Genomic DNA, 72089 nt, shown 5'->3' on the forward strand with positions numbered 1-72089 from the left:
ATTCCAAACAACACAGCTCTCTGTCAAAGCTTTACAATCTCTAGAAGGAAATGAACCAATGCTGGTTCTACATAGTCATCAATGCCAAAAGATTATTGGGTTCTTGGCCCAATATTGACCTTTCAGAAATTACAACTCTTCTTTACTGTGCAGCACTTAAACTGCATAGAAAAAAAAGGTTTCTATTTCCGCCTGGCTCTGTCATGGAGAGGTAGAGAATAGGTAAGCTAAGAAAGACAAATGAATTAGATGCACAAATGTAGTATAATAAAAACTCCAAGTTTCCCATTTAGTAATAACGATCTTTTTTATCTCTCCTTGTCTTAGAGTTATTTGCTCAAGGCCATTACATAATTCTGTTTTGTTCATAATCCTGATCTGGGCATTTTTTCATCCATAAACAGTTACCCCACTTATCCATGACATTGTAGTATTCAACCATCAACATAGATAAAGGCTCAGTCCTAGGTTTATCCTTGTGTGGTGAAAAAATTACATCATATTTCATAAACAGAGACATAGAAATCCAAAGGGAACAGGGTTTGATTATGTCTAATTATATGTTCTTTTCATTGTGTCTGTCTTTATTTAATTCAAACCAGTCTGCAGGAGGAATAAACACATTTTTGTATCTTTTCTGTACCACCACACAGTTTTGCAGTTTGCACACCCACCTATGGATAGCCCAACGAACAACAAACAAGCCACCTAATCACTATTCACAAGCAGCAGGCGAAGGGGAGGAACGTTCATAACAAGAGACGCTAATTAGACTAAGAGTGGCTTATGAGAAAGGCCTTAAAGAAAAGCTTCTAAACAGAAAGGAGTTAATTACTGATGTAAAAAGATATGGCTGCTATTGTGTATCAGTAAACATATGATATTTTCCAGACTAAGACTTTTTTAATTATATCTAATGCAATGCACTGCGACACTCTCACTTTGCACCTCCAGTTTTAATGTAATTTAAGCCAAGGTCAAGAAATGTTATTAGCGTAGGCACTAGGTATGATAGTAGTGCTTTAATATAAAATTCTAATTGTATAATATGTTCTTAATTATTATGTATTATCCAGTCCAATTCTTTTATGCATGCTAAAATATTCCCTTTTATTTTCTTCCTAAATGGAGCTAATGGATATACCCAATTATGCTATATAAAATGACAGCTCCTTTGTATTGTTAAGGCAATTTTAGATGTAACTTTTTGCTTGATTTGGGGAGTGATATAAAACAAACAGTTACCTGGACTGATGGGGGAAGTAATATTATTTAGCTTTTTCTTAACTGTGGCACTTCATGGACATCCTACAAGAGGAGGTACCTTAATAAACAAAAGTGGCCTAATGTTAAACAAGATGGGCTGTTTGACTTTATAGACTAAACTGATGTTAACCTCAGCTGAACGCTCTCCAGCCTCATGTCTCTCCTGTTTAAGTATGGGTCCACGGCTTCATTAAGAAATCACAGGTCTCTCCTTCAAAGATCTTTGCCTGAATTAAGACAGATATTGGTCATGATGAGCAGTAGACTAAGGCTGAATTTTTACACTGGTAGTGACACATCCTCATTCAGCCGAACAATTACTTTAATATATCACTGAATAATGGCAAAATGGCAAATGTTCAACATTCTGTAAAGGAGAAGGGAAAATCTGTCCTATAACCTTTTTTCTAAACATTATGATGCAGATGTGGTCTGATCACAACTGAAATATTTATCAGAATCGAACTGTTAAAATGAATTAACCTTCTGGTCATAACCTTAATTATACACCTAAACTGCTACTGCACTATCTATTTCACATACCTGTTTTTGTAGTTAAATTTTGTATATTATTTTGCATTAGTACTTGAATCTCCTAAAATCTGCATTTGGTGTAGCAGTCATCTCTTGAAGCTTTACATGAGTGCTGCAGAATGACAGTCAATTTTAGATTACTGCTGCTGTGAATTCCTGCAAACTGCGTTTCCCCAGCAACAGGAAGACAACATGGCAGGAAAATCGCCTTGTGCTCTCACTGAGAAGAGCCTCTCCAAGCACCAGTAAAGGAGAGTAAAGTAAGGAATGAAAAACTGTTCAAATGATCCATGCATACAGCTAAAGCCCCATGATGAGGCTTTACTGGTTGGGCTGGGATTACGCAACTGGAGAGGTAGATTTTCTCTATACTACTAATTGTTGAAAACAGACTGACTATGGAACCAGACAGCACAATGTTTCTAGTCTTAAACCATACAGATTTCCAGCCAGGCCATTGATCCGTAGCCTACTCTATAAATTTGTAGAGAAATGTTCTTGCTATACCGTTGTAGTTTCATTGATTTTTACACTGAAAATTATTAGATTATGAAACCCTATATTTCCTTTGTCTCTCTGTCCAGGCTGCTGATTTGCCTTATGTGAAGGTATGCAGTGTTATGTCAGGATGAATTGGCTGTATTGTTTTGTTATTTGATGTCAATTAATAGATTAGGCTTGTCTCATCTGACAAAAGAGCAAATTGAGCGTGCTTTTCCTATCAATCAACCACTGTAGCCTTGATATCCCCTTCAAACGCTTTCCTTGTCGTTCTAATTTTCCTCTTTTCATGCATGAGTGACTACACAATGCAGAGTACCCAACAACAAAAAGAAAGAAAAAAAAGAGAATCTTAAATAGGCAAGTGTTTTGGTGACAAATAATTGCTGAAAGTGTTGAGTGCAGCAGATGAGATGACAGCCTGTCACGTTGTTAGACAGATGCTAAATCAGCTTGGCCAGGTCTATGATATGTACCATGCACAAAACATTGGCAGATGTGTTTTCATCATTATGTTTCAGTGTTTCATGTTCTGCTGATGAGGTGGGCTTTGTCCGTGTGTACATTATAGCCACAACAGATCATTATGTGCCATCATTAGGGGCTTAGCATATCACTTCATTATTATAGTGTAATGTTTTGACTATCACTGAGAGCAATCCCATTTACTCTTAAATTCACAATTTGCTAATCTACTGACATAATATTATCATTTCAGTTACAGTAAAGCAAATGTCAAATATTGGCAAATACTGTAGATGCCATGTACTGAATAGTGTGTTGTCACAAATATGTCATACTTTTGTGCAAGTAATCATTGAAGGTAAAATAAATATGTATTATAATATTTGCAACAGTACATGCATTTATTTTTCAAAACTTATAGTAACCCTTTAAAATCTGTGATTTTGAAGTAGGTACTAAGGATGGCTTGCCCAAGACCACACTGACTATGTGCTTTGAAACCATGTATTGCATTTTTTATTGTAATAACCACAAAAGATTTGTTTCTATTTGTATGTCGTAATAGACTGAGACACAATTCTTTTCCATTTTTAAACTGAGCTGTCTTGACTCTCTTTTTAAAATTTAAATTTGACATGTTTTAGAAATGCATAAATTGCACAAAAAGGTTGTAGAGTTGTGTTTTTTACATGAAGAGATTGTACTAGAGAAGAGTTATCATAATAATATTCATGACAGACCAGTGAGAAAGTCATTATAACATCACACAGACATGTTATACCTTCATCTCTGAATGGACAATTACTGATGGGGCAAGAAAAAAAAAAAAGAAAAGAAAGAACCAATTGTGCACCATTACTGGATGAGTACTAACTGAAGCTATTATAATTCTAAAAGCTGATATCTTTTATTTTTCACATTGGTATATCCTGTCCGAACTTGATACATTAGCATTGTCCAAAACAATTAACTTAGTATGCAACCTGAGCCTGTTAAGTGTGTAGGCTTGCCCCTTGTGTGCATGTGTTGGCATGGAAACACCAGAAGCATTGTGATGTGTATTGAATTTTTCACCTCTGTCCCTGGAGTAACACCATGAGGAAGGCATGACATCTGCCCATCCCCCACCCACTACACCCATCCAGATGTGCACAGACAGGGGCATAGTCCTCACCACAAACTTACACTGTTTTGTGACCAGTTCAAACCTAAAAATATGAATTTCATAGTCTTATTTGTTTAAAGGCTGAAGAAAAGTCATAAAGGTGAATTGATGAACCGTGTTATCTGTACATATGTAACACATGTATCCCAAGTAGCAGGTTAGTGCATTTATATTTGTATAATAACTAACAATTGGGTGATTTATTTAGATTTATACATGAAAATGTATATTTAGATAGTTCATTTTCCAAGAAGGAAATGTAGCAAAGACCAGGCTTTATCCCCATCTAGTGACCATCTGCCACTATTACATCTTCCAGACCATAAAATTGCTCACATCCTTACTTGTACTACATCTAGCATCTCACTGGGGTAGAAAATATTCCCTTAACAAAATGTATGCGTGACTAAAATAAATGAATAAGAGATGGAAGAAAAGTTGTCACATTTACTTTTATTGTAAAGGTGATATTCCAAAATATTAATATGTTACAGCAACAGAGAAGAAAGTGGGGACATCTAGAAAACAGCTACACAAGACTTTGGTAAGAATCTTCGGACACATTCTTATATATATAAAAAAAATGCACAAACTAGTAATGGGAGAAATCATACAGATAGTTCAGTTGTGGTGCTTTTATATACAACATTGCAACATTGGAGCTGGAGAAAAAAAGTTGCCTGGGTTTTCTTAGTTCTAGAAACAAAGCATAGAAAATCCTGGGATGGCTCTGCACCTGTGCTTTAGCTTTGGGTGTACCTTACAAAGATGTCACTTTTTACATATGGCAGAGTAAAACATTGCAGTCTGTGTATCACGGCTTTGAGTAAGGGCGGGACCTGTTTTTCTGTTTAAACCTGATTCCTATGAACCTCCAATACAGTTTCTTCTCTCACACGATTTATATTTGGGCGTATTAGTTTAAAATACATCCCTGCTCAGTCTTGCATTGAGCACATGTATGACGGCATGTCAGTATTGCTGGGCACTGTCCCCTCACATTTGTAGTCCACGTGTGCCCCCTTCTAGCATGGGTGCACATTGCATGCCCGGATCTCCTTCCTGTCCTTGCAGCTGGACAGCTGAGCACTCTTGGACTTCTGTTTTACCGTCATCAGTCGCTCTTGAATACCTCCACCACAAAGTTTGGTGCATTCTGTCCAACTTGACCATGGCCTCATTCTGCATCCTATAGAACATTAACAGATAAATTGGCAACTTTGTTGTTATCTAGAACTTCTTTAATTGCAATTTACACTTATTTGAAACAAACAAGTTTTGAACAGACAATTGTCTAATGTATAGAGCTTGGGAGCAAATCGTAAATTGATTTGTCACTAAATAATATAACTTCTGAATGAAGTTCAGCATCTTAATAAATGTAAAATTAGGCCAACAGAAAATTCTGTATGTGATTATGATTCGATCAATCAACAATGACCTAAAAAAGAAGAGAAAAAAGTAATATTCCTGGAACAGACCTGGGTGCTCAGCTGCCCCCTCAGAGCGGCCTTGCTTGCTTCTTCTCTTCTCTCGCTGTTCTCTCCGTCTCTTCCTCTCATCACTGCTGGCCTGTCCGCGGGTGCATTTCCGGACTTTACACTTCTTTCTCTGAATGATCTCAGGACAGGCGTTCCCCCCAAACTGTGGCTCCATGATCACCATCCGAGTCCTGATGGTGTGGCCCTTTCCACAAGACTTGTTACACTCTGACCATTCACTCCACTCTGTCATGATGCAGTCAATGGCTGAAGAAAAGTATTTTTTTTATTATTACTTGTGAACAGTGTTGAAAGGAATACTTAGAAATTTTATTTATTTATAGAATAGAGAATATCTGCATTACGAGGTATTGTGTAATGTATTTAATTTCATAGTGAGTAGAGTAGAGTACTTCATTTTAAATATTTAACATACTTAGGGTTTAAGTTGCTTTATATTATAGTGTAAAAATGTGACATAGAGTTATAAAGACTTTGTTGCTTGTTGCATAGTTTGTTATACATTTATTTATCACTTGTTTGAGAAAAGTTTTCTATTTTTCTCACTAATGCCATACAGTTTGACACCTGAATTGTATGATCAAGAACCACTATGGATTCCTTTCACAACAAGCTGTGCTGAGCTTTTTTCCAACAGAGATGGATGTGAGCAGGCTCACTTACGACACTCTGGGAGCATGCACTTCTCCACCTGCTCCAGCTCCTCAGTGCAGTCCCCCAGCTCCACAGGAGACTTGAGCATGCGCTGCCGAGTCCTCTGGCCCTTCCCACATGTCACACTGCAATCGCTCCACTCCGACCAGGGAGACAGCAGACAGGGGATGGTGTCTGTACAGAGAACTCATCAGAACTACGTCGGTGATAACTGGATTAGAAAATACTCACAACATTTGGTAGCATTTGAGTCGTTGTGTTTGTCATTAATTAAACTGCAGACTCATGCTGGGCAACGGTCTGTCTGACTGCAATATACTCATTCTCCAAACAATTGTCAGTGTCAGATCAGTGCATTTCAAATTGTGTATACAAATATTTCTAATATTTGCTTGAAGGTGCATTACAAAACAAAGCTTTTCCTGGAATGTTCCACACTATGGCATAATCTTGAATTTGCAGGTGTTTGTTTGTTTGTTTTTATAATTTTTTTTAATACATTGAAAAGCATGCATTCTGTAGATGGTGCAAGCTCTACAAGAAAAATTACAAGTGCACCTTTAAGTTACATTCCTTGTTTAAAACCAGAAATTGGTATCTTCACAGCCAATGCTGAAACCGATTGTTTAGAATCCAGAGCAACCGATAGCTGATAAGCTCTGCCAATATTTCTGGGCCAATGGTTAGGGCAGATTTTGATTATTTTCCTCAATTTCTGTAATTTAAATTTACTGCAAATTCACACACAGCCTCTTTTTACCACAGACTCATAAGAGAGCTGTGTTGTGTTATGGCATTTTGTACAGTTTTCTGTTCATATTAAAGTGTTAAAATAAAGCTTTGTTTGTATTTTTAGGCAGCATATCAACCAAAACAAAATATCCAGCCTAGGGATTTAAGGTTGATAGTCGATATGCTAAAGAGTCCAAATATCTAATAGTCCAATATATCAACAAACCAATACTACTATTCAAACTAGAGTTGTAGCTGTGTATTCCTGTTTTAGATCTATTTTAGCCCTATTTTAGCCCTATTAACAGAATAGTCCTGTTATAGACCTGGTTTAGACCTGGTTGTTATTGAAAAGCCAAATATTTTCTTAGATAGTGACGGTGTGAAAGGTTTAAAAAGCACTTGTGTCTAAAGACTTGGGTCTATGGGTGTGGATATGTTGTCTGTAATGCTGCTATACTCACGGCACTCAGGCATCATGCACTTCTCCCTCTCCAGCAGCTCAGTGTCACATATGGAGCCATCTGCAGGGTTCAGTGTGACAAAACGCTCCCTGCGCCTCATCCCATGACCACAAGTGGCGCTGCATGGGTCCCACTCACCCCACTCAGTCACCAGGCAACTGCTAGGAGCTAAAAGAATCAAAGAAGTAACATGACTGTTAACTTTTCATTACATCTATGTACTTTGTGTGGCTGTAAATGTCTGAACTCACAGCATTCCTCATTGACCACACAGTTCTCCGTCTCCTCGGTAGGAAGGGTACAAACTGAACCATCATCTGGAAACTGTTTGACGTAACGCTCTCGCGACCGAGTTCCCATGCCACAGGACAGGCTACATGGAGACCAGGTGATCCACTCTGACATCATACACGTGGAGGCATCTGCACACAGGGAGAGGCTCTTGCATACACATTCACAGGAAAACAGTTTTGTCAGCTCATCTAGATTCTGCTGACAATGGCACAAATACAGACATATAATTACTGTGTTTACAATGCAATGATTACCTGGCAGCTCTTGCTTAAACAAAACAAACTCAAAGGTGCAGACAAATGTTAGAAATGTACTGTTTATTTGTTTCTCTTTCAGAGATAAAAACTATAAATATTTTGAAATAGGGTTGAAGAGCAAATCTATCATGTTAGACCGAAAACATGGTCTTGTAACATGTATGCAGATACATTTAATTATGTGCCTGTACAAGCTCCTATGCATGGAAAATACGAGAAACCATAAGCAAGAGTCAGAAAAAAAAAAAAGAGAGAGAGAAAGAATCTAAAGTGTACATACCTTCATCACTACACCCAGGGCCCATACAGGGCTCAAAGTCCTGTGTATGTGGGCAGGGCACACTGCGGTCCAGCTGGGCCTTCAGCATCCTCTGCCTCATCCTCTTCCCCTTCTCACATGTGGCAGAACTACATGCTGACCATGGAGACCAGTTTGAGTAGATACATGTTTCAGGAGTGTCATCTGACAAAGCAAATGTGACATATATGTGATATATGTGACATATGTACATTTAATAAATCACTGACAGACTTCCGTATGTATGATGTACAATATAAAACCAATCCTCACCTTCTTCCTTTTCCTCCTGGGCGATATCTGCCACAATGTCATCCACATTGTCTGGTACAATGTTACACTGTTCCCCCTGTGAACACAGATTTCTTACATGAGTAAAATTTGAGAACCCCTTATTGTGTTATTGGGTTATTGTGTAACATGTAATTGTTTATCTCTACCACCAGAGGCCACTACAGCGCTGCTGCAATCTCTATCTTTCACGCTGTGTGTAATCACACAATGAGGAACAAATAAATGCTTTATTTTAGCCTCTTAGTACAATTACACTAAATGACGTGCATACAGTGGTAGAATATGATGTTTTAGAATATGGAGATAAATTGACATTTTCACATATCTGCATATCCACTTATAATCTGATACAATGTCCTTGAGTGCCTTTGCATATTTTCAAATTGTATGACCTATCATCATTGTCCCTTTTGTAATGGTAACAGACCTTTCTGGCAATTCTTTCCACTACCACTCTTGCCACAGGAGTGATAGCGCCCCCCTCAGGATCATAGAAAGGGCTTTGTGGATGATCAAGGCTGGTCAGAGGACGAATCTTGTCCTGAGGCGCAGTAGGCTTGTTGGGAGACTGAAAAAACAGATAGACACAGTGAAACTTTGGGATTACCAAAATAACACACTGCCAGCCAAAGTGACTGAGCAAAGTTGAGCAAAGCACAAAAGTCAGAGAGGACAGGTCACACAGTATACTGCTGAGTGGTTTTTATGGTAGAGGCTTAATTGTCAACAATAAAGGTCTGCCAGCATGGGGCTGATAGAACAGCTCTGCCACAGGCTGTCTGGCCTATACAGTCCAGTCTCCATGTCCACTGAGAGCACAGGACAGGAGGTCAGTGATTGTGAGGGAGGGGCAGAGGGGAGGGCAGTACTCTGATTAATTAAGACATAAAGACTTTATTCTTTACTGGAGGCTTAATGACTTTCTCTACCTTTGCAGCAGTCCTCTGCCTGTTAGTGGAAAATGTTAAGATAATAATGTGACAGCTGAAGCTTAGATTTAACCTAGCCCACCAGGGGTCTAGTTAAACACACATCTGTCCATCCATCCATTTTCGTCCGCTTATCCGGGGCCGGGTCGCGGGGGCAGTAGCCTAAGCAGGGACTCCCAGACTTCCCTCACCCCAGACACGTCCTCCAGCTCCTCCGGGGGGACCCCGAGGCGTTCCCAGGCCAGCCGAGAGACATAGTCCCTCCAGCGTGTCCTGGGTCTTCCCCGGGGCCTCCTCCCGGCGGGACATGCCCGGAACACCTCCCGAGGGAGGCGCCCAGGAGGCATCCGGAACAGATGCCCGAGCCACCTCAACTGGCTCCTCTCGACGTGGAGGAGCAGCGGCTCTACTCCGAGCTCCTCCCGCGTGACTGAGCTCCTCACCCTATCTCTAAGGGAGCGCCCAGCCACCCTGCGGAGGAAACCCATTTCGGCCGCTTGTCTCCGCGATCTCGTCCTTTCGGTCACTACCCAGAGCTCATGACCATGTGTAAACACACATCTGGCCTAAGCTATTTTGTGGAGTTTATTTAAAGCTCAAATTTGATTATCAAATTATTATCAAATCGTTTGCAGATATCAGTGGTCAGCTCTGGCTTTGCAGTTGACAGCCCATCTTTCTGGAGCAGTGGTTTGGTGAGGAGTTCTGGTTCAGGAAGAATACATTGCTTTTGTGTGTGTTAAATGGAAATGACCAAAGATAGATGTGGTAATCACAGGAGGACAGTGTAGAGCAGAATTTGTATGGTGATGACACTGAAGGGGAGAGTGAGAGCATGTGTAGAGACAGAGGTTTGATGACAGGGTCAGACTATGAGTGTGAAGAGCCAGCTGCAGAGAAGTGTGAGGAGAGGGGTTACTCAGAGGGCAGAGCACAGTCTGAGCTGTGTCAAAATGTCAATACATTTTCACAAGGCAGTATAAATATAAATAAAAGCAAAGAGAGTCCACAAACCACTGCTTTATAGTTTTTATCTCACAGCTGAGATCAGGTAGTTAAGTCCACTTTTTTAAGTCCTTTTATATATATATATATATATATATATATATATATATATATATATATATATATATATATATATATATATATATATATGTTTATTAAATTAGCATTATGTTAATTGGTGTAATTGGTGTAGAAGGCTCAACAGCAGTAAATCCAAGCAGTAATCCTAGACCAAAATCAAAAAGAAGATGGCCTGACCTCATATGTGACCCCACTGTCTGTGCCTGCATCCCATGGGATCAGATCCTGGACCACCTTCTGCACCCAGCCACAGTCTTTGGTGCACAGGTCCTCTGCAGACAGACCCACGTTCCAGTCTGGACTGGGCCCCAGCATGGTCAGGAAGGACATGAGGTGTCGTGTGCGATCCACTGAGAACTCAGCTGAGGGAGCAGCTCGTCTAAGGGACAAACATTAGATCCTACTTTGTAATGTAGGCACACAAGCAAGGTCTATGATTTTGTCTTAGACCCTTTTATACTTAAGTATTAATTATTTGTGTTGAAAGAGCAGTTTGAGGTCATCATCACAACTATAACAACTTACAATTGCTATAAAATATTCCGCAGTATAGTGCCCTGAGTGACCCTGCTCACTATAAGAGTGAATGTTTTTCAAGGCTTTTTATTAGAAATACCTGAAATATAGATCAGATTAATGGCAAACTGTGGAAAATTTCAGGCAAAGGAAGCAATAGCATCTCTATGGAGACAAGCAGGTGGTGGCCTCCTTTCTTCAAGTTAGTGCATTTTTATTTATCCTGGTAGACCAATTTGGTTTTGTTTAAACTAACCCCAAAATATTTATAAACAGAACACATGGACATTTAGAAAAATCTTCATCATCAGTTAAGCACCATAATGCCATTTAACGAAGCCAAGAGGGACTTTATATCCATAATGTCAGATAGCATGTTTCTGAGGGGTGCACAGTCTGTCTGCAATTCCCTGAGCTCCCTCCTCTTATAAAACAGGGGGGGCAGGGTTCATCTCAGCAGCCACCTGTGCTCCACATTAAAATGCCAGGAATAGGCTAGAGAAATAGTAATCATTGTAGAACTTAGATTTTTCAATAACTTATAATGGCACTACAAAAAAAAACAACCTAAAAGACAAAAAAATAAAACAAGCTATTCGATTTTAAGGGGTAATATCCAGTGACATACAATAAAAAATAAAAAAAAAGGCATCAATTTGATTTGATTTTGAAGTGTATGGATATAAAATGCATTGTTTCTGCAGAATCACACTGTACTATAAAAGTGCAAAACACAAAAGAGCTGTGAATTCCCAAAATAAAACTTGGCTCATTAGCAGCTTTCTCTCATCAAACACCTCTCAATTTGGTGCCTCTGACAAACAGCACTTGTGTCTGCTAATCAAATGAACCCAGAGACCAGCAAAGGGCGTCCTTATTAAAGAGTCAACACTGTGAAAGTAGAAAGAGAAACTATATCTTATATGTGAGGTTGAGCAAAGATAGCTAAGATGAATGAGAATGGCTGGATCCACAAAAGGTCTGAGGGCAAAAATAACTTAACTTCATATATAAAGTCTGTGCCATTTGTTCTATGCAGAATTCTTTCAATATGACAAATCTTTGAGACCTTTTCTTAAGTGCAAATGCAGAAAAAGTCTGACATGTAAAACTCACCAGTTCTATTGAGCCTAGCAGCTACTTTCTGTGTGGGCAGCCTCTGACATTAAGGTAATTTAAATGTCATGGAAGTCGCTGTCTCAGGTAGAAAATGCTTTATGCAAGTTGCTGTTATAGTTTATTAGCTCACGTATTTAGAATATGGTGATGTTGAGGGCATTAAAAAGAATAGCAGCCTTTTGTTGAAAAATGTCAAAGGTACATTTTAAATATGTTGTGAAAGGCCCATATTACGCTATTTTCTGATCTATGTTATTTCCTCATCAAAAACATACTTGGAGTTGTGTTTTGTTACATTCACACACAAGTTCTTCTCTCAAACAGGAAACACAGTTAACCTCCTTTAGCCCTGGAATTGACAATCTCTACTTAGCTAAAGGTAAAATGTAGCTGTGAACAACTGCTTAATGACATCACAAGGTGGAACAGAGCATTTTGAGCTTGACAAATGTAAACAGAATAAAACTAATAACGCAAGATTACTCAGGACAATAGTCAATTTTGTGTATAGGACCTTTAAGTCAGCAGTCATGGTAAAGTGAGTTTTCATATTTGTTGTTTAATTGTAACCTCTCTTAGATATTAACGAGAAAAACATTCTGATTTGTGTTAAATTATGACATATTTACACAACATCTGCACAGCAATAAAAGAATTTCATTTATAATACTAAAACGGATAAGCCAGATGACAGCACAATTCTAACCACTAATCAAAAGTCTAATTTTCAGTGTTGTTTTTTCACAATCATTAGTGATGAGATTTAGAACATCATTACCAAGAAGTATTTCAGCAGTGTTTGTCCTCTGGTGTAGTAATCCAAATTACCCCTGCCTCCTTTCCTGCGTTGGGTATCTAAACCACAACGGAATTGCCCATATCCATTTATTTTGTGGGAGTTTTGGATTTAGTAGCGATGTAATGTGAGAACAAAGCGGGCTCTGGTCAGGCATTTCAATTACAAACTGGAGCTTAAAGTCATGGCCCTCACTGAGACCTCGGTTAGGAAAATATTACTATGCAAAGCTCTAGTGCACTGAAGTTGTTCTGTGGGAAATGAGCCAACATGCCTCTTGTTTTTCTCATGAATAAGAAATTAAATGTTATATATTGAAAGTAGCATCAGCATTTTGAAGTTCGTCTTTGGGGTGAGAGGGTGCTATGTACTTCAGATGTTCCCCGAAAGGTTCAATGTTGTTATTAATCCATTCAAGCAATTTATTCACTATATTTTTGTGCTTTCTGTTTGCAGTTCGTATCTAACACAATCCAAAAATAAGACTTGCAGACCCAGGATAAGTGAACATAAAAGCTCCTTACCTTTGTGGTGGTAGTGTTAAAAGCTCATACCAATTGAAAACAGCAGGATATAAAAGCTACTTACACATTCAGGGGCTGCCAGGCTGGCCACTGTGCTTTCATTTTGATCACAGTCAGGACGTCATCACCCTGAAAAACACAAAATGGACATATAAGCCAAGAAAGACGCAGAATCCAGCAGCTTTATTACATCCATCAGTGGTTAAACAAGAATGGTTAGGCACAATCAATAAGCTATTTCCACTTGAATTCAGGAAATCCATATGCTTGGTTGGATATGGATGTAGTCACAAAGGTTATTTTTTGTAAGTCAGAGTTCAGGTTAAGCCTTGTCTAGTCAAGCTTGATACATAATAAACAACATAAAAACGTAAAAGTGAAAATTCATGAATGTAACAATATTTGGTACTGCTACAGTATTTTAGAAATCAATAGACCAAAAATTGCAATATCTATTCAAAGAAATTGATCATCCTGTAAAAACAAAATAAAAACAAAAAATCATAATAGATAATATTTTGAGAAGCAGACTTTCATTCACTGTCATACAGCACCAAACAAGTTCTCCTAATTCATGGAACACAGCTGTGTCCATGGAACCAGATCATCTCACATCGAGACAGAAATCAGGTAAACTAGAATATTTGTTGTTGCAGTAAATACATTTAGGCTATGTTTGAAATTCTGTGAATAATGACTTAACCTAAAAGAAACATTTTAGACTGAGGGCTTTTATTTAATTTACCTTGATCTTTTTAATAATTTGTGTGGTTATATTTACCCAAATACAATGGCTACAATTATTTAAGTAACATAATTTCAACTGCAAACACAAACGTGTTTTCTTCAACCTGACATTTTCATAGAGGCATTTGTACTTTAAGCAGTTAGACTTTCTAAACTGAGTCCAACAATTTGAACAGGAATCTCAAATACAATCACAATGTTTTTCAGAAAAAAATCACAAATACATTTATCAGTTTTCTTTATGGGACTAACAAATACTAAGCCTTTTCCTTTGTGTTAAAATCAAGTTTTAATTTTTGTAAAGTGACATTCAACTACTAAATTCATAAACTGGGGTAATGCCTTGTAAGTGAATCATCTGCTATGGTTTAAACCTGCCGTCTCATTCTTGTATTTACCTCAGAAATCCTTCAGCGAAAAGATAAGATTATTATTCTTATTAATTAATTCTAAGCTTGTCTGGACATTATCTTAAACTGCTCCAGGGCATCTCTAAGTATATTCTTTTCATTTTTATCATCTTTTTATATATGACCTTAAAGGCATCAAGGCTGTGAATTTTTAAACTACTTAAAGAATAAGTCTAAACGTGTTAGGTTTTTATTTGGTAAAAAGTTCCAAAAGTTTTCAAGTGTATTGCTGATGAGTGTTACTTTTGTGTCAAATAGCAGATGTATTTATGTGGGTAAAAATGTCCCCTTCATGGTCCATGGGTGGTATGGTCTTTTTTGAGAAGCAGCCATTTTTCTTCCCGTCAGTTTGAAGATGTGCAATAGTATATTCAACCTGTACTTTCCAGGTTTCAGCATATTATCGTGTGTCAACTTTTCCCTCTCAGACACGCTAGCTCCTGGTGGCTTCTAATTGGACAACTTATGCCACTAATTAAAGCCTTCCCACTGGTGAAATTATTAAAAAGTTCAGCTTGGTTTTCATCATGCCAAAAGCAGGCAGGCAGAGAAAGACAGACGGACATTTTGAGATTACATATGCAGACCTGAACCACCACACGCCAGCTTAAATCTGCTACTCCCACTAATGATAGGGATGTCTAAAAGTGAACCCTATTAGCAGGAGAACATGGGCCAAATACACGCTCCTTACACAACCTGTCATTTCAGTGCTTCTAATTTAATACAGAGCAAAGACACGTTTCCATCACATACTCGGTATGTGACAGGCTCAAGATTAACCTTTCAGTTGTTGTGTTTTTACTGCATATCATTATCAGTTTTGGTGATAATGCGGAAACCTTATATTGCAGAATGGAACCTTTATATTAGAGTATTTACAGCATTTTGGCTTATACAAAATTAATGTATTCATTTTACTTTAATGGGACTATAGAGCCTCGATAGCAGTGCACTAAAGTCAAAGCTTGCCCATTTTATATTTTAAGTTTCTACTTGTAAGTATTTTACTGTCAAAAGTTTCATTATGATGGTCATTCAGCACCATGCCATTATAATGATCCATACCTGGGTAAACTGGAATTATTAACATAAATTGCCTTGTCTACTAAAAATAAAAATCGTTTAAAAAGCAAAACATACAATAACACATAATGTAATCTGGTTTTGTTCTCATTATATATGCAGGTCAGGTGAGCTTCCTGTCATTCATCACTGTCGGACCACAGCTCTGTACATCTGGCTACTGAACAAACTGAACTAAATGGGACCAAAACTCCTAATAACGCACACATCTGCTCTAAATCAATTACTGTAGCAGAATGTAATAAAACAGAGTGCGTTTGTCAAAGTCAACCCACCCATTCATCTCTTATTATTCAGTATGTAAGTGACTAAAGTTATTGTTTTTATTGTCTACTAAGATTGCAATCAGATGATCCTTTGTACAATATAAGTGAGAATATCCATCTAACAAGCTGTCAATAAACATTACGTTAAGCTCAGTCTCAGCTCATAGACCATGAAGTTATAATTAGTCTATAAGATTAGAAATGTGCCTTTACTGTCCAGTGGCTCTCTGTTCAGGGAAAGAATTGACCAGTCTCTTGGCTCATACTGAAGAGCCCAGCCATGAAATTGAGTCAAGGCAGGCCCAGGGTCTACACTTTAAAATACTGCTTTAACAAGATAATGCCCACATAGTGCACAGAGAAGCTTAGCAACCCATGCAACGATTAGCCACATCCATTACCAGGACAACAGTGCCACGTGCCCCTGCAGAGAGTCTAGCCTTTTAGGTCTTTCTTATATAAGTCCTACAGCAGCATAGTGGGGTTCAATACATCTGTGTAATTACATGCAGTGACCATAACAGGTTCCATACTGTGGCTCAAAATAAAATTGACCTCAGATCAAATGTACTTACATTTAAATGAGGTGTGTGGTAGATGTGGTTTACTTTACTTGAGTTTGTAAAAAAAAAAATGTTTTCTTGTCTTTTTATGCAGTCCAACCTAACAAGTGAAAGTACTTTTTGTGCTAATTTTCAGTTGTGGATAAATGCAAGGTTTTCATCGGGAAGGATCATGTAAAGCTGTTAACAGGAGAGACCTTCAATGTGGCAAGTACTGAGCATCAAAGCGAGGGATATAAAAGGGCAAACTGGTCAGTATAGGGAGAGGTTTAAACTCTCTATTTGTTTAATAATAAAGTATTGAGAGCACACAATACAGCTGCTGCCTTTGGTGTCTGTTGCAGTCAGTGTGAGTAAATGTGCTGGTCCATGTTTGTGTGGTCAGAGAGAGTGTGCCTATGCATGTCTCTGCACTGATAGTATTTGTGTTGATGTACTATCTGAGCCATGTGCTTGATTATATGCCTGCTCATGCATTAATGGCCTTCAAATGCCACCATGAGCTTAAACTGTGAATAAGAGGCCACACCTGTGCACTGGCTCTACACAAGTTACAGGCACAAGCACATGTCAGTAGGCTCTATTCATGCTTACGTCACAAAACCGGCAGGCGTTTGGAAACATGCGGATGACCACTTCCTTTGGGTTCTGTTGGCTGTAGTAACTGGGAAGACTGCAAAAATGGACCAGTTTTCATCATCTAGATGTTATTGTATTCTTTCTTTTTTACTTTTACAAATTGCCTATTAATTTCTGTATTATCATTTGTCTAATTTACTTAAAACTAGAAAAGCACTCAGAGAGCGCAGACCTCCGCCAAGGACTACCCCCATTTTTTATATAAATTGCGATAAAATCAGTCTTCTGGATCAGATCCGGATCAGCCTTTGGAATATGAAAGAGGATCCCATTGTCCATCCCTGAGTCAAATTTCATGGGGTTTGGTCAATAATTAACCGAGATATCGAGAAACAAAATTTTTGGCCCCATTTACCACAATGTTAACTAAAATTTCAAAGTGATCCAGAATCCAGGATTTCTTCCGGATCACCCCCAAAATGAAATCAGTTCTTCCTTTTCACATTTCCAACAAATCCTGAAAATTTCATCAAAATCGGTCCATAACTTTTTGAGTTATGTTGCTAAGAGACAAACAAAACAAACAAACAAACAGACAAACGCCGGCAAAAACATAACCTCTTTGGCGGAGGTAATTTTAAAAAAAGCATTCCCCTATATAGCTCAACAGTTATAATCAGCTGCCTGTAAGTGACACTGAAGGCATGATTAGAGTCACGTCCCCCATGGAAAGCTTTGGCATGTTGTGAAGACTGCTGCTGCCGAATCCATGGTTTTATCATACATGCCCAGTGTCTGTAACTACACTGGAAGCCGCATGTTTCCAACGTCTTCTGGTAAGTGTGAATGAGCCTATATGCACCCTGTGAGTGCACTGGAATGACTGAGTCTGATTCACTGTGCACACGGCTACACAAACACACTGTTCATGATTGGTTTTAGATTGCAGGTGGGAATATGCGCAGAAGAATGCGTTCACCAAAATATGGTGCATATAGGAGCCATTGGAACTCTATAGTTTTTCTTTTCTTCAAAGAAAGATGTCTCTCAGTCTCTGTTTTTACATTGTGTGTTAACATAAAAACATGACCAACAATGGGATTTAAATCACTGTCAATCTGGCTCAAATTTGCACTAAATGTGAAGGTAGAATCTAATTTGAATAGGTTAGATATTAATAGCATTTATTAAATTATTCCCCCCAATGAGTCCCACTTACCCCAATGTGTCCCACTCAAGCAAAGATAACATAGACTCTAAAACCGTTCAATAGAGTGTTTTGTGACAAAGAATTCACATGGTACACTTCACACAGTATCTAAAGGAGAATGGGCTCATACTGCATGAATAAAGATTTTCTAGTGTTGACAGGCTCAGGCTACCCTCATTTGCAATCCCCAGTCATCAGTTTGTTATTTGTATAATAGTCCGAAAACAGCACTTAAACTTGGATAGTGTTAGAAATGTTGTGTTGTTAAGATGCATCTACTGACTCCATAAACATAGACCTTTATAATAGACCACCTGAACCTCCTGTGTTTACTAGTGTTTAAAATCCATTTGAATGTTACAAAGGCGAAAAATTAACTTTGATAAGGTCCCTGAATGCATCTGCTGTTTATGAAATATTTATTCAATACTCTTTGGATTTAATTAAATAGTGATGATTATGATAATGTATGTCAGAGTTATTCACAACACAGGATTATGTAGAAGAGACAACAAAAGGTTCTCATCAGAAGAAGGAGGTCTGCACTTCCAGTTTTACGAAAAGAGTATATTTGATTGGTTTCTTGGTAACAACTACCAAATATTAGAGACACAATATTACTTTATATACGCTTGAGTAACAGCTGGGGATTTCGCCTTTTCGTGTCCCTCTGGAACACGGCAGCACCGAGCACATGCTGCCTAATCACCACGGCATAAAAAAGATCATTAGTGCTAATTGCCTTGCAAATTCCTTATTTCTCCAGTCTACTAATGTTATTATTTTCACTGAGTGCGCACTGGTGTAGCTGTGCTCTTCATTGATATTCTGCATCATCACTGCAAAGTGCCAATAAAAATGAGAGATTCAGTGTTGAGAACAAAAGTGACAGGGACGTAATGTTCTGAAGTAAACACATGACGTTCATTAATCGTTGGGCAGACACATTTCACCAAATAAGATGTGTGAAAAGTTCCCCTGAGGTCACTCATGGTGTTATAGTCTGTTATGTTTGCAATCATAAACCCATGTACCCATTTCAGCTACAGTTACAGATATGTCTTTCCTTGGTCATTTTCCTTGGCTATTTAAAACAAATTCTATAAAACTTCAACTGCAAGTTTACAATGATTCTTTTTTAAATGCATAATAATAAGTCTCTCAAACATAGCCAGGTTTAAATAGGTACATCTTTGGGGAAAAATGTTTGGAGTATCACAGTGTAAGAGAATTTAAATAATTTATCCACCACTTACATTTCTTGGTTTAATATAGCCTCACATGATCCATATTTACACTGTCAACTTCCCTTGACATACCATTGACAGACCATTATCTAAAATGTGGCACAATGCTGTCTAACCAGAGCACACTGGCCTTCATAGTCTCACGACACTTGTTATATGAACCTCCTCATTTGAAAGCATAGTCAGGGGGCTTGAACACTCAAAGATGTTCACTTTTGAAATCATATTATGTTGACTTTTCAAGGCACCCGAGCCTTGGTGGTAAATAAACTTCTCCTGCTTCAGACATCCACTCTCCAACTTTTTACTTCCACCTTTTCTTTGACAAGCTAAAAACTTCTACAGCACGTGGTAGAGAACAGTGGCGGCTGGTCAAGAGGGCGCAAGTGCGCTGCACTCCCTAACTTGACTTAGATAAAATACATTTATAAAGTCATTATTTTGAATTAGGCTATATGTTTAATATTTTGTTAAAAATTGAAAGTATCTGCATCAACATATGTAAAATGTGCTCATATCACTTTATTTCATGTGTTTGGCATTTGAGGTTGCTAAGTCGGAGCAACTTAATGGAGGTCTATGGAAGAGCCTGAACTTTTGAGAAAATTTGATGTCATTATGTTGCTTCTGCCCATTGCTTTACATTATAGCCCTGAAGTATACATCTTGGGGGCGCAGGGTGGAGGCGACATGAAATCGAATGATTGGTTTCCATAAACATGTTCATACACTTGCAGTATTCTGATTCAGGGTGCTTGCTTTCTCCCGCTCAACCCCCAACTCTGCACTGGCGCCATTTTACTACTACAGGCTAATGCATGGAAAACAACAGTGTTATGGGTTATACTATAGTGACCAAACATCTGTTTTTCCCAGGGCATGTCAGTTTTCACGTACTTTTCAGGCTGTCTGTGTGTTTTGTTTTTTTAAGTGATGGAAATGTCCAGGTTTTCATTACCTTTCATTGGGCCATTAAATTGACTGACTCCCATAGCTCTCTGTACACTCAGAAGGAGTGAGCAGACACAGTTGGTCAGCCTGCAACATGTCGAAGCGCAAAAGCACATTTAACAATGCACAAGAAATTTCACAAACAGAAATATGGTCACCCTAGGCTATATGGCATGGTTATGGCAACTTCAAGTCAAAGTGTGTTTGAGGAACAGTTTTTATGGATAATATATCTTCTTTTCAGCGGGACCATTCTGCCAAGCTAGAAAAGAAGCAGCATTCATCTGAAATGAGTGCATTTGGCTCTTATTTTGATTCACACACTGCCTAGTGGCCGCTAGCTACTTTCACCTAAACCTCCACAAAGGAGAGGCTGAGGAGAACCCAAAGCAGCAGACACATGGACATAGACACCGGGACCTATGGCACTCGCTGCCGGGGTCGGGGCAGTTGCTCGCTGCTCTATCCAACTCTGGGCGTAGCACACAGAGGACTTAAGTCTGCCTGGTGCCCCGGTGTCAATATGGACTGGTCATAACTTTCAGATTTAAGTGGGAAGGACCAGGACTTGAACCAGTTTCATCTCTTCATAATGGATAATAATACACTTTTGGAGACAGAACCAACAGGACAGTGGATAGAGGATACACTCTGCTTCAGTCTTCTGGAGAAGGTAAGAGGCTTGTTTTCATTAGTTTTGGGCAAGTCTGAGGACTGAGCCTCACAGGTAAATAGTGTTATAGTGTTAATAGTTAAATAGTGCATAAATAAACACGTGGGTGCGACAGAGCTGCTCCAGTGTTATGCCTTTGCTGTAGGAGCGGTGTTGGTGCCATGTGTTCGTGGTGTGACCAGAGACTCTTATTGTAGTTTTGCTGACGTTGTTAGGACTGGTTGTGAGCAGGTTGTGTCACTGGGGCTCATTGTGAGCGGTGTGTTACATTGTGTTGCTGGAACTGGCTGTGAGAGGTGTGTTATGTTGTGTCATTGGAGCTGGGTGTGAGCGGTGTGTAAGGTTGTGCTGCTGCTTTTGGCTGTGCTTTGTTCTCTGATAGATATAGTTCAGCCAATAGTGACCAAAATGACTGTATGTTTCTGGCATTTGTTATAATACTATATAGCCTATATATATAATACATATATTTATAGTATATATTAATAATATTGGCCTAGGGGCACCCCAAAAAATTATACCACCAGCCGTCACTGGTAGAGAACATAACATTTTGTTAAAATGTCTGTACTACGTATACACGCACACACGCACACACACACACACACACACACCCCCCACACACACATATATTGGCCAAAAGGAACTTGAATATGTATATAAAAATCCACACGGTATTGGATACTCTTGTCTCAAGTCTGAGTATTGCTTGTTGGGTTTTTGGGGGCATTTTTTGTGCATTTCTAAATGTGACGTTGTTCTTGGTTAATAAACATTCTTAACTTTAGCAATGAAAGACTGAACACTTTTAAGATGCTGTTAAACTCCATAGAGGAAGAAGGCTAAACACTGTGGTGCTGTCAATATTCTCTTTCTCTTATATTAATTTTGGCACCAGGCCCCAACATTTCATGTCGTTCATGTTCCAGCTTTTTCCTGTGGACACAACAATTATGTAAAATTAACAACTCGCTTTAACCTCTGAGGCAAGAGGATCCTCCTGAGTTATAGGAGCTCCTCTGATGTTACGATCAAAGTTCAGCTGAAGAATCTGTGATCAGTGTGGCCAGCACATACTCAGAACTATTAATAGACATAAAAATAGCTTTAAAATCCCAATGGGAGCAAATCTGGCTGTTATCAGCACATGGTGTAAAGGCTCATACAGCCTGAAGGTGTTAATTAAATCTCAAAGCTCACAGAATACAGTAGAGTTCAGAGTCAGACTGGGTTAGGTGAATCCTTTCATCTAAACAGTTATTTGCTAAAGACACATGCAGACGCAGAGCAGTGGGGAGTACCAATTTGTGACATGTGAATATTTCAGGTTAAGTTTGTGCACGCTGATGACTTCTCTGGAGGTTTTACAATTGATTTCCTGTAGTCTCTAGTGCCAATGAGACCACTGTATAAAGCCTGGTCTTCCTGTGCACTCCCATTCATCATGCAGCCAGTTGAGACACAAGTGAACTAAGGGTCCAGAAAATAGGATTAAAAATTTGAAAGTGTCTTTTATGACCAACTTTAGACTGTGCACCTCTCTCCTTTCAACTGTTTTTAGTGGTAGTCCCATCCTGTTCAAAAGTCTCACTTTCAGATGTGAACTATGTAACTGTGGTATCCTTTTGCATAAGATGTCGACTCACAGGAGACAGTCATATGGCACCAATGGGAAAACAAAAACATGTTACAGGCAACAGCAGTGGTCTGCTTCAGTCTCTGTGTTGGTGCTGTCAGAATACATAATATATTATTCTAACTGCGCTAAGAAAATGCTTTATGAATATACATGTGATGTAGATTAGGCGATTTGTTTCAGTTATGTAGCTGAGGATTTCTAATTTCCATAGTTTAAACTTTATGGATTTTAATGGTTTGTGTGCATATGGGATAGAACCATTTGGGAGATTGAAATGTAATGGAAAAGATAAAGCATACTGCAATGAAATATGGAAAAGTAATAGTGTGCCATGCTGTTTCTCATGAACTTGATGAATTTTGTTATTTGTATTAGAGGGAATCGTATTATTTACAGAACCACACATGTATGAGACAATAATGCAATAAACCGATTCTGTATTTAGTTCTAGTTTTGTATCTTGAGTAAGTTCTAGGAATAATACACATGAAAGATACTTCAAGGTGAATATACAACAGAAGATTAAATTAGCATAGTATGCATAGAAGCATATGGACATCCATATATAATGACTCTGCCATAAACACAGTCTCCTTGTTGTGGAGGTCGAATGCAGAATACAATTGAAAGTTATGAGTGATAAGAAGTACTGTGTTAAAAAGTTTTCTGTTAAAAACACAAATTAAAATAAGGATCAGGACAAGATGTGTTCTCTTTGTCATCGTCAGTTATGTTATCTTCCTCTAATTCCATTCATTGTTCTGGACACAGGCCTGGCTTTATCAAACAAGCCTGAGGCAAAGATGCCTGATTCTCCCAAATAATCATCTTTTATCTGTGTAGATGAGTGTGCTGCCCTGGAGCCCCAGGACCAGTTAAGTCAATATGAAGATGCACATGCACAACACTTGTATAAACATGAAAACGAATAATTCAGGGTGAAATATTGTTTACATGGAAACATCTGCATATGGCCCTGCTGTGACCTGTGTGAATCCTAATGAAAACACACTCACTTGGTCATAATGAGAAAAATAAGGAGTCCCTTCCTAAGCCTATATACACAAACACACAGCACAGCAGTGGAAATGTGCCTGCCTCTGGCTCTGCTGCTCTATTTTGCCAATCGTAATAACAGTCTGGGGAACCAAGGCAGGCATTAAGGTTTGTGAGAGCTTTGTTTTCCCAAACAGGAATATCTCTTCTGGGCTCATAAAGCTGACTTGACAGGCCACGGAAATCCTGCCAGCTCAAATTAAAGAATTATTCCCTCTTTGACTCCTAGGTTGGTTTCACTGTGTGCCAGGGAGATACGCAGACACAGAGCAGTTACAGTGTATAGAGGCTCTGCTCTAATAGCTCTTAGTATAATGCTTGAAGATTTGGCCTGCTTATCTATGACTTGGCCAGTGGCAATGTTTCTCTGGTCACTTTAGGAAGGATCGTTTTGGGCTAATTTTGGGTAATTGTGTCCCATTTGTGGTAAATCTGTCTTCCATTCAAATGCACAAGGGCAACTCAACAAAAATACATATGGCAAAAGTAAGAACCATTATAGGCAGGGTACTTTTTTCTTATATTGTTTATTCCTGAGGGGTCCTGAGTCAGAAAGTTAAAGGGCAGTCACAGCACAAATGAATGATAAAAGACTTAATATTTGTCCTCACAGAAATAGTTTTTTATGGTTTTAGGTAAAGAGCAACCAATATAATTTTTTCGATGCTGATTTTTTTAGATCGCAAAAACCCATGGCTGATATTATTTTTAGACTGATATTTTTGGGCCAATATGTGGGGGCCCATCTTTACTTTTTTCATATTATGTCCTTTAAATTCACTACAAACTCACTCACTCACAGTTCTTTTATACCACAGACCTATAAGAGAGCTGTGTAATTACGTTATGTGCAGTTATCTCTTTGTATTAAAGTGTTTGTGTGTATTTTTTAGGCAGCAGGTCCAAAACAACATATCGACCTGTGCTGGAGATTTAAGGCTGATAGTCAAATCTCAGTCTAATTCTAGTTATTGCTCTTGATTGGCACTGTCGAAGTAATAGGAATTTATGGTACCCCAGTATTTAGTAAATTAGGAAATGCTTGGTGGGTAACTTACTTTTTTTTCCTAGTACCTTCCTATTTTGGAGCAGTACATAGGAGAAGTGAAACTGCGTTATGCATGAATGGATGGAAGAAGCCCCATTAAGTATGCGTTTCTTATTAAGGACTTAAACAATAAACAAAAAAAAGTATTGATATTGCAAAAAGGGTATCTTTTCAGTACTGGGATACACATCCTTACCTTCTATTTCTCTCACATCTTCTGGCCTTAACCAATGCATGTCTTGTAGCTTTTTAAATAGTACTAAAGGTTACCAGTAAAAACAAGACAGTGTTGGCATTTGACTTGATCTATGGCATGACTACATAGTTGGACTAGAACAAACATTTTTCTGCAAACACAAGAACATCAACTCCTTTTCTTATTCTGTCCGGGACCCAAAGGGACCTGAATATCTATTATTTTTCTCCCACACTGCACACCGCCTCCCACTTGTGATGATACAGATGGCAGGCCTTACTGTTTTTTTTACAACAAATCATCAGAGAAATTATCACCTCCATCTTTGTTGGTACGTAGTGCACCAGGAATAGAACACACTCCAATATAATGTTTGATAATCTATATTTGCAGAGACATGTGAATATATAAAGAGCAATTTACCTCAGTGTTTCTGATGAAGCAACAGTCAAGGATGTGATTCAGTGACACTTTGTTTTGTTCAACTTTAGTTTTGTTCAACTACAATAAAAACAATTTCACTTTAAGTCTACACTTAACCCAAGAACAAACTAGATGGTAAAAGTGGACACAACCAAACACATAAAAACAAGACACAGGATGTTCACACAGCACCCACATCACTTCAAAACTAGACTAAACCCAGAACTAAACATGGACTATAACAGAACCAAACCAAGTCTACATCAGAAAAGTAAGTTTAATACAAAACTAAATCAGACCAAGTTCAACAAATGGGAACTATGTATCAGTTTGATGACCCACGGTAGCTAATATAGCTTTTTGTGAAACTGATCTTTAAAATATTCTGTGCTTTTATCAATGCATTATGTAGTACAGTACATCCAATGATTAATATGTAATGTGTTTTGCTCCCATCTCGGCTGTGTTGTGACAACTCTGAGACACAGCTGTGGAGCGGAGGATAATAGAGGATTCTGTGTGCGCCCGTGCTGTGCAATAATGAAACCCGCCCCACACTGCGAGAGGAAATGGAAGATTTTATAATCCATCTGAGGGCTCGGCCTGGTCCTGCTCTATGGAGAGACTCTCATTAAACTTCTCATTAGAGACACACTGGGCATGTGTAATGACTCCATTCATACACAATCACATGAGAGAGTGAGACAACAGGGTCCGGCCCACCTCTATACTCCTGTCACCACTGCTAAAACGGCTGACACAACATACCTGACATGGGATTTTCTGATCACTCAAGCCGAAAATATAGGACATGATTACTCAAACATGTATGAATCAATCAAAATCCAGCTTTGAGTAAGATATTGAAGAGGGAAAGCCATTATGACAAGCTCAGAAAAGTTGATACATAAACATGTTCCCTTTAACAGGTGACCGTTTTAATCAGTGTGGATATGAATGGTGCTCTATCTTATTCATATATTCACTTTGCTTCAAACATTTTGCTAGTCTATATTTTGATGCTTTTTGCCTGTAAAATCCATTTTAGAGCAGGTTTTCCTAGCAGGAGGTGAAGGCAGCAGGACCAAAGATAATACGGCTTTGCTTTTGCTTTGACAAACTCTGATATAAAATGAAGCCATCACTCTCTTAACAGGATAAAGGAGGTTTTGTGCAAGACTTTGTAGTTGCTTCCCATAGCACACATGTTTGCCCGGTCTGCATGCCTGCTCGCCTCTGCAAATGAAACTTGGTATGAGGCCTGTGATCGGTGCACCCCTTGGTCTCACTGATGACTGCTTGTGAATATCAATTTAGCATTCATTACTAGTTGCCGCCCCAGATGCCCCACCTGACACAAAAGCCAATCAGCTTCATGTTGGGTCAGCATTTACCGCTGCTACAATCTGGAATAACAACCTTGCTTCCTCAAGGGCGACTGAGATGTTTGAAAATTGCACACAGCTTTTGCACAGAATGGCATGTACTTTTGTACTGCCTTCAGCTGCCAAAAGCACTGTGAGGTTTGAATAATGGAAAACTCAACATAACTTCTATGGTAAAGGTAAATGCACAATATACTATGTAATACATGTACAAGAAAAGTCAATAAATAAATAAAAACATATGAAGATCATGATTGTTTTGATAGTTGATAGAGATGGTTAATACATCTTCATTGTCTTACATTCACAAGATATGGTAACACAGAATGGTTTAAAAAACAGAACACTGTCAATGGCCAAAATGCTGTAATTAAAATTCCGGGTATGACAAGGATGTGGCGAGCATGGTTCCAGAGGAATGGAAAGCAACAGCCACAACTGCCAAAACAGCTAATACACAGTACAGCATGTACCTAATAAAATATACCAGATTCAACATACGATGTGATCAAATGAAGCCCTTTTTGACTTGCTGCTACAGTAGAATGGGGAAAATGTAAAACTTTTCATGAAGAAAGATAATGAGACTACTGTCTATGCCAGTATACTCTATGGTTATCTTAAGACTGGTAGCAGGATCACACCTCATGTACACCTCTTCCTGTCCCTACTCAAGTTCTACCAGCAGCCCCCTTCCTCTGCCTTCTCGTTTAAATGTCTCTCCTTTAATTCTACTTCTCAGTCCTTCCAGCCAACAGCCTTCTCAGAAGCCCCGAAATATCCTTCAAATATGACTTTATCTGCTATAATCATCTCCATATGTAATAAATTCAGCTTTACACTGTATTCTGAGGCATTGGTCCCTACAGGTGAAAATGTTTCACCAGAAGGCTAGTTAACTGACGTGGCAAAATGTTCGTGTTTCTGAACACCACACTCACATAGAAAAAAAAACAAAACAAAAAACATACATGTACTTTTCACAGATGCACCTTTAAGATCACTTCTACTTTGAAGTGAGTCTCATTCCGCAGCTAAGGAAAAACAGAGCGATGATCCCAGCACAGATGAGAATAGGAGCAGAGGTGGAGGGAGTAGAGGCAGCACACACACAAGCACACACAACAGCACACCACAACTCAAACACACACACACAGTCCCCATTGTTCACACTAGGCTCTCATTATCCACTGTGACTTCAGGTCTTCAATATTAGTCTCAATAAACACTCTCTGGTACCATCTGCTCTGCCACGGCTGCTTATTTTAGGACTGAGAAGAGGAGAGGAAAAGCAGGAAAAAATGATGTAAGATAAAAGCAAGAAAGCAAAACTTTTATCCAGATGCCCATTCTAATGCAAGCACCCATTTTCTGTGACAAGAGGATGATCGAGAATGGACTGATTCTAATGTTAAAATACTTTACAGACTGGATGGACATAGGTAAACTGCAGAGGACATAGGTAAACTGCAGAGATAATATACATAATATAATATAAATATATATCTGCATTATACCTATGTCAATCTGTTTAGTCTGTATACTACTACTACACATCAGTCAACTGAAGCATTTTTGGAAAATAGTCTAAAGAAATTAAAATCTTAAGCAGCTTTGACACACCTGCATGTGGACTGGCATGTGGACTAAGAATAACCTAGATGTTTGAAAACACTAATCATTGTAGACTACAGTGTCAAAACAATTCCACTACAGCTCAGGTGCACCATCCAACGTGTCAGCCGCAGTTATGTAACTTCTCTTCCTCCACTGAATTAAAAGTAAAGTCCAAAGAAAGTTTCCACAACTCCAAACACAAGCCGAACCTTAGCCCACTTACCTTCTGCCTGATCTCCTCCTCCATCTTGACCGGTGACCCCAGCTCTGCGACCTGTTTAACCCCATCACTGGCCACGCCTCCGTATTCCCAAAGTACGTAGTTTTTAGAGTGGGATGCTCCAATTAGGGCAGACCAATGGTTGGCTCGACCTAGAAAGTAAGAACAGAATGACGACTACTGCATGCAAAATCTGCATACAAAGTAAATGTGGTACTGCATCTAAAAAGGGGTTGAGAGGCAAATGTCATTATGTGAATGCTGTGTTTCACATTTTACAGGGTAGTTGATGTATTTATATTATGTGCAAAAACAATAAAATCTAAATATTAATACTTAAATTAATACTTCATTATTACTCTGTTTTCTGATCTATGTATGACAAACTGAAAACACTCCCCTTTATTATGTCATTTTAGAATCATTTGGGTGATTTCAGTCCTGGATTTGCAAAGCTCTACTAAATAAAAAGGCAAAAGGTATCTTATGACTTCCATCATAAAGTGGAACAGAGCATTTAGAGTTTTGAATGTGAATGAAACAAAATACAACTGCAGGTATGTTTTTGAGGAGGTAACAACACTCAAAGCTCACAAGAATAAATTTTGTCCAATATATGACCTTTAATGAGTGAATTTGTGACTTATGCATGTTGTATCATCTTAAAATAGAAAAAAATAAAAAATGAAAATTGCTTGTCCACTAAACCTGACAACCATTGCCTCATGATAATTCAGGCTCCAAGCAGGTTGCCATGGCTGGAGCAGTTGTGCATCACTGCGTGACTCACAAAAGGGACAATTGGGAAAAGAAAAATAGAACTGTCAAGGTTATCACTGGTTTGGTTGACCTGTTTTACACAGAATTTTCAGAGCAGAGAATGTGTGTAACCACAATGGTCAGAGGTTAGGGATTATTTGTTGAAAAAAAACTCCCAGACACTATTTACATTGTTTTTCAATTGGATGGATAGAGTTTTCCGAGAGATGGGCTCATAGGATATGACTTTGTGCAAGGAGAAATCCACGAGTGTCCACAAACTTGAACAGAAACATTGCAGCTTGACCTGTATTCTTTCCAAGCAGATCTATTTGTGTGAAGGAGTGAGTTCCATATCAAGTACCTGAGTGAGACAGTAAATTAAGGCTGCCTTCGATCCCAGGGTTTATCTTACTTCATCTAATCAGTATATTGATCTGACTGGCAAAAGCCTGATTTAGGCAAGAGAGCTGGTGTAATCCGCAAGTCCGCAACCTGATAGTGAGGCTCAAGGTTATACACATAAAGTAGGCAGAAACGAAAAGAAAATATTGGGATAAACCATCCATTTGTGTGGTACCTATTCATATTTTGACAATGTTCTACATAATTAAGAGCAATAGTTTGCAACAAAGATCAGATTCAAACTTAACTGTAACACTACTTCTATAACTTGGCTTGATTGGTCAAACCAAACAAAAGCCAAAAAGATATAGAACTGTATAATAATCTTGCCAAGCTTTCTGGCAACAGAAGACAAGTTTGTCTTACGTGGATAGTCTTTGGGATGAATCTTCTCTGACCAGTTTCCGTAGAAGGTGACCCTGTATTTGGCTGTTCCACAGGCACAACAGTCCAGTAGAGGCTTATCTGTCACTTCTCCATACAATGGCTCTATGGAATAATAATAACATTATAATAAAATGATATTTAGGTCATAATAACAATTTGAACAAAGCAATTAATCAACAGAGTATAGCTTCTGTTTACAACTGTGATGATGCGCTGTACTTGTGTACTATATTGTGCTTCATGCTTTAGTGTTGAAGAAAAGTAGTGGCTCAGTGATTAGGGCACAAAAACCCAAAGGTTGCAGGATGAATTTCACTCTAACCAGTCCAGATTATCACTGTGTCCCTGAGCAAAACCCTTCACCCACTTGTCTATGAATGTGATATGGTTGCCTGTGGTCTGAGGGGCTGATCGTACTGATTAGTAGCCTCACTTCAGTTTATCCCAGGGCAGCTGTGGCCACATTAAACAGTAGACTCTGTGAAGTGTCTTTGAGTATGAAAAATCATCAAAAGTATGTCTGCATTTTATAAAATAATATTTTAATGAAGCCTACCTTTCTCACACATTCTCTTTGTAAGAGGCCCCTCATCTTGGAAATAAATGATTCTCTTCTGCACAATGCTGGCTCTACAAAAGAAAGAACATGCTTGTTATTGGTTTCAAAATGAAAACAAAATGAACTATAGTGACTCTTCTGTGAATCTAAAATTGCAGAGTGAAAGATGACAAAGGGTTGTACTTGATTATATTTTCTTGTTTCTCTAGTTTCTGCAGTTAGTCTCTGAATATCTGAATGAGATAAACATGCACTTGATGCATATTATTTTTGGACAATGAAACAAAATTGTACAATAATTTGCATGACATAACAAATCTATCTATCTTTTCATATTAACATCCAAACATTGTACATCTATATAGAGCAATATTACAAATCTGTCTTGGTAAAGTCACTATTCATTTTGTGCTGTCCATTCAGAGACACATAAAAGCATATTCATAAACACTAGACATCTCTTTGGATCAATACAAACAGACTAAATTACACTATTACACTAGTATTGAACTCTCTCATTGCATCTACACAATACTTGATGAATTTATGATCAGACTGTTAAAGTCGAGATGAACAAAAGACTATATACTATAGTCCGTGACCTGAACTGAACCATTCCATTCACTTACTATAGTGTGAATGGAATGATTCAGGGCAGGCCATACAAAGAGCACAGTAATTGTTCCCAAGTACCTTTTTTGTAGTAGTTGGCTGAATATTTAATTTTGGAGCCAACTGAAAATGAGACCAAAAATAAATGGATTACGTAGTAGAATAATGTCATCAGAGTGTAACCAGTACCAACCAAAGCACCCAGTTCTGTCTCTGTCTGTCCTAAAAAATAGACAGCAACTGCCCATCAATTACACTGCAGCAAACCACACTGGAGAGAAATGTCCAAGGCAAAGCAGTCAGTCACATGTCAGACAGACCACACACTCCAAATTACAAGGTCAAAAGATTGTACAGAAGCATGTTATTTACTGGATGGGCAAGATTCAGTAAAAACAACCCTTTGTAGCCTCATCAAAGCAGGGACAATAATCAATGATTTATTTATTTATTTTTCTGTTGTTGCTTCTATCTGATCACAGTGTAATCTAGACAGTGAGAAGTGCTTTAACAAAGGCAGATGATAAAAGGATGGAGGATACATCTATAATGTGCAGGTTAAAGAGAGGGTAGATTGTCCACCATTGTCATCTCTGATATTTGAAAATGTGGTGGTGCATTTTTTGTTTTCAAAACCTGTCCTGGACTCCCCTGCTTTGTCCTATTTCACACATAACTGTAGAAACCCCTTCTCCCCAATATATTCTTTGAATTCAATGCTGTTTCATATGGTCTGCCTTTACTCGCTCTGTCACTGGTAATCACTTTTTTAGAAAATGTTCAAACAATACATTTGATGAAAAATGACTCAATAAAAGAACAGCTTTTTGCAGTTTGCAGGGTTAACTCAGAGGAGAGGTACATCTGAACTATAGTTACCACACAAACAGGGAGCTTGTGTCTTTTGGACTGCTTTTACATGGTTGTTTCACTCAGTTTGAGTGAAGTTGGATGAGGGCTGCAATGGGAATATGTGGCCAACCCGTGCAATGAATTTGATCTTACTTGATTAAAAGACTTAATTGTGTTTGAAAACTTCTTCAGCACCCATGGCGACTGGGGTACCAAAAGGATCCATCCATTCTTGAGTCTTTTCTCTTTTTATAAGCAGATACCAATTTTAAAACTATAGTATCAGAACTAGATACTTATTTTAAGAAGTTCGATTTTCTTAAATAATGGTCTTAATTAATATTTTTATATCATGTGGTCTATTATTATCATGTGTTAACTACTATTATTTCATCTTGAAAATGATACTATATTATAAATAAATGTGTTTTTATTGTGGTTTCAGAATAAGTATCAAGCCTTTTCTTTTGTGTAAATATCTACTTTCATGACAACATGAGGTAAAATCATTTGTGCCAAAACACTTTTGTGAAACTCATTGGTGACTCTGTGCTCCCTCATTTGGACAATTGCAAGACACTTTATTTTTGCATGATTCGGGTAACACTTTCCCAATTCATTTTTTATGTGGAACTTGCAAATGTAACACATGTCACTGTTTGGATGTTTTTTACCTCTCCACCTTTACACCCCCTTCGGGCTCTCAGGTCAATAGATCCACTGCGGCTTGTTGTTCCCAGAAAAATCCTGGGGATCGTGTGTTTTCTGTTACTGCCCCAAAGCTGTGGGACCAGTTTCCTTTAGAGACGAGACAGGCTTAGTCCCTCGCTGTTTTTAAATTGCTTCTTGATTATTTTATTTTCACAGGTCTTTTATCACAATATGAGGTCATTTTAGCTTCATGTCATTATAATCAAGTCTCAGTTTTCTAATCCTGAGTTTAATTTGTGTTACAGTTTTTATTTAATTTTAGATTAGGTTTTATAGTTTTACTTTCTTAGCCTCAATTTTGTCACTTTGTTTAAAGTTACTATTATATGGTATTAATAAGAAGAGATGGGTAGTTGTGGCTCTTTGCACATGCAGTCATAACGGTCTATTCAATAAGAGGTTAATATATGCATAACACCACATGATCTTCTTTATGATAATGAGTGTTAAGTATCTACCCACTCTGTGTCATTATTTACATACACTTCCAATCAGGCCTTGATGTCTTTGCAGCATGTCCATGTAAGCTCCAAGGACTCTCCAGCAGAATTGATTGGTGTCGATCTGTTCTGCACTTATTAAAAGGAATGAATAGTTTATGAAACCAAGTGGAAATGAAAATTGAGAATTCCTGCCTAGCTGGCGGCGACACATGTGATAAAACAGAGTTACTTTAAGGATGGAATTAATATCTTCTGCAAGTCAGGCTTTCACTCCCACTGAGATGTTGGACTATACTATACATGATTAAATGTTCATATTTAATTTGGGACTAAATTAAACATGATCCGTCCAGTGTAAGTAATGTTTAAGCAAGTTATTATAGTTTGGGTTTTATATTTGTATTTCTAGTGTCTTTCTCAATACAGTGCAATGTACTGATGTAATGTATTGTTGTTGAAATACTAGTTGGTCACAGTGGTACTAGTGGGCTCAGTGGAGCAGTGGTCCCCTAATCCGAAGTTTGGGGGATTGGTTCCCACTCGGATAAAACTCATTCTCTTGTCATTCTGTCCTTAGGTAAGACACACTGCCTAGTATGAATGTGCTGTGTGCATGAGTGTTGGTGGCTGGAGGGGCTGATAGTGCACATTGACAGCCTTGATTCTGACTGCTGTGGCTATAATAGGATACAATACAGTATCTTACCACCACTGAATGGTGAGAGAATTTGTCAAGCCTGTAATTCCCATTACAAGTGTAAAACTTTATTATTACTTGTATAGTGAGTAGGTTTCTTATTAGTTGTCAAATGTAATATAATCCAACTACAGTACATAGTACATACTTGAGAAGCACACATCCAGAGCCACTAGGGGGCGCCGTCCAAAAGACCTGTATACTGGTGCGCCTGCGAGGAGTGCTTTCTGTAACAGCAGGAGGGCAGTTGGTCATAAACTGTGTCTCCTCTTCATCAATGATCTGCAATGTACAAACAAACACAGCGAGTTATTATAATGAAAATATTACAGAAACTCTCCCAGGTGACAGACGTCACTCTGAGACTCGTGGGTGCGATTAGGCATAGTATCACTCCACATTATGTCCTCTCTGATCACCACACTGAGAGTCATGGCACTATCAGCATTTGTTTTTATGGCACATATCAATCAGAGCAAGCCTAAACTCATAGTGGGATACTGCACTCTTGTGCTCTCTTTCAAAATCACAAACTTATTTGTGTGATAATCATTAGTGTTTCTGAGTTAAACAAATAAGCAAAAATGTCTCTTTATCAAAAAAGGCAGAGGCATTGATAATATTTAAATATAAATTATAGATCCACCCATTCCAAAGAAAACTTAACTCCAAAGGCAAGATCTTTTATGCAACTACTATTAAAAAGTCACTCTCCATCCCTGTACTGTACTTAACATTTTAGTGGAATGTCTTCAGAGCATTTCAGGTAAAACCCAAAATGTCAAAAGCATGCTGCCCTTTCTAACTCAAATGCACACTTGAGAGACTCAGCACTTCATTGATTCAAACTGTGTTGGAGAAGGCTATAGCTTGTATGTGGACAGTAAGATCAGTTTAATAGGAAGTGACATCAGGCCAGTCAAGACAAGAGCTTTCTCCGTCCATAAAGCTGTCAGCGGAGAATGTCCTTTGTCATACCATGTAATGAATGAGTTTTCCCCAAAAGTGGAAGCTGTGAATAGAAACCAGGGAGATGTTTGTCTGTGTCCACCCCATACAGATTATACCACCCACTCTGGTTCCCATGGTTTCTCACAACCATCCCGGGCTTGTCTGTCTGGACTACAACACATGGTAAAGCCAACAAGGGCTCATTGGAATGTATTCAACCACAACTGGTAAATAAACCAATTTCCAGCAAAAACAACCTATGCCCTAGTCTGTAAAAAAAAATTACGCAACAAATATGTGTGATTTGACTTTTTAAAAACTTTTTTAAGCTGCAAGTAATACAACAAAACCATGCATACTAAAGCTGTTTTAGAGATGTCACTTACAGATATTGGTGAAAATAGATTGTGACAACAGGCCACATGTAGAGCTGCACTAATTTCTTCCCTGACCTGGAAACATTACAGTTTGTTCTCTTTTGTCCTGTCATTTCCCCCGCTGAGAAGTAATGTCTCATTATCCGGCAGCAGAGCACTGAGCACAAACACACAGAGTGGCGGCTGACCTCCCCAGTGAGCTCAATAAAAGTGCTTTTCATCAAGTCAGAAGCTGTCCACAGTCGTCTGACATGGGGCACACCACCAGATTTCAAATGAGCCCCGTACTAAATAAAGCGAAGACTTTTTTCTCTTCTTTTTCTTTCAGAGCCGGAAGGCCAGCTTGCTCAGAGCTCTTCTCCAATCTAGAGGTAAGTATGGGTTAGTCTAAGAAGTCTGTCTGAATCTGTGATACAGAACAATGACCATGTATATAAAACAGGTGGTTAACAAAACAAATCCAATAACAATTATGTTGAAGATAAGAGAAAATCTGCCCTCTTTTGCAATGCTTAAGCTTTAAAGTTAAGTAAGATTTTTATATTAAGATTTGATGTGAATTAACCAATGGTTTGTATGTATTTTCTACTACTGTTGCACACTCAAAGCTCTTTAACATCCAAGCACTACTCACTCATTTACTCTCACACTCATACACAGTGTATATAAAAATGTAATTGAAAATGTGAAACAAAATTGTTTATAAAAAATAAACAGGATGTTCTCATTATGATTTCAGCACTTTTGAATTTGCACTCTAAAGACTCACTCAGAAATAAGTGTAAGCTATACAACATATGTATGTGTATGTGTTACCTTGTTGATCACAAGTTTACTTTTCAGGTTTGCTCAAATATAAAAATATATTCCTTCCCCTAACAAGCTTTAGTGAATTTCTTAACAATCACATTTATTCTGCAGCACTGTGCACATTACAGCCTCAGTTTTTTATTCTAACAATTCTATACACCCACTCATATTTTCCCTACTTCTGCTCCGATGGAACCTGTCTGTATAATGTGCCAGTTATCACCTCGGCTAAACCAAAAGCACAGAGGCGCTCCTGTAGGGTGCTCTTCTTCCTCAGCCTATAGAGACATGATTGACTACTTCATACTTTACATGAAGGCTGTGACACTTAGACTGATAACATCATATGTTATAACTACAGGGACATTCAGCTCAAGAGATTCTGTAGTCAAGTGCGAATATAATGAAAAATGTCATCTGGGAGTATATATATATATATATATATATATATAATCTTTGCAATATATGCACAAAACTAATCCTTATTATGTTATGCAACTGTAAAGTTTATAGTGTCTTACCTGGAAATTCCCAATATAGTCATCATCCTTGTCTCCCTCAGCACCCTCTCTCAGAGCGATGAGACTGAATCCTCTAAAGTATGAGGAGCTGGTCGCAGATAAAGTCACTGGAGAAAGACAAGAAGAGACAGTCAGAGAATGTGCATTTAAATTCAGTCTTACGAATTGGGGTCATGCACAAGCCATGCTCTCATAATGTTGTAACAGTTCACTTGGTAATGAGTTCAGAGACTAAGCATAGTCACTGCACCTATATGTGAATGATGTTTTTGTTTTTTTTGTTTTCATATGCAACCACCTCGGTCTATACAATTTTACTGCTGTTATGTACAATCTATGGGAATTCATTCAAGAAGAAAATAACTAACAGCATGTGCCTCTTTGATGCCCACAAAGAGACATCGACTTCTGAAACTTTGTATCATAAAACAGGCACTGGCGTCTGCTAAAGTCTATTTGAACGATGAAAGAGAATGGCATATGGTATCAAGAAGTTTGCTGAGGGACTGTGCAGTTTTAAATTTTGATCATAAGCACACTTAGAATAAGAAACGATGATGGATGTATAGCCCAATGTTGCTGCAACATGGCAATATGGGGTAAATAACATATCAGGGAGGTTTCTGTGGTAGACCTTCACACTTTCTAATCACTTGCTCAAATACTTTTTGTAAGCCTACCTCTGTAAGTGCTGCCCGGCTGGTAACTCTCCGGGTCTCCCTCAACGCGGAGGCGAAACTCGTTACTGCCTTCTTTCTTATTGCTCTGAGCGCGGAGTATCCGACTACAGTAGCCGTCCGTTTTCCCGGTTCTCTCAAAGGGCTCCTCGGTAAACGCGAGCAAATCACACGTCGCAGATGAGAACAAACAAAGAAACAATACTGCGCCTGAGTTTAAAGATGACCCAAACATTGTGTCTAAAAGGCTGTAAATCGGGGTACAATTTGTTGGGTTGTTGATTGTTTAACTTCAAGTTTTAGTCCAAGGCGAGCAGAAAAGTTCTATGCAATGCTAGGCGGGTAAATCCATTGTGGTGCGCTCTGAATCCCGTTACGCACTGACAGAGGGATGCCTGAATGTGAGGAGAAGTGCACTGTGCGCGCTGCTTCTCTCTACTGAGCGGCTCTGCGCGGAATAGGGGAAGTGACCAAGCGGCCAACCAGCGTCTACAAAGAATGAAAACCTTGGCGAATAACAGAGTTCACACTAGAAAATAAATTGAATCCTCCACACACATAGAGCTGACCAATGTGCGTGTGTGTGGCCGTGTCATCAGTCAAGAGTCCGATGAGGACAGAACACACACAAAGGCGTTGACAAAAGCTTCACGCGGTTGTCGAGGTGACTAATTAAACAAAGCTTCAGTCACTATTTGCCATTCATGGGCCTCGCTTCTTTTAATTGGCGCACTATAGACAACTGGTGGCGGTTCGTAACAACAGCATCAGCGACAGCATTGCACTCTACTTTTAATAGTTCCATGCCTGGACGTGTATTGTCTGAAAGCAAAAGGAGAGCACAAACAGCAGGAATTTAAAGGTACACTATGTAACCTTTCTGGTGGAAAGTGTTACTGGTTTGCCTGGAATGTTCCACAATATGTTAGTACGTTTAGATATATCTATCTTCCATTACAGATATTTTATTGCTGAAAAATAACTTGGAAAACACTCATGCTGTGACCAGGGTCGACTCCCCTCAGACTTGACCTGTAACTTGACCTGGTGGTGGTGATGGCGTTATCTGTTCTTCTCAACTGAGATAGGTAAGTTCAACGCCATACAGGGGAAAATTCTGTTATTATAGCTTTATGACAAGCAGGTCATCCTCCAGAGGAAAAGTTACATAATAAGTAAATAATAACCCATCACCAGACAGTGTCCATACTGTAATCGTTTGATGAAGGAATGCAGTAATGCAGTTATGCAAAGAATATAAACATTCATTTCATTTGCCATTTAGTTTTATTTGATAATTATCCAGTTTAATGGCATTAGCCTGTTTCATTTGGCTTATGATAATTATATAACTGATATAGCTAATCTGACTCAATAAAAAGGATGACTGCGATAAAGTGATTAAGGAACATGTAGTGCTTCAAAAATAAAATTTGTTAAAAAAATATATATATAAAGATAATGTTTATTCTTGTGGGGTCTCCACATTATAGCAACTGTGTGCATTGATTTACATCAGATGCCCTTCCTGCACTGAAAAATAAAAGGTTGCTGGATTTGCGTAAAAAAGTTATGGAAAGCGGTTGCATGCAATAAAATTATGTTTAGGCTTTGAAACTTATTTTGATCCTCTCTACACATATTTTTCTCAGAACATGAACGTCACTTTTTCATGTTGATGAAATTTGATCAAATCATGCTTAATATGCATATTTATCTGATGTTACCTTATCATGAAAAGTATAAGTATGTATAATATAATTTAATTGATCTAATACTGTAAAATAATACAAAAACAGTTTTTAGTTTTCCACAGTTCTGTATTGTCTTAAACAGAATCAAACACACAAGAGCACAAGTACAGAGACACAGTTTGGAGCTGGACAGAGTGAAGATTTATTCCAGTGAAGACGCTCTGGTCTCTGCCTGTGGACACAGGAATAACACATGATGATCACATTATGATGATCTACTTTGTTGTACATGTTTAAATACATTTAAAGTACTTATTACTACAATAATGGACCAGAACAGAATCACAAGAACATTAGAACTGTATCTGCAGAAACAAAACTCACCGTGTGCTGCTTTTCTTCCTCTAAACACAGTAAGAGGTAGGGCATCTGGTATAAAGTCCTCCTAGTGCCACATCACCCTGTAGAAACACGAAAACTGTTTCAATAGGAAGTTCATTATGAAAAATTTGTTTAAAATAATTTTAGTTGAGTTATTTACTTTGTTCATCTATGCTCTGTGTTTTGTTGGTTCTCAAACATCTGCCTTTTTCCTGAAACATCAGCTGTAACATTCATGAACTTCCCCACAGCTCCAGCAGAGCTCTGGAAATCACTGTACATGACTGTACATGACTCTGGAACAAACACATTCAAATCTTAGTACAACTGTCACACTCTTGTAGATGGACAGTCAAATATAATTTGTTTCAAGGAGTCCTTACATTAACTCTAATTTCAAATAAAACACCACAAACATGTTTTAACAATGACGACATTCTAGGCTGGAGAAACATATAAAATTTTTAAAAAGTCTTACCTCCAGATCAGCTCTCATAATCCTCCTGCTCCACACTGTGTGTCTTCTGCTCCTGGAACTGTCCTGTGTCCTGCTACATTTGAATTTTCCCTCCAAAGGTTTTGGGGAGGAGAATTCCAGAGGGAGGAGCCTCACCAGAAATTATAATAAAGTCATGTTTCCACAACCTGATTAAAACATGCAGATCTAACATCGGCCACAATCAAGCGACCTTTGTAAGATTTAAACATGCTGGACAGAGAAATGTAAAAAAATCATGTTATTGTTGTCAAATTTGTTTTTGCAATTTGAACAACCCCTCTTGGACAATTTTTTCAGTGTGGTGCATCTCCCTCCATTTATCTGTGAGACTGGCAAAGAATTTTAAAGGTTTCTCAGGATACTTGTCCATAGCAAATGATTATTTTACTACCCAAGAATAAAAATCGTATGTGAACTCCCTTTGTCGTTTTGATGTTGAGCATGACAACATAAAACACAAAGAGAAGAATTTATGCACTGTGTTCTCCCTTTCTTTGCTCTCACTTGGAAGGCACAGTTTTATACATTTTCTGCAACACCCAGGGGAGTTGATTTGTGTCTTCAGAGGGGTCAGCAGGCATGTAATGAGAATGTAACCACTCGTGATAGCTAGTGACAAATGTAGTGTGTATGTGTGCGAGTGTGTGTGTGTGTGTGTGTGCGTGTGTGTGTGTGTGTGTGTGTGTGGTGCTTCTGTGCTGCTGATGGATGGAGCAGGAGGAATAGGGAGGCCAGCAGGTGTCATGAAAGGGTTTTGTCTCAGAGCCTCAGTTACACTCCGGACTCTTCTGCAGGTCTATATAAATACATCCTGCAGCATATGGAACTGTCTCGCACCATGGGGACAAAATTACACTACTCTTAAGCAACAATCTTCTCATTATAAATAATTATGTTATGACCTGTGTGTCTGATGTGTCTTAATGTTTACCATGTATCTTGTTGTTATATATTCTGTTGTTTCTGATGTTAGATTTCTCTTTGTCATCCCCATATAGATGTGTACTGTGCATTTGACCTATCTTTCAAGGCCACTAGGGACCCAGCTCCAGATCTTGAACTAGGTTTGATCAGGACTACCTTAGAGGGACAAACATGCAAACTCAGAAATACCCAGGAACAGAACCCAAAACCTTCTTGCTGTGGGGCGAAAGAAATAGCCACTCAATCACCGTGCCACCATTGCGACTTGTGCATTTCAGGATATGTAATGTTCTTTCCACCCAAGTTTCCTCCCAAGTTAATCCTCAATTAATCTAATCTAATCTTTGTTCATGTTTGTTGTTTTGACTGGGTATATTAGCCATTTAAGAGCAAGTCATTTTCGGGGGGCTATTTTGGTACCATCTGGTAGAAGCATTCCCACAACTCATATTGAAAAACAGTCACAACAGACCATTTAGAAAAGGCTTTTAGAAAACAGATTTAATTGGGCATGATGTCCCATATATTTGCCGAAGAGGAAGATTGCCTCTGCTAGCAGCACTCAAATTTGTTTGTGACTGGGAGGTAAAAACAGGACCAGAAAGTAATAGATGGACTTCTGTAAGACATTTACACTGTAACTTTTGGAAGCAGAACCGAGACTAGATGTTATGTTCTTTTGCATTACTGGGCCACAGTTTATTGCATTATAACTCTTATTACATTATGTTATATTTATCTGTACTTTATTTGGCAGGACAGTATAGCATGAAAAAAGAATGGAGAGGGGGAGGACATTCAGCAAGGATCCAATCTCACAATGCTGAGGCTGGCACATAATACGACCATCCCCTTGGCCAGTGTACAAGACAAGGAACTATTTGTCAAAGTTAAGTATACACCACACAATGCCTTTTTGACTATGTAACAATCTTCAGGGGAGCTTAAAGGAATAAAACAAGCGAGTACCATGTTGAGATCAGTCTGACCACACAAACCACATGTGCTGGGTGAATGCGGTCGTATGTCTGTGATTTTGTCTCTGTTGCTGTAGACTCCTGCTGAGTATTGTCCCCCACAGCAGCTCGCTTTGCTGCATGTGTTTGAAGTGGGCTCTACAAATGCTACATCTAAAACATAAAACACATTTTAAGAGAACCCTTAGAAAAACAGGCATTTTGAATGGCGCTCAGAGATTTGGAAAGCTTAATGGTGGTTTCTATCATATGGCATCTTTTATATATGCTTGATTACTGAAAAATAATTACATTCATTTTAATGGCTAGTGGAAATGCTTCAGTTAAAACAGTGGCTTATGATAAGACAGAAATATGTTTTTCTTAATTTCTTCTTTTTGTTCCAAGGTGTCCAAAATTGTTATTGTTGTTTTACTGTGGTGGAAGTAAAAAGAGTATTTTAGGGTAAACTGACTCCTTAACTCCTTAAAAAACTTACTTGGAGTTTTGGAGTTTTGTTTTGTTTCATTCACACATGTTTGAGTAATCCTATTAGTCAGTCCATCTCCAAAGCTCAAAATACTCCATTCCAACAGCTACCTTTTGCCTTTTGTTCTGTAGAGAAAGCCAATTCCAGGGCTGATATTATCCAAATGATTCTTGTGAAGGTGTATGATGTTTAAAAACACAGTGGAGCACTCCCCATATTACCACATGACATCACAAGGTGAAGTAGAGTTTTTCTGGTTGAGAGATTTCAGCCTAAATATGCAGGGTTTATGTGTTAAATGTGTGTGTGAATGAATAAAAACACAAGCCTGCGTATGTTTTTGATGAGGAAATGACATTATAACATTAATCAGAAAATAGCATATTTTCTTTTCTTTTTGGGGCCACAACATAAAACATTACGCTTGTAGTATGCACTGATTTGCACAGATACTGATTTGTTGTATCTCTTCACACAACCTTCACAGTTTGTCCGTGAGTGGGGTTAGGGTCCATAACTCTCTGGATCTTTAACACATTCATATACGTACCATGTGTGCATACAGATGTGCAGGCTGTGAGGATGTGCCACACGTGCTCTTTGGAAGAATCCCATCATTATCTCCTTCTGCTCTTGTTACACACCTCACCATTCTCCTGGCAAGCCTTTGAAAAGTCCCCAGCGCTTTGTAGTTTTCCAGGAGGAATAGAGGTCAAGAGGGAAAATCAAATTAGGCGCTCATTTGATCGTGCTGGAGCAGGAGAGGCTTCTCATTAAGCAGCCAAGCCCCCCGCTGCCAAGTCATTAAGTCCATATTTACAAGGAAATAGAGCTATGCGAAAGGAAGGAAAAATGTGCAATGATATACACCTATCCTAGTCACTTAATGTGACAAAGATAGAGAGGATATTGGGATAACAGATAAATATAAGAGCTAATATGCCTGAATACACAGTGGAGAAGGTTAAATGTGTATACGTATACAAATACACTGTACACTTCTGAGTCCGATGAGAGGGGCAACAGTAGCTCAGATGGTAGAGTATTTGTCCTCTGATCCAAAGATTGGCAGTTCAAATCCCACTCTCAACACAAACATCATTGGAAGAGTGGTCAGATCCACTGATCTGGTGGTGCAACTCCTGTATCATTGTGTCCTTGGGTGAAACACTTAACCCCCCTCACCCTTAGTGTCTGGTATGCTGGAGTATGGATGTGAATGTGAGTGGCTCCTTGATGTGAAGAGCTTTGAGTGCCTTGAAGGTGGTAAAGCATTATATATAAAAATGTGTCCATGACCATATTTCTTTAAGACAGTTTTTCTTTGAGAGTAAATTTATAATAGAATCTAATAATAGTCAGCATTCTGTTTATTTGAGGTAAATTAAATAACAAACAAACCTTTGTTTTTGCTAGTGAATGAAATTAACAAACTGAGATACTTTCTGAGATTGTAAATTTGTTGTTTGTTTTTATTTAGTCTGAACAGAAATATGTTTTATAAGCAGTATAACTAACAAATTCTGATTCTTTTGTGGAGGGTACTTGTTTCTCCACCTCTGCAGAATTGCCCATGTGCTTCCATTACATCCCTTTCATTCCTGTTGTTAATGTCTTAATTTCCACCTTGTCTTCCCACACCCTGGCCCCACACACCACAGGCTAATGCTTTGTGATGTGCGTCTGAGGGCTGCTGAACAGAGCGGGACGGGGCCAAAGCGTACGGGATCCTTCACATGTGATTATAGAGGAGCTACAGGGAGACAGCAGAGCGGCCTGTTCAGGTTCACTCAGGCATCACTGATCCAACCCTGTCGTCAGCTCTTACCACACCACACCATCCAAACAGATTTATAGAAATCACAGCAAGAGGGAGAAATCTGTCAGGAAACGACCTGACTGCACTAAAAGAAAAAAATTATAATGTAGTTTTGTACAGTGACCACTGCGATGTGAAAGCCACTGAAAAATGTCACATGTCGACACAAATATGAAAAGTAGTGTAATGGACTTTTCCATTTCTGCTTAAGGGGGCTCCACATAAACCGCCTGCCTCTACTACCTGCAGTGATTTGTAAAATAATCTTGTATACTTATACCCTGCTAAAAGATTTCCAAATCACATTTCCAGGTTTGAAATAAATGTGCACTGATGTTTGTGGATAGTCAATCTGCAGTGGACTGTAAGAAATATACTATGGTATAACATCACAAGTTACATTAGGTACAATTATGTAACATTTGTTTGAACTCAATGAGATACTATTGCTTTGTCTGAAATGTTCAACAGCATCTTGCATGTATTCAGTAATAAAGTGGATCAGTCCAGGCATCACCATAGAGATAAGCAGCTGGCGTATCTTCCACCAGACTTTCTTTACATTACATTTTTGGTTTTCCTGCACTTAAATTCACAAGTGCAAGCAAACCAATACTGGAGAAAATTTCCTGGGCAGAGATTCGATTAAGCGGAAGTAAATTCCTGTCAGCTTTTTTAACATAGAATATAGCACGGCACTGATAAGAGGAGACATTTGGGTTCTTTCCTAGAGCACTACAGGAGCTGTTGAATCTGTGGACCTCTGGCTTGGTCTAAATGTCACATTAACATCTGCAGTATCTGTGCCATAACTACTATGACCAGAGACATTGCTCAAGCATCACTCTTCTTTCATCTGATCAAAATATTCAAACATATTTTTCAGAAAACTTTGAAAACCAGAGATCTGTCATACTGCAAACTCATTCAACAGATTTTCCTACCATATTTGTCATACTTGCTGTTTGTTACAAGTTTTATCAATGACCTTTTCTGAATCTCAACCCTTCACATGCATCTGACCTTTAGCTGGGCTCCACGCACACTATGACCAAGGACTCACTTCTCCGCTGTGAGCAAGAACAACAAGCCTATCTCTTATTACCCCATATCAAAGGAGCACTACACAACTTTTCTAGCCACCTGCTTGTCGATGGATTCAATATTTATTTGCCTAGGATGTTCTATTGAATAGCTTGTATTTATTTTATTACGAATGTTTATATTAATAAACAAAACATTGAAAAACATGCATTCTTACTGTGATTTCACTAAATTTTTTCTCAGATCTGACCTGTAACCTGGTCCCCCCTTGTTTCCATGAGAATTTATGTCATAAATGCAATGCTGTGGAATAGTCTATGAAAACCAGAGACAAGCAGGTGGCAGAACCTCTACCAGAAAAGTTAAACAGGGACAGTTCGGAATTTTGGACATACGACCTCATTTCCATCCAGTCCTTGTATTTGCCGAAGTCACTGACTAGCGCATGTCAACAGCCATAGTTATTCTGCCACTAAAAACAAACTTACTCACTCTACAAAACACCTAAAGCAGAACAATTATAATGCCAGAATGTCAATGTGAATGTCTGTGTCGATAGAATAATTTTAGAAGTAAAACCAACATTGCATTTGAAGGATTTATGTCTGAGCAGCAGCAGTGAGTTGTACTTCCTGATAGAAAGCTTGGCAGCGGTGGACTGATATATGAGAAAATAGTCCCTCAACATGAAACGATTTATGAGATGCAAGATTTGTTTTATTTCAAACATTATTCTATCAACACAGACATTTACACAGTCTGGTGTAATAATATATTTGCTTTGGGTGTTTTGTGGAGTGGGTAAGACTGTTTTTAGTGGCAGGTTAACTATGGCCATTGACATGTGCTAGCCTAGCACCAGTGACCTCTGCAAATACAAGGACTGGATGGAATATTTAAAACAATGTCTCCACACATCTCCAACACTCTGGCTCACTAGGAAATGAAGCCCTATGTCCAAAATCCCGAACTGTTCCTTTAAATAGTGCATCTTTAAAAATAGTATCATAGTTTGTTAGCTTAGAAAAGATGCTAACTCAAAATTCTACTACTGATATTTTTGGTGTGAATGTGGATTATTGACTGCATCCAGAAATGTGAAGGGATCAAATATGTGCCAAATGTATTAACACAATCATTCCTTGGTTAATAAAAGACAAGCAGCTTAAAGAGCCCATATTATACTAAGCACTCTGTTTCGCCGTGTGATGTCATTTAGTGATACAGGAAGTGCTCCACCGTGTTTGTAAATGCCATACTCACTACAATTGGACAATTTGGATAATTTTAGGGATGCCAATCTCTACTGAACAAAAGGTAAATGTTAACTTGGAACACTTCATGACATCACAAGGTGGAACAGAGCATTCTGACCTTTGGAGATATAAACAGACTACTAATAAAGGGTTTCCTATGTGAATGAAACAAAACACAACACCAGGTATGTTTTTGCTAGGGTACCAGCATTATAACATGGCCAAGATCTGAATATGACAGAAGACTAAACTCTTTTCACCCAGTAAACATGTAAAATGTAGATGTCCAAACATTACAGCAGGCTGACCTGAGTGAGACACGCAGGGGAACAGAGACAGGGATGTGCTGAAACAGAGATAGATGAGGAACTGAACAGAGGAAGGAGAGCTGGGAAAAGGACTAAAAGCGAAATAATTGCACTTATGGAACTGAAGTGCCTTTCACATAGTATTGCGTCTGACAAGAACGCTTCCTGTGGGATCAGAAAAGTCCCATTCATCTGATGGAGCGACACATGTTCCTCCTTTTACAGCCAGAGCACAGAGAGAACCCGAGAGGATGTGAGCAGAATGTGTCTTTAGACGAAACTCACACTGAAAGGGGAGAAATTATAGATAAACTGCTATAATGATAAAACTCCTCTCAAACTAATGACTGGTGCTGGCTCAATGGAAGCAGTCACTAGAGACTCCATTAGAGTCTCATGTCTCTTCCACTTAAACTTCTCTTTCCTCTTAGAAAACTCTTTACAACAATTGTTCAAACTTTTTTCTGATCTCCAAGTTGTATAAAATATTGAATATTGTGTCACTGAAAGAGAGCATGTCTCAGTATGTTCAATAGAGATAGGTCAGTGATTCCCAAATGTTGGCTGGAAAATGAAGCCTAAGAATTTACAACCCTCCGATGAATTGATTTAGTTGGATTTGTTATTGGTGTAAGAGTGATGGGACAGAGGTTTGTATTATTGTACATAAAGACATTATTATCATTACACAAAATGTGAATATATATTTTCTCTTACATTGCTCTGGTGCGCAAATAGAGCCAATATGTCAAAGGAATATGTGCGAGCAGGCACTATAGGCTATAATGAAGCTCAGTGCTGTTTATGCATAAATCAACTATTACATTCATCTATTCAAAAATATTGCCTTCTTAAGCTGATTATTTTCTCTCATACAAAGCAAATGTATTATGTGGCCTTAGTCCAACATTAAGCATTCAGGGACAGGCAGACTGCATCGTTATTCATGATTGGCTGACGCTTCATCAGATTATTTCCTCCAATAATTGTTACATGAAGGAAAATGTATTTCAGTCAGATCAGTCTGAGCACAGATTTTTACATTCAGCATACAAAAATGTTTAAAGATGGGTTGAGAATTTACTCTTGTGTGTCTAGTGTTATAATGTTTATGTTTATAGTGCTCATAAATCAGATACCACTTAAAAAGTCATTGATACAGATATATCTCTATTATTTGACAAAAGAAGTCAGCTGACATTAAATGAAATTGTTTTGCATATAAGATTGAGTGAAAGAGTAAATGTAAATATATACCAGAAAATGCAGATGATAGATGACTGAAAACTCAAGAAAAATACAAAACAAAAATGTAAACATATTTTCAAGAGCCTGTAATCAATATAAGTATTCATGGTCCTGTTTAGGCATTTGATATTCAACAAATACTACTACTAATACTAACTAGCTCCTGATGGTAGTTGTATGTGTGAGAGACTTGTCTAACAGCATCAGCTCACCTGTTGTAGTTCCAGCGAAGTCAGCTCTTTCTGGTCAGATTGTGTTGAAGTAAAGATCATGTTAAACTCTAATAGAGCAGTACCTTCAGTTATCATTACACTCAATTCCACCTTGTGATGTCATGTGGTAATACAGCAAGTTCTCCTCTGTATTTTTAAACCCTATACACCTTCACTAGAATCTTTTGGATCATTCAACCCTGGAATTACAAATCTCTATTGAACAAAAGCTAAAAGGTAGATGTCAGCTTTAAAACTACTGATTCGTGACATCACAAGGTGGAACAGAGCATTTTGAGCTTTGGAGACAGACTATAATAAACATGTGTGAATGAAACAATACATAACTCCAGGTATGTTTTTGAGGAGCTAACAGCATTTTTACTTTATCTTAAAGCTCACAAGAGTCATTTAGTTTAATATAGGAGATATAATTATTTCTGGAGAGATATTATTATTTTCTCTAGTGCAAAGATATTTCACCATGTACTATAGAACAGCATTCATACATTTCACTGGAATCTACCCTTCAATTCTGAACAGTGATCTTGAGAGCGTTAATGGTTTTGTCTCTGAGGTGAATATATTGTACTCTGCCTGATAGCGTACATGGTTCAAACACACCTCTTGGCAATAATCAGACTCACTCCTCCAGTAACACTTGTGTTATATGTGGAGAAGAAAGCTTTCACAACAACGCCGGGATGGTATCGGGAGCCCACCTCTCCTTTGCCTTCACAGTACCTTCACATGAATCCATTGTCTCTGATATGATCTCTGCTGGAGGCATTACTCATTGCACCGTGGCATGCTGGGAAATGTGTATCAATAGATGTGGACAAAAGGAGCTCACCGACCGTGTTGCCTGTGAAGAGAAGGAGAGAGCGGAGCGGTAAACCCAAAATACAATGCCGAGGCCTATAGGGTATGAAGCTCAAGAGAGTTAGGCACCTGTGAAAAATAGAAGGATCTGTACAGATATAGCTCAACTTCAATAAACTACTTCAGAATGAAGCATATGTTTATAGCATGTTTTTCAATATAAGAATCACTGTTAAAATAATGACACTTTTTTTGGTCTCAGTGATTTATTCAAGTCAGCATAACATGAGTGTGGTTAGTTTACCTACTGCAGCAGTGACATTAAAGGGGCACAATGGACATTTCTGGAAGGGGGATCTGCAAAGTCCTTTCTTCGTGGAGAACCTGGAATATTAAGAATGGCATTAAAAATACCTTTCATTAATCTATTTGTGCTGCTAACTGTTTGTCTAAATTACTATAGATAAGGTTAATACCAAATGGTGGAACATTGGTGGACAAGCAACAACATCTCTGCAGTGGTAAGCAGCTAATTGTGTTTATGTACATGTTTTTTGTACATGTTTTTGTACATGTTTCAGACTGCTTGTTTGCATGACTGTAGATGAGTTTAATGCTATACTGTAGAACATTCACAAAACAAGCAATAACATCTCTATGGAGATAAGCAGGCTTTACCAGAAAAGTTACATAGTGCATCTTTAAGCAAAAATCAATAAGTGTAACCAGACAAAATGTATGTGTTTTATTAGTAGTAGTAGTAGTGCTTTTATATTTGCAAACATTTTGATTGGTTAACCTTCCGTTTGAAAAAGGAAATTTAAATCTAAGGCTGTGTTGGGCAAGCTGTATTGTGTAAATTATATATGGTAATGTGACACAATATGAACTTGCTGGAGTTTCTGTATAATCCTAGAGTGTATTACTCACTTTGTGGCTAAACAAGTACCACGCAAAAAGCTCTACCATTGCAGGAGCAGCCAAAGAAAAAATTATGCAAGCTGAGGTCAATTCCATAATAGCTCCACTGATACAGATTGTTCACCAATCAACTAATTATACTGACTATGACATGTTTCCTAACACACACTGAATATCCTCTCTCTTGTATGCACTTGAATGAACAAACAATTCATCTCCCTTTTATTTCACGAGCAATTAAACATTGTGATAGCTTTTGTTGAAAGTGAAAGATGGTGCGCTAAACAGAGACTTGCCCGATCCCCTGATACCAGAGGCTGAGTATTCTGCAGGGAGCATTTGAATCATTGTGGGGGTACAAAACTATACAGAGAATGAGAGGAGGCTGTAGCACACTGTGAGGGAAAATATCTACTTTTCTGTGTCTGTGTTTGTTCATGTTGCTTAGAAACATGCCAGCAACTCTCCGTGCATGTTCCTTTGACGCCAGTGTCGATTGTTGGCCATACAGACACCCACTCACTTTCAAATATACACTTAAGTATAAGGCTTAGACTGAGATGCATTTTGTAAATAAAGACACTGGTTAAGTGTAACTGAGGACAGCAAAATTAAACAGAAAAAAAAAAAAAATGGTGTGGAGCCCAATATAAAGTATAATGCAACCAAGAGTACAGTCAAGATCTGTTGGACCAAAGGAGACAAGCATATGAGATATCCTGACTTTTGTCTGTCAAATATTGTGTTGACTGTTACGACAAAAATTAAATATCTTCGGCATATCATCACTGCAGACATGGCAGATGATTATGATACGTATAGACAATGTAGGATGAAGTATGCTGAGGCAAACACTGCGTAATTTTGGCTCTTGTACAAATGGTGTAAAGTTCTTTGAATTATATTGTTCACTGTTTGAATCATATTGTTCACTGTTGTACACATCCCACTTCTGGATTAATTACAAAAAAGCCAGTTTGCAAAGACTGCAGGTGGCCTACAATGACACTTTGCGGATGCTTTTGAGGAAGCCATAATGGACAAGTTGGACTGAGATGTTTGTTACTGCACGAGTGAACACTCTGCAAGCTGTACAGTTTTATTTGCAGATTGAACAAATGGGACAATGAAATAATAATCTCACTCACAAATATGAGATTCAGTGCAATATGATATCAGTCTAATATGTGAAGACTCTGGTTGGTATGACTGTCTTTTTAAAACATACATTTTTGTTGTTTTGTATTGTCACTGTCCTTGTCTATTTTAAAAATGGACCATGAGTCTGGAATAAAGATGAACTGAAATTGAATTGACAAAGTGTTAATTCATTACTCTTAGGAATATACTGCCAAAATTAAAATGTTTGAAGTTGTCTGTGTATTTTGCTTTATCAATATTAAATCTGATAACTAAGCTAACTAATAAGTAAGGTTGTGACACTAAATGTTGCAATAGGTCAAGTAGTGCTGACTCCACAAAACTGACATTATAGTTACAGTTATATTACTGTGACAAATTAATATTGCGTATTAAGCATGAAACATTGACTAGATACTTTTAAGCAGTTTTAGTAACAATTAAGATGAATAAAAGAAAAAATATTATTTATTTTTTTTTGTACTAGTAGATGGCAGATGTGAAACCTGCCAACCGTCAGAGACCGCAGCAAGACAACATGGATTGGAACAACTGAGACTTGTGCTGTACTGTCATTCCTACTATAGATAATTACATTTACTATTACATGGCTACAATTACAAGTACATATCTACACATAAAAGTAGTACATTTGTAACATGACAATTTGCTGTTGTTACTTTCCCACCTTGCTCACATCAGGGGTCAAAACCAGCACTAAATAATTCAGGATACTCCTGAGTGCCACTGGAACAGCCTTGTGAACCAAAGATACCAGAACTGCTAAGAACTGAATCCCTCTGAATCATTGTCTGTTTCAGAGCACTTGCTTACCTTGGTGTGTGTGTGTTTGTATTTTTGTGAAACAGAAAAAGTTCCTTTACCTTGAAATCATCTTTATGCTGAGTGTACACTCCCAGTCTCCTTATCTCAAATTAATTTGTCTTTGCAGGTTTCAGATAAGGTATACGAGCAAGTCTGGTTACAGGGAGATTTTAATTGGCCTCTTCTGCTGTGTCAGTCATTCTCACTTAATCATTTTGTCATTCAAGGACTCATTTGCAATGACTCAATCACTTCCCATTAGAAATTACACAGGAGCACATTCACTGAGCTATAGTGTGTCTATAGGGCAGCCAGCATACTCTCAAAGCACTACACTAGTAGTTATTATTTGTTCACTCCACACCTGGTGGTGGTAAACTGCTACTGTAGACAAAGCTGCCTGGGGCAGACTGATGGATGCCAGGCTGCCAATCTGCCAATCATCAGTCATTCTGATCACCACCAACACTCTCACACACACACACCCACACACACCCACACACACACACACCCACACACACACACACACACACACACACACACACACACATACACACACACACACACACACACACACACACACACACACACACACACACACACCTACACACACACACACACACACACACACACACACACACACACACACACACACACACACACACACACACACACACACACACACACACACACACACACACACACACACACACACACACACACACACACACACACACACACACACACACACACACACACACACACACACACACACACACACACACACACACACACACACACACACACACACACACACACACACACACACACACACACACACACACACACACACACACACACACACACACACACACACACACACACACACATCCACACACACACACACACACACACACACACACATACACACACACACACACACACGGGGGAGCACCGAGCCACTGTCACCTCTGAGCAGCTGTCACCCCTCTGTGGGTTTGGATTTGTTTGCAGTGTTCAGAGAAATCAAATTATCAAAATATAAAAACACAAATTGTTGAAGGTCTCTAATCTTGTCCTGGCTCTCATAATAACAGTCTGCCCAAACAAACTGTATTAGAAATATTTTGTTTGCTTAAAATGGACTTTGATTTCTCTTTTAACCACTGTTTGAATGGGGTGCTTGTAAGCAATCTGTATACAGATCATATGTGCAAAGATCATTTTCAACTTTTCCATTTGGAAGCCAATGTCCTTCACATCGCCTTATCCAATGAATTTGAATGTTTTACTATTACTTTTTTCAAATGCTTTTCTTGAGAGACAGCATGGTGTGATCTGTTGAAGTTCCTGCTCAAGCACATGCTTTGGTTAAACAGGGATAGGTATCTGCTTAAAGATTTCAGGATGAATTTTCCTCTCATATTTCTAAATATCAATGAAATAATATTCATGAATGACTGTGTACTTAAACTGAATGTGAACATGTGCAAACAGAGCCTCCTGCGCCACAGGACTCCTTTCATTTCACTATTTAAGTAGAGCAGGAGAGCAAGGACACAAAGACAAACTGAATTCTGAAAGGTGCAAAACCTTTTCAAACCTTTTTTAAATCTCATGAAGAGCAGATGAAATTAGGCTGGCTAATCAGCAATCACACTCACAAAGGGTGTTCATTCACTGCAGGAGTGGAGCCCTATAATATAGTGCAGTTATTAAATGACTTAGAGAGTGGCAGAGGCAGTAGTCACTTTCTTTGCTTTGCTAAATGGTCATTACAAGGCTCATTTGGATGTAAAGCTCGTTCTCCAGCTGGGACTGCAGTTGGCAAAGCTTATTCAAACATCAGGAGGGCTGCACTCAGGATGAGTAAACCCTAAACTGTTACTTCAAAGATGCAGCAAAGATGTTTTTTTCAGTAAGAAAGTTTAAAAATTCTGTAACAATTCACATCAACCTGTATGATAATGGGCAAATGTCCTGTTGATTTATGAGGAAGAAAATACACACATGATAAGCAATATATAAAACTGAAATAAATATATGATACCCCAGTTTCACCTACCACACCTCAATGTTCTGTGTTGAAATCCACAACATACATCACTAATGTCCAATGTGTTGAATGTGGGTTGACCATTTCACAGATACATCATGGGCAGCACACAAAAATACAAAAGAAAATCCCACATGTGTGCATGTTATTATGCATTTTGGACCATTGCTGACCCCTCCTTCTTTTCAGGCACTAAATTAGATTCATGAGAAAAATGCACACACAGAGGACAAAGCCATCAAAAGCCCCTGCACTCTTACCTGGGGACCTGAGCACAGTATGTGTTTAATGCAAATGCATGTGTGATCACAGTGTCAAATTTATGGGCTATGATGGTGCTGTATCACGCTGTGACCTATTGTATGAGGAAGGGTAAATCTGAAAGTGACAGATAGTTCTCTATAGCACCAAAGCTAATAAAGAGAATATAGGACAATAAATACTTTTTATTACTAAAATATAGACGACTGATATTTTAAACATCTCACCTTAAATACAATACTGAAAAGACAGATATGTGAATAAAAGATGCAGTACCTAGGTTTGAATGGTAAAAGATACATAATTCTATGAAGCTGTTGATTTTAATACCCGAAATAGATGGAAATATAACATAAACTTCTTTATCAAGAACAACAGAATCTCAACTCGACATATAAAAAGCTGTTGGACATTCTCAGAATGAGTCTGTGATGGTAAATAAAAGTCAAAATGCAAATTTTGCTGCGATTTCTGACTTATTTAGATTGTATACCTTTCCTGTACTTATCCTACTTTGTGTTAGTGTAACGCCCTCTAAGGGCTTGACTCCACCAGAGAACTATAGACAGCAGACTTTAGTTTCAATAACTTTATTATAATAATTTAAAGTTGTTAAAGTTGTCATCTGCCATTTGCAAGGCCATTGGCCTACACTAACACAGGGGAAACTCACAAAAGGAAAAACCACACCCATGTAAAGTGTACCAAATGTAGATCCATTTAAAAAGTCTCACAAGACTACATGTGCACAGTGTTATCCCATAGCATATCATAGCAGGGGATCTTTCCTCATGTTTGAAATGTTCCACAATGAAAGTTTTGATGTAAAATACTGGTTATGTGTGCTACTTGACCTGTCAGTAAGAGCACAATGTGACTTCTGCAAATGGTGAAAACATTAAAGCATGAGCAGAAGAAACATTCAACCGCTTCACCAACTTAAATCAACTGTGCAATCATGTTTTGCCTAAGGATGTGACAAATATGTATTTCACATCACAAATGACTGTACTTCAGTTCAAACCAATACAATGACTGTCCATATATTTATATCTTTCTGAACATGTGGCATTTAACGTTGTCCTTGAAATGAGAATCATATTGAGCCTGGTCTCATGCTTCACCTCTGTATCCACACACAAGGGACTCAATTTAAAGTGTTGCACATTTGACCAGAAGAGGGGAGCTGAAGGAGGTCTTTAAAGTCCTTCATTGTCTGTGATGATGGCTACAGTGATAGCTCATAAAAAGGCAATGCCAAGATGTATCTAATGATTAAAGGCCAATGACATTTTATATGCCTTATAGGAGCCTCACAAGGACGCACTGGTGTCCTCTGCTACTGTGGACCATGACATATTGGTCTTATCTCCTTCGCTCTGCCCTCTCAGTCACTGATTTGTTTGATTTGAGGATAGGGGATTGTCAGGGTACAGTGTAGCACGCTGGTAAATGGTGTGGTACGTTTGGCTTTCAATTCTAATAAGAACCCAACATTTTCTGTGTTGTTTCAATCTGTCAGAGTAAATCATGATGACAACTTCATAGGTGAATATGATCCATGCAAGGATATTAAAGACCTTGATCCAACCACAACCTTGTACAGTGCACAATTTTTGAATAGGCTAACAAAGGAAGAGGTCAGGTCTAATCCAATTATAGTCCAAAAATGAAATTCTGTGAAATGGATTTAATGTCTTGAGGTTTTAGAACTAAGTACAGTGGTTCTCAACCAAATACCACCTTAGAAAATATTTGGCTTTCTGAGTAGTAGCAGGTCTAAACCTGGACTATATAATTTTAGATTATGTTTAGGCCTAAATTACAGTTAAACATGGTCTAAAATGAGATATGGTAGTACTAAATAATTAACCCAAAGGAGGAAGCAAACATGTATAAATGTGTCTCTAAAAGAACCACAACACAACACTGGCTTATTTTGTTTATGCTTTTGTATTTGTTTATTGTTGTAAGCTGACCTTAGGTGTTCAGAAAGGCCCTTGATAAATAAAATGTATTACTAATAAAAACACAACATGTCATAATGCATTTGAGTAAAGCTACACTGTAAATGACCCAGTGACTTATGATATGTGATACTTTGATCATACACACTCTTATATTTGTGTGTATGATTTCTTTAGATATGCACAATGTAGCCTTAATGTCAGCAGTTTCATATTTATATTTGCATCTAATCCACACATCCATTTCATTTCACATGGCGTCCAAAAGCAGTGCTTGATTACATTAGCATATGAAACACCAGCTGTGTCCTTGTGCCACCTGAACTTAGCCATATCTTTTAAAATCATACAGTCAGGGAAACATTTCAAACAAGGACGAGTGCGGGCAGAGCGGTCGTGTGGTCAGGTGTGAACCTTTGGTGACTTTCCTTGGCAACAGGGATTTTGCTACCTCTGCGGAGCCCATTTCCCACATCCAAAGCAAAAAAGTCCAGGTGAAGAATATAGATTCAATTTAAAAATGTTTTGCAACTCAATCTTAACAAGAGCCAAGCCAGAGTTGACATGAAAGGCCCTGTAGCCAATTTTTCCCCATATATGAGTCAAACTTGTCTTTCTCCAGTACAGATATATTATATAAGAAGCTCTTGAGATCAAGTAAATCAAACAAATCCTGTATTTAATTAATAATGTGCTTTATTGTCAGATAATCAGGAAGTGCGCGTCATATAGTATTTGTTGTTTACTTTACCATGACGGCAAAACTCCATTCTGATCTCTGAAAGTTGTTTAAAGCTCATATAAAATCACTGTTTAAAATGAACTAGTTCTGTTTTTCATGTTTTTAAGACAATAACAGTCAGGGCCAAAATATCTAAGAGCAACAGTGATGTCTTATTAAGGTCTGAACATTTGAGCTGTGCTGTGATTTAGTAGACCAGCACAGGCGTCCATTAGCAGCGGAGCAGCATAAACCTCTATCCAGGAAGTGATTTATGCATTCAATAAGACTAGCGGCTCTCATTTCCTTCTCTCCCTATTTCAAATCCTTGTGTGAGACAGCAGCAGCAGCAGCAGCAGATTACAGTATGGCAAAGTGGATGTGCCAGAGGAAGGTGCCCTGCTGAAGAAAAGGCCAGACAGAAGGAAGCAAAACGCTCCCGGGGCAGTTTTGTGTTTGTTTGTTTGTTTACAGAATGACTTTGCAGTGCACACTGCCAAGCACTGCATCATGGGATTCAGAACAGGTGCACCACTGAAATTTGATTTAACCCTAACTGCACCGGACTTGGATACCTCAAATCTGAAATCTACCCATGAGAAGGACCGATAGGACTTCATGCACAGCAAATAATTGAATAGTGTTGGTGCACAAAAAGTACACCACATTTAAATTGCCTGCAGAAATGTCTATGCATTCTCAAAGTAAAGTTTACTTAACAATGCAACCCACCTAAGAACATCTAGACTATTTCTCAGAATTATATAAGAAAGATTACAGTGCATTTCTATTCAGCAAACCTTCGATGGCTATAGGCTAACTTTTCAAATGATACACACGACAGAGGCCAAATCCAGAAATGTTCAAAGCAATATAAAGAGAAAGTGAATATGCCTTGAAGGACATCGGTAGGTAAGGGAACCCTAGGTGAAGACGGAGCACTCAAACCTGCTGACTTTGACATTGTGAACCTGCTGGCTGTGGAGGAAATCACTCTTTTACATTTGAAATCACTGGGCAATTAATCTGCAGGGAAAGAAGTTAAGGACAGAGGAACGAGGTGCAGAGGGAGAAAGTCCAAATCAGCAGAAAAAAAGGTTTGAGGAGGAGAGAAAGCTGCTTGCAGTAACACTCATTAATTTCCCTAAAGACAGGTTTGAGAATATTAATCCAAATGGAAGAGATGTAAGCCTTAGCAGTGACTCTGCTTTGTGGTTCAAGCTAAATCCAATCACAGCACATACAGCAGTCACTGAAAGCACCTCTATAAATCTTCAAGCTAAGACAGTTACAATAAGGCACTGAGCATCAACAGGAGCAGGTGGAAGCAGTTTGAGCAGCATTGGACACAGAAATGAAAAACAGAAAATATAGATAAATGTCTGGCCCCCATATGTCCATCAAGATCAATTTTGGCCCTTGTGCAAAAGGAACAGTTTTTCACAGGTTTTTTTTTTTTTTTTTTTTGTAATCTTGTAAACATACAACTCTCCCTATCCTATAGGCTCACATAGCAAAACAGAACCTACACAAGCTATAGTGGAATAAAGCAAACAAAAAAAAACAAAAAAAGTGTGCTGTACTTGGCTGGAAAAGTCTTATAAAATCATTTTAGTTAACTGTAATAATAAAAGTAAAATAGTATTTCTCTGATAAACTAAAACAAACTAAAAGCAAATACAGATCAGTGTGTTTTTCCTGAGAGTTCTGTATATCTGCTGAATACAGCAGGTGTGGGTCGTAAAATAAGACTTTATTATGCAAGGGTAGAATATTCAGTTAAGTCTTTTATCTGGAAATGGCAGTGAGAGGCTCACAAATGTTTATGGTCACCAACTGGGACGGTGTAAATCAGAGTTTAAAAAAAAAAAGGTGTGTGGCCTACCAGAACATCTGGAGCCGGTGTCTACTTTAAGAAACGTATGTTGCCATACGATCTACTGAATGGTGTTATGGTGACCTCTAGTGGACAAAAGAACAACTACATATTTAAAATTTTATTACTTTTTTTTTTCTGTTTTTTTTTTTTTTTTTTTACTTTCTTGTAGGTTGTCAGTATACAATGAAATGTCTTTTACCTCAGCTTCCAAAAGGTACAGGGACCTGTCAGCTGCACTGACAGATCTCCTCAGAAGTGTCAGCATACGATGTTCTCCTTTGTCTGTCTGCCTAAAAAAGTCATGAAGACATGACAGACATCACAGGACTGCACCAACACATCACTAAAAGCAAGAAATGAGGCTGTACTCATAACAAAATCTTTTTTATTGAATTGAATAATGTTTGCTAATATTTCTCTCTCTTTAAATCTGTCTTCTTAAACTCTCTTCCATGTACACATTAAGATTAAGTAGTAACAAGTAACAAACAATGTGAAATAATAAAATCTGTAAGAAACAAAGCATAAAGCAATGACACCAAGAGGAATATATTTTACCTAACAATGTGTCCAACTGGTCAAAGTATCAACCTTCCCATAAACCCCAGCAAACTTTAATTTCCGTAAGTATGAAATGGTAAAAATGTCTTAAATAAAAAAGTGCCTTTGCTGCAATTAATTATTAAAAAACAATAATACAATTAAATAATGTAAATTATCATTAAACATAAACAATAAAAGAACAAGGCATTTTTTGTTAAAAAAAAAGCTTTGATGTCCCAAATCTGTTAGGTTAAAGGCATCTCTTTATGTTTCACAACTAACTCTCTCTTATGACAGCATTGATTATTATAATCAGCAAAGCATTCCATATGATTGGCACAAATAAAAAGAAGGCAATCTATAGCTTGTGAATGTTTATGCTAATACAACTCCGTGCTATAGGCCCCCACACACTCAGAGTAATCAGTTCCACTTCCTGTTTCCTGCTGGCATGTATGATTTATGAGAAGAGCTCATCAAGGACTATTGATGAAGATGATGCCACAGCAAGATACAACTGTTGTCACCTGCTCACTGAAAATATAGGACACATCAGGGAGTGTGTTGCAAACTGGATGCATTTTTGTAATTAAACAACCTAAAATGCACTGGTTTTGTGCACTTAATTGCATGATAAATATTCTGTTTGTAGAATTCAAGCTACATTGAAAAGAAAGAAAATTTTATATAATTAATTTAAGATCCACAAAACAATGTGGGACTGTCATTCTGAATTCTGTTTAGTAGCAGAACAATATAACAGGAAAAATTAGTTTGAGAAAATATTGAATACATTTTGATATCTGGCCTTAAAAACTATTTTCTTTAAGTTTAAAAAAGTAATAATTTATATAAGATTGATCACGTGTAGCATACTGTGGCACATAATGCAAACTGATTTATGTATTCATGGTTGCTAATCTTTGAGGCCTAGGACTTACATGAAGTTTATTCTGCACATGCTCAAATCGTGTGACTGACCATCTCACAGGAGGTGTTTAGTCCTCTCATTGAACTCGCTTGTCTCTTTTCAAGCTGATTGAAGAAAAAAAAATCCATAATTCTTATAGCTATATATTGACGTAGTATCTACAAAGAAGAGATGCACAGAGTTACTTGGGACATCCTCAGAAAGATATCATACATTGTTTTAAAGAAATCTGATAATTTACCAGTTCCTTTAAGTTTATGGTAAGATGTTCCTAAATCAAAACGTAAAAACAGTCCAAAGGAAGCAGTATCACTGTGTGCTGTTTGTAAAATGCTTTTTCTGTTCATAAGGTGGAGTTTATTTTCAATAGTCAAAAAAATCATTCTTTTTGGCCAACTTGGCAACCTCCTGGCGAATGGCCCGTACAAGTGCTGTAGTGGAGAGACTGCTAAGATGCAAGCCGTCCATGTCCTTGACCAGCGGGGGCAGGCTGTGCTGGGACACTGTGCTGGGGACGGAGGAGGAGAGGGGCTCCAGGGCCTGGTGGTACTGCAGCGGGAGCCTCATGGGGCTGTGCTGGGGGTAACGGGGGCGAGGGAAGGCATCCACATACCCGGGCAGAGGCACCTGGACCAAAGTGGCAAACAAGATACAAGACATGTTAAAAATTACATTTATTCAACAATCATGTAAATATTAACATAGATTTAGTTTTTCAGTTTATGACACGATTGTAGACGAAATAACATTCATATGTTTGCAACATAGGAAAAAGTACACTTTCCAATGCAAAAACGTACTGCAGACATGTATGTATTTAACCTCTAAATCAAAAATATCCAATGTAGCTGGTTTATAAGCATTGCAATGATTTAATAAATTCATCCCTGTTTCAAAAGTTAATGTTTACTACTTTATTCCACTGCTTTTAAGTGCGAGAGACATGTATTATCTAGACCAGGGTTTCCTGAACTTTTTGCAGCAGGAAACCCAAGATGTAACCAACCCAGCACAGCAAAATAAAGAATTGATGATACAATATCTTAAAATCAACTTGTGACTAGTGTAGAAAAAATTACACATGGAAGAAAAAAGGTGCCCCAAAATGCATTGTGCAGTGTGTATTCCACGTAAGAAAAGGTCAATGAAGAAAAAAGATTTAAAAAGTGTTCTCAACTACCCCAAGATACTGCTGTGTCCACTCACTGCCAGCCATAAATCAGTTCAGCAAATGGTTTCTAAATGACACTGGTTCTGCAAAAGACAATGCATGAAGAAGGAAACAGGCAAAAACATACTGTACAAAACAGAAAAGATCATTCAACAAACACGCAATGTCCCACAGATGAAAACACACATAAAAATGTCAACCACAAGATGCCTGACAGATGTGTAAAAGATTGGCATAACCTTTAAAAAAATTAATTATCACAAATCTTAAGATGTGTTCACATTTGTCCTTGTTTGGTCTGGGTTTGAGTCCTGGTCCTGTTCTAGTCCTGGTCCAGGTGTAGCTCCAGATTTAGTCCCAGTTTAGGACTAAGCTGGGTTTTGATGTGAAGCAGGTGTAAGTGTGAACGCACCCATAGTCTATGTTTTACAGGATCAGTTGTCTGGGCAGGATTGATTTAGAACATATTATTGAGCTGAGCAGATGGCGGTGTTGTTAGTAGTTGGTGGTAGTATTTTTAGTATGTGCTTTTTTACCGAGTCTGTCCACTGTGGTAACACGTCCTCGGGCTCAGGGGGATAGGACATCCAGGACGGGCTGTGGTACGAGGTGGGAGGTGAGGACACAAAGTACTCTGAGTATTCAGGCCTGCTGGCTGGGATGGCGTAGACCGATGTTATAGGGTTTCCTGGAGATGTAGGAAATAAAACAATATTAAGAAGTAGGGATGGGGGTCGTAAACAGCTGGTATAGTAATTTCAAAGAGACAATAAAATCAACCAAGCCATAGTGCAAGCTGAAAATCTTTCTTTGCATAATATCATTTGATAATGGTTTTGTAATTGCACCTCTAGGCAATAGAAACATTGCGGTATAACAGTACTGCAAGTATAATGAAACATTAACAGGATTGTATAAAAGGACATACAAAGATTTTCCTGTGCTTACCTGAGTAGTTGGACACAGGCTCCTCTGCAGTGATTGGTGGGAGTGCTCTAGGGCTAATCGCATATGGGTTGTTTTCATGAGGACTCTTCATATCATTAAGAATCTTCTCAGAGCTCCTTGTCTTTGGGCCCAAGTCAGAAGTGGACCTATGGATGAATGTTGCAATGATATATTGGTACCACCAGATGGCACCCACACTATGGGTACCAGGCAAATACTCATTGATATTCTTCCTCTTCCTTTCTTTCATTGAGCTACTTCATTATTAAACTCACAGCCAAATGTATTTTTGTCACAGCTTTGAATGGAATGTAAATGTGGATATAATTACAAGTATCTGATGAGCTTTGTGATGCTGCTCACAGACTGCCTTCACCTCTCCTTTTCAGTTATACCGTTTTAAGGGATTCCCAGGAGGAGGTCCGGTCCGAGGGGGTAGCGGAGGTGGTGAACCCAAGGCCATTTCGGGGAGCTGTGTGAAGCGAAATGCCTGAAACGGATCAGACAGAAGATTAGAGGGTTTCCGACAGTAAGTGCCCAAACAGATAGACATTCACGCACTGGTTTGGGCAGGCTGCACTGGTACACATCTGTTCCATAGGAGGGCACCCACTGCAGGCCTCCTCGTCCACAGCTCATGGTCCCCGGAGCGCTGGTCACTACTTCTGAGTATGGGAGGGGTGGTGCGGGGCTGTAGAGGCTGGTGGGGGGCTGCTGGGGGTGTGAGTGTCTCCCAGACGTGGACTGTCCTCCTGAAGCCAGAGTGAATGCCTCCTCCAGCAGCAGGTGCATCTGCTGCCGCACTTCGTCAATGGAGGGCTGTGAGCTGAGAGTGGACGTCTCCGAGTGGCCTTTCACACCTCGCCCACACATGAATGACCTTTGACCTACCAGACGATCCACGTTGGTCTCCTCGATCAACTCTGGCTCAGTCTGAAAAATGCACACACACTTTTGTTGGTAAGAAGGAAAAGACATTGTTCTGCATTTTTCTGTATGTGACTAAAATTCATGTTCAATGAGTTTAAAGTGCTTATGATAGATTGGACTACTCATTTTACTAAAACACACTTAAGATCATTATATTTAAGATTACCAAAAATGTTATATATTTTTTCCCCAGTTTGGCTATTTTTATGGTTTAAAATCACACTATGAAATTCCATAAGTACTAGGCAGTAACTATGTTGTGTGATGGGAAAACTGTACTCCTCTAATGTACACAGAAATTATCTAATTGGCCTATTAAAGCAAATGATAAGAAAACAGTGTTATTTTGTTGTAATAATGTTAAAAGTATCAGAAAAAAATTCTTACATCAAAAAAAAGAACTTTACTTCTAGTAATTTTCAACATGTTTTCAACTTTTCTTCACAAACTGCTTCTGATTGGTGTAAAACTATTATTTATATTTACAACAGGTATTACCCAACCAAATTAAGTCAAAATTGCAGTTATATTCTTCAGAAACTTCATTGCACGTATCTCATTTGACAGTGACAGCCTTTCTTTATCTCATTCTCAAGACATGTACTGTTAAATGAACAGGAAAGAGGCTGCCCTACTTCCTGTGTGAATAGAGGTTAGCCATAGGAGATCCAGAGAAGTGCACCCCATAAATCACCCCCCTGTGCAACAAAGAGAGTCAGAGACTCACATCTGCAGCCATGGGCCCTGCGGCGACACTACCTCCATTGTAATCACTACAGCCAGGAGTTGGGAAAGAGGGGCTGTTGGACCATATAATGAACACAGCAGAACAGGTGGCTGGGTGCTGTGTCACTGTATCACATACATTTAGGTTATTACACCTGCTGTTTTTGAGTCTAGGAGCAAATTCACTGGAGGCAACTATAGTTCATTTTCTAAGACACATAAAAAATTGTGATGATAAATGAATGATGCAGTAGTCTTTGGCTCTTTTCCAGTCAGTCTAATTCAATGCATTATTCATTAATTTTATGCACTCAAGTAAGTTAATTATGTAGCCACAGCTGCCCTAGGTGGACTGACAGAAATATGGCTGCCAATCTGCTCCTATGTTCCTCCACTAACTACTTACTCTCACACTAGATACAAGATGAGTAAAGAACACAAGAAAAATTAATACTCAGATTACACTGTCCCTCAATTTGGAATTAGACTAGACTTGACTCTTGATGCATGCCTATACAAAAAGCATTATTTTCTTTGGATTTTTGGATGATATATTCTAAATGTGACCTTTTACTACTTGCTAACAAACCATCAACCAACAATGAAACCAAAGCCTGCCTGTTTTTATAACGGAAGAAATAACGTTTAGTTTCAGACAGTGCCTTAGACAAACACAAGCATTACTCTGTTAAATGTGTATTTAAGCACATCTTTTAAAATACAGGCTTTTGTAGCCTATTAAACAGCTCACATACAAATGAGACTTCATGATGGAAAGTATACTGTAATGAAGCCATAAAAGAGAGAAGCCACAAAGCAGCCATCTTTAAATGCATTATAAATCAAAATGACAGAGTCCCATAAATTATAACTGTTAATCATGATAGGACCCTCTTTACTTGTGCTACTTGTGACACACTTGGCCACACCTGAGTAAGATGTAGCTACCTCTGTATTAAAATGTCAAGCCTAATTATACTAGCTTTAAAAATGAAATCAATATAAGATTATACTGATGCATGTGGCTTCATAACCTACATCATAGCCACTGTTTCGAATTCCTCTCCTTGGTCTCTCTCTCATCACTAGAAGGTCCATCTCTGTTCCTCCAGGGCTGGGGCTACTCAGGCTCTGTCTGCTGCGATAGGCTGGCTGTCCCACCTGTGAATGCCTGAAGAGGAGAGCACACAGTCAAGGCTAATCCCACCAAAGGCTCTATTTCAGTCAAGCTGCATTCTCAAATCTTTATATGACTCGAAGGGCAGGATTTAGTAGTGAAGTAAAGTTTGTGAAGCTGAACACTTAACTGCTCCTGACACAGAATGGCAGACAACACAGCAGTATGAGCTCCTTCAGCTCAGGCTTGTTCATATCAGTAACAGTTTAAGTCAATAATGTAGCTTGAATCACACTTCCTGCTGGTGGGTGGGTTCTAAATTTGTTCACATAAACATGCACTTTAATTAAATTATTTCAAATTATTCACTATTGATTACTGAGTGACAGTAGCTCACTTAGTAGAGTGCTTGTCCTCCAATCTGAAAATTGGCTTTTCAAAATCCTCTCCTACAGATGTTTTTTGTCCTTGGTAAGACATGTAACCTGCCTCTCCCCTAGTGTCTGCATAATGTAGCATAAGAATGTGTGTCTGAACAGGTGAGTGGTTCCTTGATGCAAACCACTTTGGAAGCTAATGCCTTGAAGGTAGAAAATCCCTATATCAATGTGACAATTTGTTTGTTCTTTGTTCAATTATTATGAGTCTGGCTTTTACCAGGAAAAGTGTTGCCAGTTGGAGAACAAACTAGAATCAGTTCCACTGACTTGGTCACCAACAGCATTAGCTCTGTAGAAGAGATAGGGGACAAAGTTGTTGGACCCCTTTCTGCTCCCTGACAGTTTAATGACAGCTTCTGAGAGGACAGTTATTAGAAGCATATTACATGTGCCATCACCTGCCATCATTTGAACTTACCTTTTATTAGACTTGACATAAGTTGACCCCCGCTCATCTGCAGGCTCTTGCAGTCTACCTTGATCAGCAGTTAATCTGTCCTGACTATGCCGCTGTATCTGTGACACTGGCCCATCATTGAGACTGTCCTCCAGTGAGGGGAAGTCATAATATCCCTTCTTCTTAGCTTTGATTCTCAGCTTGTTTCTGTAGTGCTCAATATCTGATTTTTGTTTAAGAGCCATGTTGATCTGTGAAGGAGAAAAGGTGGAGTGCATGGATACAGTGAACACAGCAACAGGATTACATGTAACGATATGTAACAACATGTAACAATAACGATTATTTTGGGTCATCATGGGTAGCTGGGATTTCAGGAAAGAAAATCATGATGAAAGGAAGTTCTTGATCTTAAACTGTTAGCCGTGACTCAAACTTACACACATCCTGATTCATATACACAACACATAGCTTTTTGAATTTTCCACAAGTTAGTGCCATGCATTACCTCCCCATTGAAGGCAGCAGTGTCATGGCTGCGGTCACACAGTGCAGGGTGTGAGTAGTTGGTCTGAGTTACCATGGGCTTTACAGAGATGAGCTGCAGGGAGCCAGAGGAAGAGTCGTATGTATCTGAAGGACACAGAGGTGGTTCACTCATACAATGTCAACTTCTCTGACGATTATCAAGAAAGCCCTGCCAATGTCTCTTTATCTTTCCTCTGACATTAGCGGATTAAGTTAAATATGAGTCTACAATGGAGCTCTTAACTTCGGACATTCACTTTTTATCCTACGCCATAACAACTGACTCACTTTTTTTCCTCAGAGTTGATAATAAATGAAGACATACAGTACAATGTTGTTGGGGTTTTCTTTTTGAGTTATTTATACATAGACCATCATTTAATCTTTTGTTCATTATAAAACTGCAGACCTGTTAGGCCTCTCACTGGCATTTCACTGTAGCAAGCAGGGGAGTTTCATTTACGTGTTTTTACTGCTGATTTAAGGCAATGTGACATTTTTTAAGGAGATGGGGGTAGGTGAGCACTTGAACGCAGGAAAATGGAAGATGTTCGAATAAGTCAAAATACACTTTTGAATAAGATAGTGGTAAGGAAACATGATTATAAGTAGTAGTAAACTCCTGTAAATCCCCCATTGGGCAAACCTTAATTTACTGAGTTCCAGGCAAAGTGAAAATGGACACATGCGTAAAATTAGCTGACACAAATCATAAAGGAACCGAGTGGCTTGAAGATGTTTCTAAACCCAAGTTGAGTGACTTTGTTAAGTTTTGATTGTTTTGGTGCCATTGTATGACACCTCCTGTGGTCTGACATTCACTATTATGTCAGCAGACTGTGTCTCTCATGCATATTCATCAGGGCTGTCTCTACTTACTGCTGAGTGGCTACCTTTCCAGCTATAAAAACTGCTGCAGTGGCATTGCATACTGTATCTCATTTCCTACCTGGGTGAAAGAAAAGCAGAGGCTCTTTTCATCCCAGGAGGTCAGGGAAAACATTTTGGAATTCATGACAGAATTGCCCTTGCAAAGACACCGCAAAAAAACAAATAAATCTATTCTAATTTTGCGTGACTCTCACCATCTCTGTTATGGGACTGCTCTTTTGTCAGTTTCTGCTGCGCTGTGACTTTCAGGCCCCTGCCGGATTTCAGCTTCTCTGATTCGTTGCTGATGACGGAACCATCCTCACTCGGCAACTGGCTGCAAGTAACCATAGCAACAAGAGAGGCGGTGAGCACTCAGGGAAATGGGCATGCAGCCAGGTTATGTCATCCTTTCCTTAACACTTATTACCTTTTCAGTCTTTTACTTTTTGTTATCTTGTATACACATGATCCTTTTATTGGAAGCTTATGACACAGATAAGGTTTTGTCTTGTTTAATAATTGTTAATTTAATGATATTTGTATGTTTGTTTGTTCTTTTATTTAAAATTATCTCATGTCTTTTATAGATATAGTAATGAGCAGTAATTGAGATGTTAAATATTTTTACTGAAGATGCACACTGATGTTCTATCTAGTTATATAAACTTGGAACCGGAACAAAAACAATGTCAAGTGACCCAGTGAAACAATATTGTCATGAGTCCTTTGAGATACATTATAAAGTACAAAAGCCCATATAGTATGTATATTTTCAAAGCTAGACTGTTTTTCTATTAGCTGAAACACAAGCGCTTCACACAGCTTATGTCAGACTCAAATGGCATACTGTAGTCAGAAATGAAAGAGATCAAGCTATAGCCCAGAGAAAGAGTGACATCAAAGCACTGTGGACTGTCCCCTAATTGTCTGGTAAAAATGATAACACAATGGAATACGCTGGCCTCCCTGCTCCTCTCAGGCTCTACCCATATATGAGCTCATATACGGCTTAATAAAAAGTCAAACCTAGACCTTTCACGATAATTACTATATCAGCTTACTGCTCAATATATAACAGATGGAACAATATTTTTGGGATCAGTATTTATTGTGTGCACATTTTCCTTGTGCTACTGGGAAAATTTTGGTTATTTTTTTCGATATATAATAAGGTTTTAGCCATAGAAGGTTGTACTAATCATTTTTAAGACTCAATACAGATGCAAACTAAGCTCTTGGGTTATTGTGTATTATTGTTTGTCATCTATGTCTTTTTCCAAATATCTGACTCCAAAATCTCTGTTCATGACAGGCCTAGCAGTACCAGATACATACCGAAGTGCATCCAACATGTATAAATGTGCTATCTAAGAAAAGAAGATTTGGATTTTGATATAGTATAAAAAAGTATATTCCATCTCTCTGGCAGATGACAAGCTGCAGTAAACCTGGAAAGGAAAAGGCAAAAGGCAGCAACATGACAGCCTATACTCACTTTTGAATATGGCAAAATCAAATACATTATATGAGATCTGAAAGTCAAGGAGAAACCAGATCATATTATTTTACCAGCCTGTGCTTGACATGGCATCTGAGGACAAGTGATTTCAGAAAGACTCCCACAAAGTGACAGACAGGTCTCACCCTCCTGTGATCGAAAATTGCTTCTCTAGACTGGCACATTTATGTCAACTTGCTGTTTTGATCCCTTTCTGAGCTACATTTGCATTGTTCTCATGAATAAGTCCAGGATGAGGCATGAGGTTACAAACTCTAGTGCATCTATCAAACTCTGTTCAAATTATGCCAAGGTCACAATACAAGGTACATTTATGCATCTCCACAGTAAAGACATTTCTATATGCAATTATTCACTGAGCCCTTATAACTAAAAAGCTGTTTTTATGGCATTTATTTAGCATTAAGAGAAACTCTGACTTTATAATACAATTGTATGGTATGCATGCTGATAGTGAAGTTTCCTTTGCACTGCCATACCAAGGACACTCTCAGCTTCTGGCAAAGTGTGGTTCATGTTTGCCGCCCAGTTAGTATGGTCAATAAACTTAGTTAGACATCCAGAGTCTGCCTCTCTTTACAACTTTTGCTCTACTTGAATTATTTCCACATGCATGGTATGCATTAGTCACCACTTGTAATCTGAACAGTCAGTTTCTTTATATTTAGTGGTAAGAAGCTACATTTTACACCTTAACCCCATGTGGTGTGTCATGTGCATCTGTCGCAATAACAAATTTTGAAGCATGATATATTGTTACACAGAAATATTGCAATTAGTGATAGTAGTAAATAGTAAATCAATCTTTAAATAGACAGTATCATTAAAAAGCCTGAGAATGAACCTATAATTAGCCATAGCAGTTATTTATTCTACTTTTCTATTCTTACATTATTACATAAAAATGGCAAAACCTCCCCATTACTGCAAAGAAAAAGTAGCCACAATGATAAATTTTGATCCCCAAAATATATTGTTTCATCTTTTGTACATTGAATGATAAATCAATATATAGTAATTATCATGACAGGGCTAGTGTCATGTTCGTATCATTAGCCCCAAAACCAAACAAACCAACACTGATTGATGTAAGAGATTCATCTGTAGGCATGTATACCTTTTGTGTGTGTCTGTGGTGAGGCTCTTCTTGCTCACGGTGCCGTCCTGCTGCAGAGATTTATCCAACGACAGTGCTGTGTCCTTAATTTGTAGTGACATGACTAAGGTATCCTGACTGACAGGCAGGGCCTCCTCATCACCTCCCAGCTGGCCAAGGTGCTGCTTGGCATAGTCAAAACCCTGGACCGGCTCATGGTCACAGCGGGAATGTGAATGAAGAGAGAGAACACACAGGGCTAAGTAAGATTGATGCAATTTATATGAAGTCATAAAACCTTTCTGTCACATTCAACAGGGATTACAGACTTAAAAACTAAACATGAGCATGATTAGTATATATTTATACATATTAATCAACTCTAAATATAGTACATATTTAGATCAAGGGTTATAGCTGGTAAAAAAAAAGATTGTGGGTGTTTTTTGTTGTTTTTTTTTTGTTGTTTTTTTCCAAAAGCTATTTAATCCTAACTCTTATTTCTATCAACTATGTATAGAAGGCAGAGGAAACTACAAGCATTTTAGATATTTGGGGTCAACAGTAAAAAATTCAAAGAGTGTGGAAAAGATTTGACAAAGTTGTCCAAATTAAAAAATACAAGATATATAAGACTACTATGAGATCAACATGTTGATGTGCCAACATGTGCCCTCAATGAGGGCACTGAAAAACAGACAGAAGACTGAGCTACAGTGTTTAACTTGTTTTCTTTTGGAGGGCCAGAGGGTGTACAGGGTAGTTAGTCATATGTGGGACAAGTGGTAACATGGCTAATATTAGATGTTTTGGTGAAGAGGAAGAGGAACTGTGATGTGGTCATCAATAAAATGAAGTAATTTGTCTCTGGATACCTTTGTTGATATTGCACGTAAACCTTCCATTAAAAACTAGTACAGTATGAGTACAAACAGAAAGTGATACCTGGTGGTAGAAGCCCACATCTCTCCGATAAGACATCTAGAGGGAAAACAAGACAGGGTCATTGTTATTTTATTGAATAATATATAACATTTAATTTATTTAATAATAGTTCATGGACACTAAAAATGTTTTACTTTTACTTTTTAGGTTCTGTAAATAAGTAAAATTTTGTTAAAATATCTGTCAAAGAATTGTTGAGTTGAAGCCATATGATAAAGGCACAGTACAGTAATTTATGACTTAATCTTATATTAGCAACATCAGACATTTACAGGTGGGCAATATCAATACCATGGCATTATAATACCACTGTTTTGAAGATGAAAATATTTAAATACTGGGATATTGTTTCTAATAAAAATATGTATCAAAATGCTGCAGAAAGACCTGATTAAAGTTTTCAAAAACAGCCGTAAAATATATAGCCTATTGCAATTTGTAATTATAGAAGCTTTCCAAACTTTTGACAGGTTGTATAATAGGGTGACATTAAATTAGTGCAAATCACAATTCCCCTGATTGACAGTACCTTTGCTCGTGGGTTTAGGTTTCCTATAGCATCAGTTTTAAAGTCATTCTTATTCTTCCTGCACAGCACTGCAGTGATGATGATGATTATAATTGTGACGACAGCAATCGGGGCTAACACTGCAGCGATTATCCAAAGATTACTAGAAGGATTCTTGACCACGGCTAAACAAAAAAAAAGAAAAGGAAGAAATGCATTTAAAGTTTAAAACAAATAGATTAGATTTACATAGCTTTTTAAGATACTTAAAGTCACTTTACAGTTTCATGCATTATTCATTCCATATGCTGTAGTAGTATTGTAGCCATATTTGCACTGAGGTAGGCTGCCATTGGCCCCTTCAACCACCACCAATCACTAACTCACACATCACATTCACACTGAGCAATGTGGGTTAAATGCCTTGCCTGAGGACACAACAACAGAATGCACTAGAGCCACTGCTACCCTTCTGTGGCACCTAGTATTCCCAACAGTCTCCCATTTAAGCACTAACCACA

The 72089-nt window shown here is 38.3% G+C and overlaps 2 protein-coding genes across 2 annotated transcripts in view; both read right to left on the reverse strand.

Moving 5' to 3' along the window:
- Window positions 1-4448: 4448 nt before the first annotated feature.
- Window positions 4449-37708, reverse strand: spon1a (spondin 1a). The gene is made up of 16 exons (XM_020941568.2): window positions 37477-37708; window positions 36797-36903; window positions 34286-34419; window positions 30820-30893; window positions 30243-30365; window positions 28716-28864; window positions 13461-13525; window positions 10619-10820; window positions 8854-8994; window positions 8406-8481; window positions 8115-8297; window positions 7535-7705; window positions 7284-7451; window positions 6097-6261; window positions 5413-5679; window positions 4449-5120 (listed from the first exon to the last, which is right to left on the reverse strand). The coding sequence occupies exons 1-16, from the start codon at window positions 37706-37708 to the stop codon at window positions 4957-4959; spliced, it is 2421 nt and encodes an 806-aa protein (XP_020797227.1). The 3' UTR covers window positions 4449-4956.
- Window positions 37709-59345: 21637 nt separating this feature from the next.
- Window positions 59346-72089, reverse strand: part of kiaa1549lb (KIAA1549-like b) — a 22794-nt gene continuing 10050 nt past the window's right edge. Inside the window, exons 10-21 of the mRNA XM_055154690.1 lie at window positions 71590-71753; window positions 71061-71096; window positions 70137-70327; window positions 67713-67834; window positions 66608-66732; window positions 66121-66350; window positions 65184-65316; window positions 63051-63422; window positions 62885-62979; window positions 62490-62635; window positions 62078-62229; window positions 59346-60997 (exon numbers count right to left, since the gene is read on the reverse strand). Of these exons, the coding sequence (XP_055010665.1) occupies window positions 60734-60997; window positions 62078-62229; window positions 62490-62635; window positions 62885-62979; window positions 63051-63422; window positions 65184-65316; window positions 66121-66350; window positions 66608-66732; window positions 67713-67834; window positions 70137-70327; window positions 71061-71096; window positions 71590-71753 (2030 nt within the window). The 3' untranslated portion in view covers window positions 59346-60733. The remainder of the gene's footprint in view (window positions 60998-62077; window positions 62230-62489; window positions 62636-62884; window positions 62980-63050; window positions 63423-65183; window positions 65317-66120; window positions 66351-66607; window positions 66733-67712; window positions 67835-70136; window positions 70328-71060; window positions 71097-71589; window positions 71754-72089) is intronic.

This window comes from Boleophthalmus pectinirostris, unplaced genomic scaffold (assembly GCF_026225935.1).
Source record: "Boleophthalmus pectinirostris isolate CB_2022bp ecotype Guang Dong unplaced genomic scaffold, ASM2622593v1 HiC_scaffold_19, whole genome shotgun sequence".
In the NCBI taxonomy this organism is placed as follows: domain Eukaryota; kingdom Metazoa; phylum Chordata; class Actinopteri; order Gobiiformes; family Gobiidae; genus Boleophthalmus; species Boleophthalmus pectinirostris.

Bases quoted from the DNA above. Each gene is read 5' to 3' on its own strand.
- spon1a (XM_020941568.2), bottom strand. From the start codon at position 37,708: ATGTTTGGGTCATCTTTAAACTCAGGCGCAGTATTGTTTCTTTGTTTG. The intron at 13,526-28,715 runs GTAAGTGGGCTA...TGTGTTTTTCAG, and splicing joins AGGAGGAGATCAGGCAGAAG to GGTGATGACGTCCTGACTGT. The intron at 8,995-10,618 runs GTCAGGCCATCT...CTGTTTTTTCAG, and splicing joins ACAGTGGGGTCACATATGAG to TCTCCCAACAAGCCTACTGC.